The sequence below is a fragment of the Trichomycterus rosablanca genome, chromosome 25, assembly GCF_030014385.1.
Source record: "Trichomycterus rosablanca isolate fTriRos1 chromosome 25, fTriRos1.hap1, whole genome shotgun sequence".
Lineage (NCBI taxonomy): Eukaryota > Metazoa > Chordata > Actinopteri > Siluriformes > Trichomycteridae > Trichomycterus > Trichomycterus rosablanca.
The window spans coordinates 13,207,148-13,266,506 of NC_086012.1; the positions used below are offsets into that span (position 1 = coordinate 13,207,148).

Consider the following 59,359-nt stretch of genomic DNA (forward strand, 5'->3'; position numbering starts at 1 on the left):
CCACCTCACACACTTCAATTTTTATTTTTAAACTGTTACCTGTTAATACCTAAAAAAAAAACTGATTTTATCCATGCCAAAATACCATTGGAATATACAGCATAGCAAAAACCTCAGTAGCATTGCAAGTTTTTAGCTATTTTGAAACTTCAATAGCTTTTAAAATATTTGCCAAACTTCTCTAAAACACGTATTTTGTATCAAGAAAAGCCCACCTTACACAATACAATTTTTATTTTTTTTTAAGTTTTATTCTTTAAATGCAGAACAATAAAATAGAATTCATGAATTTATGATGAATTTATTATTTCTATTGTCCATTTGGGTCCATCTGGATATACAGAAATATCCCTACTGTTAACTGTGAAGAAATATAAATATACATATTCCATCCATTTATGATGATTTATTTATTTATGATTTATTATTATATTCATTTCAGTTCATTTTCATCATCTTGGTTATCCTGGTCAGGGTTGCGGAGGGTCAGATGCCACCGGGAAACACTGGCCACAAGGCAGGAATACCCTGGACAGGTGGTCAATCCATTGCAAGTCTTATTCTTATATTATTATTTATATTATAATAGCTTAATTAATAACAATCCAGATGATGTATTATTTAAGCTATTGTGTATCAGAAGAGATGAGTATTAATGATGGAAAACTGTTGATACTCGACACTAATTTACTCAAACGAACAAAACAATGTTATTATAGTAAATAAATAATAGTGCCTCATTTCTGTCGAACCCACGTCCACGGAGAAAGAACTGGCGTTACCTTTGTGCATCCCCGTGTATCGGTCCTTCAGCACGGTGAGCTCGTGGATCTTGCCGAACTGTTCGAACAAGGGTTTGAGGTCCTTCTCCTCGAGGTTGCGCGGAATCTGACCCACGAAGAGCTTGATGGCATCCTGGTCCTTCATGGCGCCGCCGTCGGCGTGGATCACGGAGACGGACTCGGGGCCGTTCATAGGCTTGGGGAGCGCGAGGTGCGCGGGCTGTGGGCTCGGTGCTGCTGCTATCGCTGCCGACGTGGAGACGAGGAGCGCGCTGGCGTGGGCGGGCTGCGGGGGAGTCTGCTGCTGAGGATGCTGAGGGAGCTGGTGGTGCTGAAGCTGAGGATGAAGCTGCTGCTGGTGCTGGTGCTGATGCTGCTGGTGCCTGCTCTCAGTCTGCGTGAATCTGGCCATACCGAGCCGAGCGCACCGGAGAGGAGCGGAGCGGACACGAGCGGAGAGGAGAGGAGAGGAGAGGAGAGGAGCGGCGCGCCGGCAGGCGGGAGGATAATAATAACAACATACACACACACACACACACACACACACACACACACACACACACACACACACACACACACACACACACACACGCTCGAGGGGAGGGCGCCCACGCACAAGCTTACATTTACACACACACACACACACGTGTGCGAGCGCGCGCTCGGCTGGAGTATACGTGTTTCTATTCGGCACGAGTCGCGCGCTGACCATGATGGAGAGCGCGAGGGAAGCGCAGACCAGACTCACACACGTGGCTCCCTGGCGCCACCTGCAGGTCAATGTGTAGTAAATGAGGTCGTGTTAAAATATATCAGTTAAAATATAGTATATAAATGAATCAGTAAGAAATATATAAATACATCAGTTAAATTATATAAATCTATTTGTTAATAAATATAAAAAATATATCAGTTAAATTATATAAATATATTAGTTAATAAATATATCAATATATCAGTTAAATTATATGAATATATTAGTTAATAAATATATAAATATATCAGTTAAATTATAAGAATATAGTAGTTAATAAATATATGAACATATCAGTTAAATTATATGAATATATTAGTTAATAAATATATGAACATATCAGTTAAATTATATGAATATATTAGTTAATAAATATATAAATATATCAGTTAAATTATATGAATATATTAGTTAATAAATATATGAACATATCAGTTAAATTATATGAATATATTAGTTAATAAATATAAGAACATATCAGTTAAATTATATAAATATATTAGTAAAAAAATATGTAAATATATTAAAGTATGTCAATATATCAGATACAATTATATAAATAATGTAATTTATATATTTATATATATATATATATATATATATATATATATATATATACAGTATATATATATATATATATATATATATATATATATACAGTGCCTTGCAAAAGTATTCAGCCCCCTTGAACTTTTCAACCTTTTGCCATATTTCAGGCTTCAAACATAACGATATGAAATTGTAATTTTTTGTGAAGAATCAACAACAAGTGGGACACAATCGTGAAGTAGAACTAAATTTATTGGATTTTTTAAACTTTTTTTAGAAATAAAAAACTAAAAAGTGGGGCGTGCAATATTATTCAGCCCCTTTACTTTCAGTGCAGCAAACTCACTCCAGAAGTTCAGTGAGGATCTCTGAATGATCCAATGTTGACCTAAATGACTGATGGTGATAAATAGAATCCACCTGTGTGTAATCAAGTCTCCGTATAAATGCACCTGCTCTGTGACAGTCTCAGAGTTCTGTTTAAAGCGCAGAGAGCATCATGAAGACCAAGGAACACACCAGGCAGGTCCGAGATACTGTTGTGGAGAAGTTTAAAGCCGGATTTGGATACAAAAAGATTTCCCAAGCTTTAAACATCTCAAGGAGCACTGTGCAAGCGATCATATTGAAATGGAAGGAGTATCAGACCACTGCAAATCTACCAAGACCCGGCCATCCCTCTAAACTTTCAGCTCAAACAAGGAGAAGACTGATCAGAGATGCAGCCAAGAGGCCCATGATCACTCTGAATGAACTGCAGAGATCTACAGCTGAGGTGGGAGACTCTGTCCATAGGACACAATCAGTCGTACACTGCACAAATCTGGCCTTTATGGAAGAGTGGCAAGAAGAAAGCCATTTCTCAAAGATATCTATAAAAAGTCACCTGGGAGACACACCAAACATGTGGAAGAAGGTGCTCTGGTCAGATGAAACCAAAATCGAACTTTTTGGCCACAATGCAAAACGTTATGTTTGGCGTAAAAGCAACACAGCTCATCACCCTGAACACACCATCCCCACTGTCAAACATGGTGGTGGCAGCATCATGGTTTGGGCCTGCTTTTCTTCAGCAGGGACAGGGAAGATGGTTAAAATTGATGGGAAGATGGATGGAGCCAAATACAGGACCATTCTGGAAGAAAACCTGTTGCAGTCTGCAAAAGACCTGAGACTGGGACGGAGATTTATCTTCCAACAAGACAATGATCCAAAACATAAAGCAAAATCTACAATGGAATGGTCACAAATAAACGTATCCAGGTGTTAGAATGGCCAAGTCAAAGTCCAGACCTGAATCCCATCGAGAATCTGTGGAAAGAGCTGAAAACTGCTTTTCACAAACGCTCTCCATCCAACCTCAATGAGCTCGAGCTGTTTTGCAAGGAAGAATGGGCAAAAATTTCTGTCTCTCGATGTGCAAAACTGATAGAGACATACCCCAAGCGACTTGCAGCTGTAATCGCAGCAAAAGGTGGCGCTACAAAGTATTAACGCAAGGGGGCTGAATAATATTGCACACCCCACTTTTCAGTTTTTTATTTCTAAAAAAAGTTTAAAATATCCAATAAATTTCGTTCCACCGATTGTGTCCCACTTGTTGTTGATTCTTCACAAAAAATTACAATTTCATATCGTTATGTTTGAAGCCTGAAATATGGCAAAAGGTTGAAAAGTTCAAGGGGGCTGAATACTTTTGCAAGGCACTGTATATATATATATATATATATACAGTGTATCACAAAAGTGAGTACACCCCTCACATTTCTGCAAATATTTTATTATATCTTTTCATGGGACAACACTATAGAAATAAAACTTGGATATAACTTAGAGTAGTCAGTGTACAACTTGTATAGCAGTGTAGATTTACTGTCTTCTGAAAATAACTCAACACACAGCCATTAATGTCTAAATGGCTGGCAACATAAGTGAGTACACCCCACAGTGAACATGTCCAAATTGTGCCCAAAGTGTCAATATTTTGTGTGACCACCATTATTATCCAGCACTGCCTTAACCCTCCTGGGCATGGAATTCACCAGAGCTGCACAGGTTGCTACTGGAATCCTCTTCCACTCCTCCATGATGACATCACGGAGCTGGTGGATGTTAGACACCTTGAACTCCTCCACCTTCCACTTGAGGATGCGCCACAGGTGCTCAATTGGGTTTAGTCCATCACCTTTACCTTCAGCTTCCTCAGCAAGGCAGTTGTCATCTTGGAGGTTGTGTTTGGGGTCGTTATCCTGTTGGAAAACTGCCATGAGGCCCAGTTTTCGAAGGGAGGGGATCATGCTCTGTTTCAGAATGTCACAGTACATGTTGGAATTCATGTTTCCCTCAATGAACTGCAGCTCCCCAGTGCCAGCAACACTCATGCAGCCCAAGACCATGATGCTACCACCACCATGCTTGACTGTAGGCAAGATACAGTTGTCTTGGTACTTCTCACCAGGGCGCCGCCACACATGCTGGACACCATCTGAGCCAAACAAGTTTATCTTGGTCTCGTCAGACCACAGGGCATTCCAGTAATCCATGTTCTTGGACTGCTTGTCTTCAGCAAACTGTTTGCGGGCTTTCTTGTGCGTCAGCTTCCTTCTGGGATGACGACCATGCAGACCGAGTTGATGCAGTGTGCAGCGTATGGTCTGAGCACTGACAGGCTGACCTCCCACGTCTTCAACCTCTGCAGCAATGCTGGCAGCACTCATGTGTCTATTTTTTAAAGCCAACCTCTGGATATGACGCCGAACACGTGGACTCAACTTCTTTGGTCGACCCTGGCGAAGCCTGTTCCGAGTGGAACCTGTCCTGGAAAACCGCTGTATGACCTTGGCCACCATGCTGTAGCTCAGTTTCAGGGTGTTAGCAATCTTCTTATAGCCCAGGCCATCTTTGTGGAGAGCAACAATTCTATTTCTTACATCCTCAGAGAGTTCTTTGCCATGAGGTGCCATGTTGAATATCCAGTGGCCAGTATGAGAGAATTGTACCCAAAACACCAAATTTAACAGCCCTGCTCCCCATTTACACCTGGGACCTTGACACATGACACCAGGGAGGGACAACGACACATTTGGGCACAATTTGGACATGTTCACTGTGGGGTGTACTCACTTATGTTGCCAGCTATTTAGACATTAATGGCTGTGTGTTGAGTTATTTTCAGAAGACAGTAAATCTACACTGCTATACAAGCTGTACACTGACTACTCTAAGTTATATCCAAGTTTCATGTCTATAGTGTTGTCCCATAAAAAGATATAATGAAATATTTGCAGAAATGTGAGGGGTGTACTCACTTTTGTGATACACTGTATATATATATATAAAATGATACATCAGAAAGGCCTTTATTTAGAAATGCCACATCAGAATTGCTTGATATTAACTGACTGACATCTGCAGATGGTGTACTATCATTTTGAAGTGGAATAGTTTTGAGGAAACTAGAAAATTCCTTTTTAAAACAATCTTGATTTAAAAATAATGGAAATTTGACGATATAAAGGCCTTTATTTCGAAATGATACATCAGAATTGCTTGATATTAACTGAGTGACATCTACAGATGGTGTACTATCATAATGAATTGGAAATATTTTGTGGAAACTAGAGAATTTCTTTTAATAACAGTCTAGAGTTAAAATAATAGAAATTTGACAATATAAAGGCCTTTATTTAAAAATGGCACATCAGAATTGCTTGATATAAACACCGTTTTTCTTTAGAATTACAGCCGGTTTTGTCCAAACAAAGCGCGTTTGTGTTGCTTGGTCGTTGGTTTTTATATTCCAGCTCATCATCACCTGCTTTCCAGAATTAAAGCCGCTTTTCTGTGACTACCAGCAGAAGCGCCGGTGAATTCAACTTAAACAGCAACTTCAACTCATCTTCTAAAGCTCGCATTTCTTGCAGCATGGGTGACAGGCTTTACCACCGCGTTAGTGTAGCGGCAGATAGTGGTAACTGACTATCCAGAGCCAAGACCAGGCAGCAGACTAACAGGCCTAACCAACTGTCTGCGAGTCGCCACCGGACGTTACCCGGAATCCTTAGGTCACAAACCATTGAGACTGTGTCTGTTTACCGTGGCAGATGTAAGCCAACACTAAATCAATAAAACGTGTTTTAGAGAAATTTGGTAAATATTTTAAAAGCTATTAAAGTTTCAAAATAGCTAAAAACTTGCAATGCTACTGAGGTTTTTGCTATGCTGTATATTCCAATGGTATTTTGGCATGGATAAAATCAGTGTTTTTTTTAGGTATTAAAAGGTAAAAGTTTGAAAATAAAAATTGTAGTGTGTAATGTGGGTTTTTCTTGATACAATTAAACGTGTTTTGGAGAAATTTGGTAAATATTTTAAAAGCTATTGAAGTTTCAAAATAGCTAAAAACTTGCAATGCTACTGAGGTTTTTGCTATGCTGTATATTCCAATGGTATTTTGGCATGGATAAAATCAGTTTTTTTTTAGGTATTGTTGTTGTGGATCTTTTGTTAGAATCAATCCGAATTTATCAGGAGGCAAGGTGGCGTCCTTTTAAAAGTTTTATTCAGAAAAGGTTGGTTCGTCCTCCAAGTCACAAAGCAGCTGCGTTCTGAAGCCTTCTCCGTCTAAGTGAACAATGCAACAGACCACGAGTAGAGCGCGCAGCTGTTATTTATAGTTTACCACCACCCCCTAGTGGCCAGGTGTAGTACTACTCCATATAAGGTATGCCTTTTGTTCCAGGCTTCCACTCAGCCAGTTCTAACCGGTTTTATACCACGTGGCGGTTTGGAACAACTCCAATCACATTCCTTGAATACCAAAATGTTTTAGACCAATATTGTAATGCCCAATAATAATTTATATTATAACAATTCCCCCTTTGAATGCAAAACATTGCATTCACTTCAACAAAGAGCTTCAGAAGGCTATAGTTACACAATCAAAGCTTACTTGGACCTTTCAGCAACCGGATAGGAAAGAAATTCAAAATGTATAGTCCTTTAGAGACTTCCCTATATGTGTTACATCTTCAGAGTAAGCTAAATTCCCTTATGTGTTGATGATATCTTTTTGTTGACAGGAAATCCATGGTCCCCCTTTTGATCTCAGTGATCTCCTTTTGGACAACTTGAACCATCACCAATCATGCAAGGGTTACATTAATCAAATATGTGCCTATGTGTTTTGCAACTTAACATTACTATTTACTTAAACTATCAAGATGTCCTTTACCCTATATATGTTGTATTGTAGCTAAATACACACAAAACATTAATTCACTACATTTTCTTCTATTCTTGCTTCTTGGGGTCCCCCTTTGGTGTCATCCATCGATCAGCAATCTAGACAGAAGAATATTGACAAACGAGACAAACAAACACTCAACATTGAAGTTAAGTCCAGTACTCCTGATCTTCCTCATTCTTTAAGTTTTCTTTTGGCCCATTGGTTTGCATGTAGAGTACAGTTTCCTGGACTTCGCCTGCTGCTGCCCCCTTTTGAATCACGGTGTTGATTAATCTCACAATCAGGGTCTTTATGCATGGCACACAACAACATCCACACACCACTAGGATAGCCAATCCCACACAAACTGCCATAGCCAATTGAGTTATTACTCCTTTCCATGAGCCAAAGAAATTCTCCATCCACTTAGTGAACCAATTTTCGATACCAGAGTTCTCTTTCCATTCCTTTGAGAGAGCCTTCAGCCCCTCCAAGGCTCTGGAAACAGTTCCATCTGAGGCAGTATTGTTGGGTATGAAGGTGCAGCAGGTGGTTCCAATCATATGACAGACACGTCCTTTATCTGCCAGCAACATATCTAGTGCCATTCTATTTTGGACAGTCATTAGTGAGGTTTTGTCCAATTGATCTCTAAGTCCTTCCACTGCCTGGACAGTGAAATTCACAAATCTCTGCTGGTTATAATACAAATAGTTAATCCAATCTACATTTTTATTTATTGTGGACCACCAGAAGAATACACTCTCAAAGCCTGCAGCAATCTGGTCTCTAGCCTTGAACTCATCAGGAACTCCTCTCGGCACTCCAATTCCATCTATCCAGACAGTTTTGTCAAAAGATCCTCCAGGCTTCACCTCTCTGGTCTGGCGGTGATGTCTCATCACATCTGCAGGGTCCTTCACGCCTTCTTGATGATAGATTCTGAAAGGCATAATCAAATACACCAAAGAGCACTACCCTCTCCAGACACCAGACAGTCTTTTTCTGACCTTCATGTCCCCACATAACCACAAAAGGTCAGCTCTTGCAGATGTTTGATTGAACAGTTTGTAATCATTATATATGCCGTCATCCCCTAGGGGAATTATTTCATTGCACCAACCCTTAGGGAAATTGCCCCTGTTAATTATTTCACCAGTTTTGTCTGATTTAAAGCAAATATACTCACCTTTGTATGCCTTTACGCTAGTGGGAGTTGGTTGCTCCGTGATTGGGAATAGTTTACCCTGCTCCCTACAATTTGTGTCATTTCTGGGCTCATCGGTGAATAGAGAAGTCAGACACGTCAGGTTTTTCGATTTAACAGGGCGAGTAGCTAATGTGGGTTTTTCTGCCGCACATACAAAACAGTTTTTAACTCCCAGTTCCCCTATTGTGTACCTTATCCACTCCAGCCAAGTATTGGTCTCTTCATAACCTGTTTCAATAGCCAGCTGGTCCCTCCAAGTCAACTCTGCTCTTGCCACCACTACTACCTTTTCCCCATCATCTTTCATCGGTATATTTGTAGTGCTGGAATTCCCATATGGAATGGTTGCTACCTTGTTGTTCCCATCTTGCCTTATGGGTGGTACCTGTCGGGCTCTCCTGACTCTAGCTAGATTATCATTATCTTGTTTTAGTTTTAGTGCTTGATCCCACTTTGTACTGAGTGGAAATATGGAACCCACCAATAATATGGTCAATATTGCCAAAATGGTCATGGTAATGCATCCACATCCTGATCGTTTCAAAGCCTGATTAAACGGATCTGTTAGTGGATGAAAAGGCATTGTGTTAGTCAGGCAGTGAGTTCTCTATTCCCTATAGAAAATAGTAACCTTAGTGCCTGTGTCCTTTAGTAAAGCCTGCAAAATTGGTTGGACTGTACGCCAATCAAGTCCGTCCAGGCCACCACCCAATTTAGGAATGCCTAATTCAGGTACTTTTAAGGTTTTAAGTAAGTCGGCCAGGTGTTGCACAGCTAAGATGAAGTTCTGCAATGTTGGTTTGCCCTTTGAGTGAGTTTTAGTTACCAAATTAAACACTGTCACTCCCTTTTCACTGTGTATTGTGCATTTACCCACTGGAGCTGTTGTCAAGTCCTTCACTCCAAGTTGCTCTCCTATCTGTTTTGCAACTCCGGCTTCTGGAACAAGATCAGTACCAATACAATGGGCAATATACTTACCTCCTTCAGTGACTACATTACCTGATCTCTCTTCCCACCAGCCTGAGTGTTTCTCTGGTAATTCTGTCTCGTGCTAGAAAAGGGGCAGATTCTTGCTCAGGTCTTCTCTGGTCTCTTCACAGGTTCTGCTTGGTGGATCTGCAGGGGTACAATGTGTGATGTGGTGCCACAGATTTCCTTTCTTACCCTTGACTTTCACAGCATGTGAGGTGACCTCTGTCACTTGCCACGGACCGGTCCACCTTGGGCTGTCCCACTTCCTTTTGTGTACCTTGGTTCTTACCCACTGTCCAACCTTTACCTTTGGTGCTGGTTCTGGCTCCTTCTTCTTGTCCTTGGGCCTAACCTGTTGATTAATGCTGGAAATAAGCTTGGTTAAGGCTTTTATGTAGCTGTCCAATTCTTCATCCCACAAATCCAGTGCCTTGTTCACTACCCTGTCTCTAGGTGGCCCTGGCATGCGTCTGCCAGTTAGCAATTGGTGTGGGGAGAAGTGAGTGTCACTCCTGGGCGATGCTCTCATGGACATCAACACCAGGGGCAAAGCCTCAACCCAATTTAATTTGGAGCCTTGACAAGTTTTGGCCAGTTTAGTCTTGATGGTGTTATTGGCCCTTTCCACTAGCCCTTGGGACTGGGGATGGTACACAGCTCCAAATCTGTGTGTTATCCCCAAAGCTTTTTCCACCTCCTGCAATTTGGCATTATTAAAATGAACCCCATTATCTGAACGAATCAAAGTGGGAACTCCATATCTGGGTATTAGTTCTCTTTTTAACCATTTCACCACTGTTTTAGAGTCTTCCTTTTTGGCTGGGATTGCTTCAACCCACCGAGTGAATCTATCTACCATGACTAGGATGTAACGATAGCCGTTCACTCGGTGTTCCATCCCCATATCAGTGAAATCGATGCAAATTTCTTTAAAGGGTCCTTCAGGGACAGGAAACCGTCCTGCAGTCACTCTATACCCTGGTTTTGGATTGTAGCTCTGACACACCTCACAGTCAACCACAAACCTCTTCACCATATCCCTAATGTGTGGATGCCACCAATTCTGCATCAGACTGTCAAGCATGTTGGACGTACCTACATGTGTTGGACCATGTGCTTCTTTCATCAACAGTGTGAGCAAATGTGATGGTGCCACAATCAATCCATCCTTACTTTTCCACAGTCCTTCCACTACACTAGCTCCCTTATCTAACCAGCTGTTCTTTTCATATGCTCCTGCCTTTTCCTGCATTTCCCTTACCTGCTCTTCTTTTAGTTCAGGCAAGTTTTCTGACGCCAACACCACCATTTGGCTAATGTATCCTCCCGCTTTCTTTGCTGCCTGATCTGCTGCATCATTACCTAGTGTCACTAGTCCAGGCTCTTTTGAATGACCCTTACACTTAATCACAGCCACTCTCTTTGGTTTGTTTACTGCTTTCAACAGCTGAAAAATCTGTGTTGCATTCTTGATGGGTGTCCCTTGTGCAGTCACTAGTCCTCTCCTTATCCACTGCGGCCCATCTAGATGCAACGCAGAATGGGCATAAGCTGAGTCTGTGTAGATGTTAACTGTTTGATCAGCAGCTTTCTCCAATGCTTTGGTGATTGCTACTAACTCAGCCAATTGGGCAGACGCTGGTTGTTCAATGATTCCTGAGTCCACAGGGATGAAACCCTCATTAGTCTGCTTGACTACTGCATATGAGGCTACAAGTCCCTTGTCCCCTTTGTAACAGCATCCGTCACAGAATAGAGTCAGGTCAGGGTCCTCTAAAGGAGTGTCTTCCAAATCTTCCCTACACTTCAACAGTTTTTGTGTAATTTGCTCACAGCAATGTGGTTCTGCATCAGGGTCGGAATTCAGACCTTCAGTCATGTTCACCATTTTCCCTGTAGTGTATGAGATATGAGGTTGAGTGAGAATACTATTGATTCTGTCTTTTTTTGCTCTTGACAGGGTAAAGGCTGTGGAAATCAAAAATGCAGTCACACCATGACTTGTATTGACAATAAGAGGATAAGGATGACACATGACCAAATGTGCTGTTTTGGTAATTGCTGTGGACAATGCTGCTAGGTATCTGACACAACCTGGTTGACCTGTTACCACAGGGTCCAATCTTGAGCTATGGTACAAGAGTACAGCTCTGACACCACTGCCCCTTTTCTGAAAAAGAACTGCATTAATAATGCCATTCTTTTCAGAAACATCCAAATAGAAAGGGTCAGAGTATTTTGGTTGTTGTAGGTCACTGGCTAAGGTCAGTTGCTGTTTTAATTCAATAAAAGCAGCCTCAAGGGGCTTGGTCCACTCTGCTTTGGCTGTTAGGTTTCCAAGCCTGAGTAATTAGGAATGTAATTCCTGGAATAACCTGTCAAGCCAAGAAAAGACAGAAGGTGACTTACGGTAGTTGGCTTCGGGTGATTCAGGATGCAACCTCTGGTGTCAGCAGTCAGGGAGTGACCCTTTCTGGAAACCCTCTGTCCTAGAAATGTCACGACAGGTCGGCATATCTGCAGTTTGGCTTTGTTGACTTTGTATCCTAAGTTCGCCAGATGAGTAAGAATGGTAACAGTATCCTGTAAACAGAGCTCTTTAGAAGTACAAGCAATTAGTAAGTCATCGACATATTGAATCAACACAGTGTCACTGCTCAAAAGGTTCTGTGTCAGTAAGACAGCTACCAGTTCTAGTACATTTTGGCTCTTCATGGCCAGTCTCACCTGTTCCCATCCTTATGTCAAACTCAGCCCTTGAAGTTCCTAGCTGATTTGATAACCGTCTCAAGTCCCTCTCATATCTGTTTTTACTATCTGTATTTACTTTGTTTTCTTCCCCTACTTGCTCTCCTCCAGCTGCTACCTTCACTTCCAATATTCTTCTTCTTCTGATTCCTCCCTCCCAGATTCTAGTTCCTGTTCTCTTGGAGGAATATACTCAGCCCTCTCTACTTTATCAGTCAACATCTTTCATTGATCTGTTAACACATTGGACAATTGCTGTACCTGTTCTTGTACTTTCACTTGGAAATCAAACTGTTGCCTTCTAAGCTGCCCATATTCTTCTGATTTAGCATGTAAAACCCCACTTAGCACCTTTAATGTCACATTTGATGTGTGTATGTCTTTACCTTGTTCACTCTGATGCTCATTATCAGAAAACATAACACGCACCGGATTCATACCAGTCTGCATTTGTGTGTGTGGTAAAACAGGAGCGTTGGGTGTGGTATGTGTGAGAGTGAGAGACGGGAGGGGGGTAGCCGTCTGCTCAGAAATGGCTGACGCTACATATGGGGGAGGGGCGCAGCCCAGCACAGCTGTGTCGGGCGGCGCCATCTGTGCTGAATTCTCCTCAGTGGGTGTGTGTGTGTGATCAGCGGGGGCAGAACTCACGCTTAAACAAATATGATTCATATGCTGGACTATAATCTGTGTCAGAGCTAAATCATTTTCAGCAGATATTACCCTTTAGCTTTCTCCAATTCAGTTTTTGCATCGCTTACACCTTGTTTAGCAATTTTCACATATGCCAATCTAGTATTTGTGTCGGGGGTTGGGTCACCACGTGTAGGATACAGTCCTTTGTCTACTCGAAATTTAAACCATTGTTCTACCTTCTTCAGCATGGCCTTACGAATTTTCATTGAAGAAGTTTGTTCAATTCGACTTTTCACCCGCCTTTCCAATTCTCCAGCTGTTATGGAGGCCATTATTTATTTATTTATTTATTTTTATTTGTTATTTTTTATTTTTTAGAAAGTTAGAAGAATAGAAAACTAGAGAAAATAGAACAGAGCACACAGAAACAGGAAACTATACAAATCCTATACAACAACTAAAACAGTAAACTATACAAATCCTATACAACAACTAAAACAGGAATCTATACAAATCTTATACAACAACTAAAACAACATACCCATCACCAAGACACCGGCATATAGTTTCCCTGACCAGTTCTAGCCTCACTGACTTTACTAACCAATTACTAACAATGCAATAGAAAACTTAATCAATTCCAATGATTATTCCACAAAGCAATTGCTATATTGGTTTTCAGGACCGACTGCTCAAAACCGACCAGAAAATAACTTACCACACAAACAGTTGGACTTTAACCAACCGACCTGAACCCATTCAGGCTTTCACAGTTGGACTCGAACCAACTGACCTGGTACCAGGCTTTGCGTTTGGACTCTAACCAAACGGGCATGGACTCTAACCACACCGGATCCTTTAGACTCACCAGGAGTCAAGTCATGCCCACCATACCTTTGTTAGTGAAACAGGAACCACGCCTTAGTATTTATCAGTAATTATTTTTAATTATCTACGAGAGAATTCTCAACATACCAGACTCAGAACTACATATTTGATTGCATCTAAATGAGGACTTAAATCGCCCTTACCTTTTTAGTCGGGTGCCCTTTTGAGTCTGGCAGATTTCGAATTCTCCCGATCCTGAATCCAATCTGATCCCGTCCACCTCTGCAGTCCTCCTCATTTCTCCAATGAACACTAATTAATCGATTTTAAACCATCCTCTGCTACCATTTGTTGTTGTGGATCTTTTGTTAGAATCAATCCGAATTTATCAGGAGGCAAGGTGACGTCCTTTTAAAAGTTTTATTCAGAAAAGGTTGGTTCATCCTCCAAGTCACAAAGCAGCTGCGTTCTGAAGCCTTCTCCGTCTAAGTGAACAATGCAACAGACCACGAGTAGAGCGCGCAGCTGTTATTTATAGTTTACCACCACCCCCTAGTGGCCAGGTGTAGTACTACTCCATATAAGGTATGCCTTTTGTTCCAGGCTTCCACCCAGCCAGTTCTAACCGGTTTTATGCCACGTGGCGGTTTGGAACAACTCCAATCACATTCCTTGAATACCAAAATGTTTTAGACCAATATTGTAATGCCCAAAAATAATTTATATTATAACAGTATTAAAAGGTAACAGTTTGAAAATAAAAATTGTAGTGTGTAATGTGGGTTTTTCTTGATACAATAAAACGTGTTTTAGAGAAATTTGGTAAATATTTTAAAAGCTATTGAAGTTTCAAAATAGCTAAAAACTTGCAATGCTACTGAGGTTTTTGCTATGCTGTATATTCCAGTGGTATTTTGGCATGGATAAAATCAGTTTTTTTTAGGTATTAAAGAATAACAGTTTGAAAATAAAAATTGTAGTGTGTAATGTGGGTTTTTCTTGATACAATAAAACGTGTTTTAGAGAAATTTGGTAAATATTTTTAAAGCTATTGAAGTTTCAAAATAGCTAAAAACTTGCAATGCTACTGAGGTTTTTGCTATGTTGTATATTCCAATGGTATTTTGGCATGGATAAAATCAGTTTTTTCTTCAGTATTAAAGAATAAAAGTTTAAAAAATAAAAACTGTAGTGTGTAATGTGGGTTTTTCTTGATACAATAAAACGTGTTTTAGAGAAATTTGGTATGGGTCCAGGATCCACTCTTTGTGGATTTTGCATGTTCTCCCCATGTCCGTTGGGTTTTCTCCAGGTCGCTATGATACACTGTCTTCATTTGAATTGTATTGCAGAACTGGGACTGGATTTCACAACCTTCTGATTGACATCCCAAATCTCCATTCACCCTTTAAAGTCAAGCTCATTTGTATCTACAGTTTCCATTATTTTGTCCACCACGTGTATGTAATCTCTTTGGGTCCAGGGTCCTTTCTGTGTATATTTTGCATGTTCTCCCGGTTGTTATGACACATTTCCTTTATTCAAATTGTATGGCAGAGCCAGGACTGGAACCCACAACCTTCTGATTGACAGCCCAAATCTCCACCCACCTTTTAAAGTCAAGTTAATTTGTATCTGATGTTTCCGTTATTTTGTTATCTGGGGTTCTTTCTGTGTACATTTTGCATGTTCTCCCCATATCCGTTGGGTTTTCTCCAGGTCGTTATGATACACCTGTTTTATTCAAATTGCATGGCAAAGCCGGGACTGGAACTCACAACCTTCTGATTGACACCCCAAATCTCCACCCACCCTTTCTCATTTGTATCTGATGTTTCCGTTATTTTGTCCACCACCTGTATTGGTCCAGGGTCCTCTCTGTGTGGATTTTGCATGTTCTCCCCATGTCTGTTGGGTTTCCACTGGGTCGTTATGATACACTTCCTTTATTTTAATTGTGTTTCAGAGCCGGGACTGGAACCCACAACCTTCCTATTGATTGCCCAAAATCTCCACCCACCCTTTAAAGTCAAGCTCATTTGTATCTGATGTTTCCGTTATTTTGTCCACCACCTGTCTTGGTCCAGGGTCCTCTCTTTGTGGATTTTGCATGTTCTCCCCATGTTCGTTGGGTTTTCACCGGGTCGTTATGATACACCTGTTTTATTTAAATTGAATGGCAGAGCTGGGACTGGAACTCACAACCTTCTGATTGACATCCCAAATATCTATCCACCCTTTAAAGTCAAGCTAATTTGCATCTGGTGTTTCCGTTATTTTGTCCACCACTTTTATGTCATCTTTTTGGGTCCAGGGTCCTTTCTGTGTAAATTTAGCATGTTCTCCCGTGTCTGTATGGGTGTTTTCTGATACGCTTGCTTTATTTAAATAGTTTTTTCTGGATGTTCCCATCACAATGGCATCACGACTGACCGCTGCACCCCTAAATAATCCCGTTTCTCTCTCCGATCTGATTTTTGGGTAACAGGGCGACTCTGTTCTCCCAGCGTCGGGTCTGAAAGGAAGACCGGGACCTCCAGGACGTGACAGCGATCCAGTACGTCCATCCTTTTCTGAAGAATCTGAGTAAAGTCCTGCGTTCTTGTTGCAGAAGAGAAAACTCATCCCTTGTTTTTACTCACAGGGACCCTCAGGGCCGCCGGGCAGAACCGGACCCCCGGGGTCGGCCGGGTTCAGAGGAGCTCATGTGAGTTGTTTTTGGGGTTTTTTCTCTTTTAAGTAAGGTCAGTGATAGTTCATTGGTTACGGTACTGTATTAGTAATCAGAAGGTTACCTGGTCGAGCCCCATCACTGCCAAGTCGCCACTGTTGGACTCCTGAGCTCCAGGGCTGTTACCCCTCTATTGCTGAAAATTGTGTTCAGTTATGATTGTAAGTCACTCGGGATAAAAGTGTCTGTCCCAACAGTGGATGCACTGTAAGCCCGGATAAGTTCAATCTACTTAAAAAATTTGAGGAAACCGGTTGCCTTAAAAAAGTTAAGTAATGTATAATGAAAACTTGTGTTAGCATAACTTAAAACATTAAGTTATTACACCTAAAAGGCAAGTTAATTAAACTTTATTTTTTTGGTTATACCAACTGCTTTTTCCAATAATTCTACTTATTATCTTGAGCTCAATGGACAAAAATGTTGATTTCTTCTTAGTTTTCATGTTAATCACGTTTTAAATATCAATTAGAAATGTTTATAGAAAAACAGACAGAATTATAAAATTGTTTTTCTTTATTTCACTTCAGAAGTATTTACTTAAAATACAACATGGCAAGAAAACATCTTAAAAACTGTAGAAACTGTATATAAAGTTTTGATGAAACACAAACAGCTCTTCACAGTAACCATGAACCTGTACTCAGTTTCACACAGTGAGCTGATTTCTTAACAATTGGCTGCAGCTCTCTAAAACAAAACAAAGAAACAAGAAACAGAAGTATTAATATCAACATTAATACCATTCATTTAAAGATTAAAATAAAGCAAGCCAGCGCACTCTTTGCTTCGTATGAAGGCTAGCATGCTAGCATGTAGCCTACACACGGCAAATAAAGCAGCGCTGTTTGATTATTTATTTAGTATCAACATTAAGATCATTTATTTTAAACAAAATTGTTAAGTAAAGTACAACACTTACCAAAATTGGACGGAAGATGAAAAAGTCCCATCAGACTGGTGTACATGCTACTCAAAAATAGCATAATGAGGAAGAAAATGTTTGTCCATTTAGTTTAACAAGGGTTCCACTTCACAAAAGACATTTGAGAAAGACAAGTTTACTATTGCAAAAAGCCTTAAATGAAAGGTAAAAAGTAATTTGCAACAACAGGTTACAAAAGTTAAAACAAATGGCTACCCGAACACAAGAAAATCATTTTTGCCTGATTCACCAACAGCAAGCTGAAAAAGGCGGACTTACACGTAAATGGTGGGCGTTTTTCTATTTAATTACCCTAACTTTTTTAAGTTAATCTGATAGAAAAGTAATTTTTTTTGTTTAGTAAACTTAAATCTTTTAGCACATTTAAATGTGTACTCAAATGAGTACATTGTACTCTGCATTTTTTAGTGGAGCAAAAAAAATTAAATAATTTATGTAAGTTGTACTAAAAATGTTTGATTAAATATAAAGTCCGGGCTAACAGTGTGGCAGAGCCAGGATTCAAACCCACAACCTTCTGATTGATACCCCAAAGCTCCACCCATTAGGCTTGACCCTTGTAACTGAACTGTGATGAGGCAGCTGTAAAGTCAGGTTAATTTGTATCTAGTGTTTCTGTTATTTTGTCCACCACCTGTGTGCACTCTCCTTAGAACCAGGGTCATTTCTGTGTGGGTTTTGCATGTTCTCCACAGCCCAAAGATGTGCAGTCAGGTTAACTGAAAATACTAGAAATTCTCTTTAGACGGCCGCTCAGGTGGCGCAGCGGTAAAAGAGACGCGCTGCAACCAGGGCTGGATTCTGGAGTACGTAGTATCGAATCCAGCCTTGCTTTACCGGTTCGAAGCTGAGTGGCTATATGAGCAACGATTGGCCGGTTGCTCATATGGGGGGTGGGACAAAGAACCGGATGTGGGTCTCTCTCTGTCAGAACGCAATTACGTTCTCTGTCGGCTGATTGGAGGCGCTTACACAGAGATGAAAGAGGGTGCCCTTAGGGTGTGTCTCTCCGCATGCAACGCTGGGTGGCGCCAAACTCGTCAATGTGTGGGTGGCAAAGATGCATTTGGCTGCTGCTCGTGTTTCGGAGGGGATATGGGTTAGCTTCAATCACCTCCGTCAGGGCAGGGTTCGGCATAGACAGAGAGGAAGCACGATGCTGATTGAACAATTGGATGCGCTAAAAGAGGGGAGAAAAAGAGGTAAAAATTTAAAATAAAAAAAAAAATTAAAAAATTAAAAAAAAGAAATTCTCTTTAGTGTGTGTGTGTGCCCTGTGATGGCCTGGCGACCTGTCCAAGGTGTTTCCTACCTTTTTGCCCAGTAAAACACACCCACCCACAGCGACCCTGACCAGGATACAGTGGTGGTACACCAGACACTGCGTGAATATAAACAGGATTCCGTTATGTACACACGGGTTTATTTATTTATCTAGTCTAGTCAAGATGTGGCGGGGGTTTGGAGAGGCTCTTGAACTGATGTGTGGTTCGTTGCAGGGACCTCCGGGGCCTCCTGGACCTCCAGGACTGAAGGTATTCACAGCTGATTGCTCATCGCTCAAGTGTGGAACTGTTCGCCAGTCCAGCTGAACCCGGTGTGTGTGTGTGTGTGTGTGTGTGTGACAGGGTAAAGAAGGACGATTTGGCATCCCAGCACCTCAAGGACTGAAGGTCAGGACTAAACTTAATAATTAATTCTCTTAATAAATTCTTCTCATGTATTTTACTACGGTACTGATATGTGTGTGTTTGTTTTTTTTGATACGGTGGGTTTAGGGAGATCAGGGACTTCCTGGTACACCCGGTAAACGAGGAACGATCCTGTATGCAACCACCGGGAAGAACTCGAAGGTAATATTTAATTCTTCTATAAACTTCAAAGTGACTGGAGGACTTATCGGGGGGCGCGGGGCAGGTAAACGCTGACTTCACACAGACGCAACAGTTTAGGGAAGGCGCTTTCCTGTTCAAGCGTGACTCAAGAACTTTGGAATGAAGCGGAACATCAATTGAGGCTTTCTTGACCGACACCGAGGGCCAAGAGCCTTGCTCAGGAGTCCAGCGGTGAAGACTAAACCAGCATCCTTCTTATTACCAGTCCAGTACCTCAACCAGTGAGCTACCACAGCCCTAAACGCAAATTATTGGGGTGTCCACATATTTTTGCCCGTATTTAATGTGTCATAACAGTTCCACAAGTTCTCAAAACATCAGTGCAGTGCATCTTTTGACTGAACGGGCACAAATTCCCACAGGCGTACTTCGGCCCTCCTACAAAAAAGTTTGGACACCCCTGTATTAAACAGCTTTACGTCTGACTTCAGTAAATAAATAATTCAGTTCACCTTTTGTTAAAAAAAATCGACCGTCAATCACATTTAGTTCTGTTCCATGACAGATTACGATATACTCATCTCACGATATACTCATCTCACACACACATAAATCCATAGACATATATACAGTATATAGCATGTGTGATGTACATTTATTTTTAATTGCCACGAACCCCACGTGGGCCGGATGTGGCGTATGACGCCCAGGTCTGCTTTAGGCGCTTGCGATCGACTCAGCTACATTTAAGAAATATCTGCCGATCACCAATCGCAAATTTTGATTAAAACCAATACATAGCCGATCGATCGTTCCATCTCTTCTATTAACAGCCCTGTTAAAATTGTCCACTATGTACTCATCAGCAAGATTAAAATCACGCCCAGGTACATAAACCAAAATAACAGTGGGAGATAGTGTGGTCTAAATGACACTGTTAAGAGTTCGTACTGTCTATAGCTCTCCGTCTCTCTCACTGTGTAGTTGGTCGCTCATTTGCTGTTTACAGCCATGCAGAGACCGCCCGCAAGCGTCTTCCTTGTTTTGGTCGCATCTCTGTCAAGGCCAATGATGGTAAACCCCTCCAACTGGTTATCTGTGTCTGCTGAAAGACAGGTCTCAGTAAAACTAAAAAGACTGGTCTGTCCGTAATCCCCATCGAACTTCAGAAGTGTTGAGTTTTGTTGCGTAATGAGCGCACCTTTGTCAGCTTGATAGCTGGTAACGGAAGCCGGCTACCCCTTCTCCTCAGCTGGTTCTGTATGCCTTCTCTTGATCCTCTTGTGCTCCATATACGCTTTTACCACCCCTCTCAAAGTAATTCCAGTGGTATAATTTTGCTCGATAGGAGATCAGCCTGCTCTGGTCTCCTTCAATGACAAGCTTGCAACAGAGACCTCCAGAACTAACACTTTGGTCTGCCCATTTTCAGGATCTGTACCCTACGAAAGAGACACAGAAATACATTAAATTAACTGTTTCTCATATCATAGACATGCTTCTTGATAGCATACTTACCAGACATTTCTTGAATAACCTTGTGAGATCTTCTCTTAGAAACAAAGGCACAGCACTTTTCTGGTGGGCTACAATGTCAGAGGTCCTGAAATAAACACAAAAATGAAAGCATATTTACTATGAAGAATCCAGCACAGCACTTTTCTGGTGGGCTACAATGTCAGAGGTCCTGAAATAAACACAAAAATGAAAGCATATTTACTATGAAGAATCTAGCTAAACATTTGTGGTTTATTAAAATGTTACCGTTGTTGCAAAAACACTGAAATAATACCAGATCTTAACCTACCTGACACTGTAGATGAAGTGGCATGTTCCTTTGAGACCAGCGTCTAGATCGTCAGGGTTCGCACTTATTATAGTTTGAAAATCCTTAACGGTGTATTTTTGTGGATTCTGCTTTGATGAGAGCTAAAAGTTGGACGGTTGTTTGTTTTAAATCCACATCAAACATGGGGACACTGAACTGTTTTACGGTTTTTAAGATTTGGTTTCCAAGATGAGTAGGAAACTGTTTTTCAGTACAAATTTCTTGAAAATCACAGGATCTACACTTAAATGTTAAGAGTTTGTGATGCACTGAAGTGCTGTTGCAGTGGGATCTGGAAAGATGTGATCTTAAGGCACATGTTGTTCTGAAGACACACACAGTCTGTATGAATACAAGGCCAGTAGGAAAGCTTCTCATGATGAAGTCGATAGTGTCTCCAAAGGACAGCTTGGCTTAAGCTGGTGAAATTGCATGCAGCCCTGCAATTACATGAATCTGAAAAAACAAGAAACATCACTTTAATTTTTATATTGGAATCTAATGGTTTAATTGTAATCATTAATTAAAATAAATAATTAATAAACCACTGATTAACTAATAATTAAACCATCTTACAATGTATTATTCTTGAATAACTATGTACTATCTGGTAAATCCTTTCGAACTAATGTGCATCCTTTCGAACTAATGTGCATATGTATGAAGTGTGGATCCAAATCATGGTCAGGGGTTTTAAGGGATTAGAACTGCAATGAACTTACAGTATTATGATCGCACACCAATAATTAATGTCCTAAGCATTAGTAGTTACAATGCCAGTTACAGTTTAGACACACGTATGACTGTGTTTTTAATTATCTTACATTTATTTCTATCTAAAAACTTATGCAGGAATTATTGACATTTGTTTTTAATTCAAATATAAATACATAAGTTAATATGTACATACCTCCTCCAAGTCGTTTTCAGACATCAAGTATTCATATTCATCAGCTTCAGTCTTCCTAACCACACATGAAGCTGATGGAGAGACAATTCCATTATAGCTCTATTATAACTGACATTTATGCATCAAAATAAATTGTTATTCTGTACTTCTGTATATACACATTCTGAAAATATGAATGAGTCTGTATCTTAAATATATATTGATTAAGTAATTAACACTTAAAACACCACATCTACAGTATATTCCATCATTACACATAAACCACACTTACAAACAGGATAAACTGTACTATTTTACAATCATGCAAGACTTTTTTCATCATCCTCTGAACAAGTTAAATGATGTTTGTAATTTTGAAAATTGGGGTATTTTTTACTGAAATTAAGCACCCTGGCTGAGCGCCGACTATTTTATTGTACTTGAATGTAAGTTGTAATGATAATTATACAAAACAGTAACGGCACACAAAAGTCACGGGTTGGAACACATGAAAAGAATTTCTAACAGCGGAAAGTGGAATAAAACAAACATTAAAAATCTTATGATTAAGTAAAACCCTAAAGAACATTATGAGTAGCTTTGTGAAGAACAACAGAATTAATGAGTCTTATTTGATTTGTATTTAGCTTTAAGTAAATAACATTAGGCTACCAAATAAATCCTAAACTCAAACTAAATGCATGAATGTGTAAAATAAGCATTATTATTTCCAATAAACACAACCCACATTTAGCAAAAATTAATACTAAATAAATATTGTATAACTTACCTTTCTGAAACCGCATGTGAAGCACCATTCAAATTGAGCCCCTGGTTTGCAGACGGAGAAACCCTGCGTTTATCCATGTGCCTTAGTGCGCGTGTGCAATCAGCCAATTAAACAAATTAACATTGTGTATCTGAAAATTGATTGTTGTGGTAACTCAGAGAATCTTGTTGGCACAATATCAGGGTGAAATCTGTTGACCTGACATGTTTTTGCTTGTTCATGCTAAGTGATTCAGATTTCCTTGTTTCAGTAACTCCAAATCCCAAATCAGGGATCACTGCTCAGTTCTTGGTGTTTCAGGGCTTTATAATGATAAGGTTGGGGGTAGCTCTCGTTTAGATGTTTCCAGATGTTGATTGCTCTTCTCTGTGTGTTTATAATAAAAAAAATAAAAAAATGAAATAAAAAAAGAAAATCTGCCCAATTCTGCCCTGCACGCATTGTTCGTGGTGTTTCTGTGCACTTTTAGGATGGTTTTACAGAACTCTGTGTGCAGGGTCTCTGTTGGATGTTTGTCCCAATTATGGAATTGATGGTGTGTTAGTGAACCCCAAAATGTATTGCCATACGGCAATTGGTTCAATCATTGATTAAAAAATATTTAAGTCAGATTAGAATAGGAATAGGAAAGTTTTTGTTTGTTTGTTTGTTTGTTTTTGGGGGGGGGATTTTTTTGTTTTTTTGGATTATTTTATTTTTTTTAATTTTTTTTATTTTATTTTATTTATTTTTTATTTTTATTTTTTTTATTTTTTTTATTTTTTATTTTTTTTACACACACACACACACACACAGAGAGAAAGAAAGCGTGATGTGCGATCCGGGCACGTCAGGCAGTTCTAGTCAGTCTCTAGTCTGCAAACAGCAACAAACAAAATCATACAATTAATATTCCTAATGATAATAACAATAAGTAGAATATTATAACATTGTAATACCTACATTAATTATGATTATTTACAATAATATTACTTATAATATTAACAACAATAATAATACTATGAATATTTTAAATAGTAATAATACAAATATACTAATAATACTTGTTAATGATTTCCAAATTAATATTACCAATAACAAAAATATAAAATAATACAATCATAGTAAATATTTATAATACTATATGTAGTATTTTTTTTTTATAATAATATTAATATATACTACTAATGCTGGATTATACATACAAATGATCTATGTAAAATAGATATAATGATTAACTACAATAATATAAAGTACAATAATACATATATATATACAGTGAGGATAATAAGTATTTGATACACGGCCGATTTAGCAAGATTTCCCACCTACTAAGAATGGAGAGGCCTGTAATTTTTATCAGAGGTACACTAATTGTGAGAGACAGAATCTAAAAAAAAAATAATCCAGATAATCACATTGTATGATTTTTAAATAATTAATTTGCATTTTATTGTATGAAATAAGTATTTGATCACCTACCAACCAGCAAGAATTCTGGCTTTCACAGACCTGTTAGTTTTTCTTTAAGAAGCTCCTCCTATTCTGCACTCATTACCTGTATTTATTGCCCCATGTTTGAACTCGTTCACACAACACAATTCTCGCCCTGATTTTCGCTCGGCAACTGGCTAGATTTGCCGGCTCGGGAGCAACTCGCAACTTAATCGCTAAGTGTGAACTACCCAACAACTCAGCCCGACCGGCTCGCCGAGCGCTCGGCGACAGAATCATGATTTCTAGCATGTCAGATATCTGATCTGAGATGTGTGACTGGCAGCTAAACGCAGGCGAGGAGTGTAAACAGGTGGGACGGGGGATAATATAGTTTATAGCAGTATACACCGACACACTCACGTTTTACAGTATTTCTGATCTGATCGTCCTCTACAAAACATTTATATCCATGCTGCATTGCAAAATTATTAATTAACCTCCAACAATCCATACTGTTCGTGTTGCCAAATCCACTCAGATTCATTTATTTTTTCTCCTTGATTTTACGCTGCACATCAGCACACAAACACTTTGATCACTTGCTACTTGTTGACGTGCATTTTTGGACCTGGTTTTATTAAACCCTCATCACAGCTGACCAGAGAAGCTTATCTGCGATTCCAGTTGGTGATGGATGGTGTAGTGTGAAACCCTCAATCACCGATCAGTCGTGTAGTGTGAAATATACACCGACTGAAAGACTCCCGAGTGCACGAGATTCAGTCGTGTAGTGTGAACTGTTCAGCAACCTTTGCATAAAAGACACCTGTCCACACACTCAATCAATCAATCACACTTAAACCGCTTCACTATGGTCAAGATCAAAGAGCTGTCAAAGGACACCAGGGACAAAATTTGTAAACCTGCACAAGGCTGGGGTGGGCAACAGGACAATAGCAAACTTCTTGGTTGGATGGGCAGCGTCTTAAGACGGCCATTTTTTTGGTCTTTCCAGAGATGTACAATTGGATTCAAGTCCGGGCTCTGACTGGGGCACTCAAGGACATTCACAGTCTGCTCCTGAAGCCACTCCTTTGTTATCTTGGCTGTGTGCTTTGGGTCATTGTCGTGTTGGAAGATGAATCGTTGCCCTAGTCTGAGTTCCAGAGCACTCTGGAGCAGGTTTTCTTGAAGAATCTCTCTATATTTGGCTGCTGTCATCGTACCCTATATGCAACTAGTCGCCCAGTTCCTGCCGCAGAAAAACATCCCCACAGCATGATGCTGCCACCAGCATGCTTCACAGTAGGGATGGTGTTAGCCAGCCGATAAGCAGTGCCTGTTTTTCTCCAGACATGACACTTGTAGTTCAGGACAACAAGGTATATTTTGGTTTCATCAGACCAGATAATTTTGATTCCTCTGGTCTGAGAATCCTTAAGGTCTTTTTTGGCAAACCCTTTTAGTGAGAAGTGGCTTCCATCTGGCCACTCTACCATAAAGGCCTGATTGGTGGAGTGTGTTAGCAATGGTTGACCTACTTTATGGTTGTTCTATCTCAAGGGAACACTGGAGCTCTGCCTTAGTGACCATTGGGTTCTTGGTCACCTCCCTGACCAAGGCTCCCCGATTACTCAGTTTGGTCGGGCAGCCAGATCTAGGAAGGGTTCTGGTGGTTCCAAACTTCTTCCATTTTTGAATAAGAGACCATAGTGCTTTTCGGGAACTTCAATGCTGCTAACATTTTTTTTGTATCCTTCCCCAGATTTGTGCCTGGACACAATCTGGTCTCGGAGGTCTAAAGACAATTTCTTTTGACTTCATTGCTTGGTTTCTGCTCTGATATGCACAGTTAACTGTGAGACCTTTTATAAACAAGTGTGCCATTCCAAAATATGTTTAATCAACTGAATTTACCACAGGTGATCTCCAATCAAATTTTTAACAAATGTGTAACTTTTTCCCCGTGTGGATATATAACAGTGTGCAATATTTTTCCTAAGTGCAATTATTTGTAAATATTTTTTAGAGTTTTTCTGACTTTATTATTATTATTATTATTATTGTACTTCTTATTCTTATTGTACTGAGTGCTGTACTATCCTTTCACTGCTGCAACAATGTGAATTTGCCCACTGTGTGACTAATAAACGATTATTTATTTTTATTAACTTTTATACAGCTGTTAGCAACTGTACTTAATAATTAGAAGTCACCTGATTGGCTCACCTTGACACTGGCGTATTATTCTGCGTTATAAGCATGCAGCGCCTCCTGATCTTTTTCTTCTTCTTCGACAAACTGGCCAATGAGAACACAAGATGCAGTGTGAGGAAAAATGCAGGAGAAGTGTGTAAAAGGCTGTACAGGGGTTTAATGTAGTTTATATCATAATACACCGACACACACACAAGTATTACAGTATTTCTGACCTTCTTGTTCTCTACAAAACCCATTAGCCTATTAACCTCCAACTCACTATAGAACAATCCAAGCAAAATCCACTAAGATTCATTTTATTTTTTCTCTTCGTTTTCACGCGCACAAACTTTGATCGCTCGCTACTTGTTGACGTGCATTTTTGGACGTATCATTAAACCTTTCGTCACTTCCCACGTTTTCACGACAAAACGATATTTGGGAGACCAGAGAAGCTCACCTCAGATTCCAGTTGGTGATAGATCGTAAAGTGTGAAACACCCCATCACTGATCAATCGTGTAGTGTGAAATACACACCGACTGAGAAGACTCCTGAGTGCCAGAGATTCAGTCGTGTAGTGTGAACTGTACAGGTACCCACCAAATCAGAAAGCCATGTAGTGTGAACTTGGCATTATTGATCTCCACACACCAAAATGGCTAAATATGAAACCACTGTGAGTCAATTACCTCACATCAGCCAAAAAGGGTCCCAAATTCACTCCTAGTTTTTATTTCAGTGAACTACATATGGTACGAGACTTCCAGTTTCAGACAGAGCAAAGTATTTTCATTCAAAAATAAATAGGTACTGAACCCAAAATGTTTGTTCCCATTTGAAACCGAGGATAGTAGGTTTTTCCCAGCTTAAACCCCGAAGACCCTGGGCGTGTCAGGCTGTAGAGGAAAGAGAACACAATAACGTGGTTGCAATAAAAACTGGTCTGTCCGGGTGGCACAGCGGGATAATCTGCTAGCGCACCAGTGCAGGGATTCTGAACTCCAAGTTCAAAACTCAGCACTGCTACCAGTCAGCTGGGCACCCGCTAGTGGGCATAACTGGTCATTAAAGTCTGCAGGGCAGTAAAAACAGAAGGTGAAGGACCCTCTTTGATATAGACCACATCATTACAGCCAGATGACTGGGTCGACTTTCTACACGCAGTGCTCAGGAGGGCTGAACCACAGAGAGATTAGTGACTGTATAAACAGTGTTTACCTGTGTAAATCAGACATGTTAGAGAAAGGTGGAAATTGAAGGTCACGGTCATGGCTGGAACATGAGGACGTGAATGCCGTGAGGAGGTGAATGTCACAACACAGTGCATGCAACCCTTCTTGTGCCAGTCAGAGTGCCCATGCAACTCCAGTTCACTATAGAAAGCATCAACAATGGGGCGACAGAAGAAGGTCGACACAAATCCAGTTTTCTGAAGAACAGGCTGAGCACAATCCACCTCGAAACAAAGAGGCTAAACAAGTTGCAGGTCAAATCCTGGTACCACATACCACCAGACAGTCCAGGTCTCAGTGGGTCAGAGGCTTAAGAACCATTAATTACTATCGTTTCCATTAACAAATCACTGCATAACTGGTGTGGATAACAGATATTACGTGAGCTGCTCTTTCTGTGTACTGGCTTTCACACTGAGCCAGATGAAAGCTCCCAGCATGCATCAGCGTAGGTGAACACTGATTACGGAGTAGCCGGAGACCTTCCCGCATCCTACTTCTGCAGCGTGTCACGTCTCCAACACAACCTGAATCTTAGCTTAATATTGTCAGGGTTTGTTCTTTTAATAGAGGAGAGTAAACGATGTATTCAATTACTGCCTGATCATTAAATCTACAGAGATGTTTGTGGATTTTAAATCCTAGACGAGGATGTGTGATCGTCGCTGTGTGATATGATGGCACTAGTAAATAAAACACACTCACTCTGGCTGTTGTTGCACGGAACATGTGCCCTCCTGGCTTTGCTGAAATAGAAAAAAAGCAGCACGTCATTAATTTGGCAGGCGGCTTCATACAGAGATCCGTATCGCACACATGGTCACGCACCAATATCCATTATTTCCCATCTCTGTGCAGCACCATCGATCAGCCAACAGAGGGCGTAAATGCAGCGCTCTCTCTCTTCAGGATAAGCTAGTTGTTGTTGTGTAGGTGACTAGAGTGATGTTTGTTCTTTGTATTGCTTCACCTTGGTGAGTAGTAGCCCAATACTTTAACACATCTAACACATTTGGGATGAATTAGAATCCCCACTGTAAGCCAGACCTAATAACTAAACATCCAATTACTTTACTAAAGATTTTGTAGCCTCATGGAAACAAATCCCGACAGTTATGTTCCGATATCTAGTGATTCTAACATTCTATCAACCCAAACAGAACATTTGTAAACAAAAGGCAGCTGGAGCCTAGAGGTTAAAATACTGGACTAGTAATTAAACGGTTGCCGGTTCAAGCCTCACACTGGCAGGTTACCACTGATGGGCCCTTGAGCAAGGCCCTTAACCCTCAAGTGCTTGGATTGTACACTGTCCCAACTGAAAGTCACTTTGGATAAAAGCATCTGCTAAATGCCGATATGTAAATGTATTTACTTTGAGTTGTAACATACCTGTTCATTTTCTTCCTCTGGAGGATGGTCACATCTGAGAAATAAAACACACAGACATTTGTACATCAACACGTTACAGCAGGTACTAAACTTAAATCACATCCAGTTTCACTGAGGGCTTGTCCAGTGGAGTGGCAACGTTTGTTTATTTTGTAAAACAAAAATACGTCTAGCTCTCTTGACAAATGTCCATGTGCATTCTTATTTAACCCCCACCTCAGTATTTACCCTGATAAGCTCTAATAAGAGATTTTGGGAAGCGCTACCAGGCTGCTGACTTTATTTCCAGTTCATGCTTTTTTAAAATCCCACCCATTATATAATAAATGAACCGCTGTCTGGACAGTGTGTTATGGTGACACCAGCCATGGAGAGGACTGTTGCTGGTAACACCGGATGGATATGAGCCTGACTGCAGCTTTTGAAAAGCTATGTACGCTTTACTCTCTGTTTTAATGCCAGAGAGATTAGTGACTGTATAAACAGTGTTTACCTGTGTAAATCAGACATGTAAGAGAAAGGTGGGAGTTGAAGGTCACGGTCATGGCTGGAACATGAGGACGTGAATGCCGTGAGGAGGTGAATGTCACAACACAGTGCATCCAACCCTTCTTGTGCCAGTCAGAGTGCCCATGCAACTCCAGTTCACTATAGAAAGCATCAACAATGGGGCGACAGAAGAAGGTCGACACAAATCCAGTTTTCTGAAGAACAGGCTGAGCACAATCCACCTCGAAACAAAGAGGCTAAACAAGCTGCAGGTCAAATCCTGGTACCACATACCACCAGACAGTCCAGGTCTCAGTGGGTCAGAGGCTTAAGAACCATTAATTACTATCGTTTGCATTAACAAATCACTGCATAACTGGTGTGGATAACAGATATTACGTGAGCTGCTCTTTCTGTGTTCTGGCTTTCACACTGAGCCAGATGAAAGCTCCCAGCATGCATCAGCGTAGGTGAACACTGATTACGGAGTAGCCGGAGATCTTCCCGCATCCTAATTCTGCAGCGTGTGTCACGTCTCCAACACAAGCTGAATCTTAGCTTAATATTGTCAGGGTTTGTTCTTTTAATAGAGGAGAGTAAACGATGTATTCAATTACTGCCTGATCATTAAATCTACAGAGATGTTTGTGGATTTTAAATCCTAGACGAGGATGTGTGATCGTCGCTGTGTGATATGGTGGCACTAGTAAATAAAACACACTCACTCTGGCTGTTGTTGCACGGAACATGTGCCCTCCTGGCTTTGCTGAAATAGAAAAAAAGCAGCACGTCATTAATTCGGCAGGCGGCTTCATACAGAGATCCGTATCGCACACATGGTCACGCACCAATATCCATTATTTCCCGTCTCTGTGCAGCACCATCGATCAGCCAACAGAGGGCGTAAATGCAGCGCTCTCTCTCTTCAGGATAAGCTAGTTGTTGTTGTGTAGGTGACTAGAGTGATGTTTGTTCTTTGTATTGCTTTACCTTGGTGAGTAGTAGCCCAATACTTTAACACATCTAACACATTTGGGATGAATTAGAATCCCCACTGTAAGCCAGACCTAATAACTAAACATCCAATTACTTTACTAAAGATTTTGTAGCCTCATGGAAACAAATCCCGACAGTTATGTTCCGATATCTAGTGATTCTAACATTCTATCAACCCAAACAGAACATTTGTAAACAAAAGGCAGCTGGAGCCTAGAGGTTAAAATACTGGACTAGTAATTAAACGGTTGCCGGTTCAAGCCTCACACTGGCAGGTTACCACTGATGGGCCCTTGAGCAAGGCCCTTAACCCTCAAGTGCTTGGATTGTACACTGTCCCAACTGAAAGTCACTTTGGATAAAAGCATCTGCTAAATGCCGATATGTAAATGTATTTACTTTGAGTTGTAACATACCTGTTCATTTTCTTCCTCTGGAGGATGGTCACATCTGAGAAATAAAACACACAGACATTTGTACATCAACACGTTACAGCAGGTACTAAACTTAAATCACATCCAGTTTCACTGAGGGCTTGTCCAGTGGAGTGGCAACGTTTGTTTATTTTGTAAAACAAAAATACGTCTAGCTCTCTTGACAAATGTCCATGTGCATTCTTATTTAACCCCCGCCTCAGTATTTACCCTGATAAGCTCTAATAAGAGATTTTGGGAAGCGCTACCAGGCTGCTGACTTTATTTCCAGTTCATGCTTTTTTAGAATCCCACCCATTATATAATAAATGAACCGCTGTCTGGACAGTGTGTTATGGTGACACCAGCCATGGAGAGGACTGTTGCTGGTAACACCGGATGGATATGAGCCTGACTGCAGCTTTTGAAAAGCTATGTACGCTTTACTCTCTGTTTTAATGCCAGAGAGATTAGTGACTGTATAAACAGTGTTTACCTGTGTAAATCAGACATGTTAGAGAAAGGTGGAAGTTGAAGGTCACGGTCATGGCTGGAACATGAGGACGTGAATGCCGTGAGGAGGTGAATGTCACAACACAGTGCATCCAACCCTTCTTGTGCCAGTCAGAGTGCCCATGCAACTCCAGTTCACTATAGAAAGCATCAACAATGGGGCGACAGAAGAAGGTCGACACAAATCCAGTTTTCTGAAGAACAGGCTGAGCACAATCCACCTCGAAACAAAGAGGCTAAACAAGCTGCAGGTCAAATCCTGGTACCACATACCACCAGACAGTCCAGGTCTCAGTGGGTCAGAGGCTTAAGAACCATTAATTACTATCGTTTGCATTAACAAATCACTGCATAACTGGTGTGGATAACAGATATTATGTGAGCTGCTCTTTCTGTGTACTGGCTTTCACACTGAGCCAGATGAAAGCTCCCAGCATGCATCAGCGTAGGTGAACACTGATTACGGAGTAGCCGGAGACCTTCCCGCATCCTAATTCTGCAGCGTGTGTCACGTCTCCAACACAACCTGAATCTTAGCTTAATATTGTCAGGGTTTGTTCTTTTAATAGAGGAGAGTAAACGATGTATTCAATTACTGCCTGATCATTAAATCTACAGAGATGTTTGTGGATTTTAAATCCTAGACGAGGATGTGTGATCGTCGCTGTGTGATATGGTGGCACTAGTAAATAAAACACACTCACTCTGGCTGTTGTTGCACGGAACATGTGCCCTCCTGGCTTTGCTGAAATAGAAAAAAAGCAGCACGTCATTAATTCGGCAGGCGGCTTCATACAGAGATCCGTATCGCACACATGGTCACGCACCAATATCCATTATTTCCCGTCTCTGTGCAGCACCATCGATCAGCCAACAGAGGGCGTAAATGCAGCGCTCTCTCTCTTCAGGATAAGCTAGTTGTTGTTGTGTAGGTGACTAGAGTGATGTTTGTTCTTTGTATTGCTTTACCTTGGTGAGTAGTAGCCCAATACTTTAACACATCTAACACATTTGGGATGAATTAGAATCCCCACTGTAAGCCAGACCTAATAACTAAACATCCAATTACTTTACTAAAGATTTTGTAGCCTCATGGAAACAAATCCCGACAGTTATGTTCGGATATCTAGTGATTCTAACATTCTATCAACACAAACAGAACATTTGTAAACAAAAGGCAGCTGGAGCCTAGAGGTTAAAATACTGGACTAGTAATTAAACGGTTGCCGGTTCAAGCCTCACACTGGCAGGTTACCACTGATGGGCCCTTGAGCAAGGCCCTTAACCCTCAAGTGCTTGGATTGTACACTGTCCCAACTGTAAGTCACTTTGGATAAAAGCATCTGCTAAATGCCGATATGTAAATGTATTTACTTTGAGTTGTAACATACCTGTTCATTTTCTTCCTCTGGAGGATGGTCACATCTGAGAAATAAAACACACAGACATTTGTACATCAACACGTTACAGCAGGTACTAAACTTAAATCACATCCAGTTTCACTGAGGGCTTGTCCAGTGGAGTGGCAACGTTTGTTTATTTTGTAAAACAAAAATACGTCTAGCTCTCTTGACAAATGTCCATGTGCATTCTTATTTAACCCCCGCCTCAGTTTTTACCCTGATAAGCTCTAATAAGAGATTTTGGGAAGCGCTACCAGGCTGCTGACTTTATTTCCAGTTCATGCTTTTTTAGAATCCCACCCATTATATAATAAATGAACCGCTGTCTGGACAGTGTGTTATGGTGACACCAGCCATGGAGAGGACTGTTGCTGGTAACACCGGATGGATATGAGCCTGACTGCAGCTTTTGAAAAGCTATGTACGCTTTACTCTCTGTTTTAATGCCAGAGAGATTAGTGACTGTATAAACAGTGTTTACCTGTGTAAATCAGACATGTAAGAGAAAGGTGGAAGTTGAAGGTCACGGTCATGGCTGGAACATGAGGACGTGAATGCCGTGAGGAGGTGAATGTCACAACACAGTGCATCCAACCCTTCTTGTGCCAGTCAGAGTGCCCATGCAACTCCAGTTCACTATAGAAAGCATCAACAATGGGGCGACAGAAGAAGGTCGACACAAATCCAGTTTTCTGAAGAACAGGCTGAGCACAATCCAACTCGAAACAAAGAGGCTAAACAAGCTGCAGGTCAAATCCTGGTACCACATACCACCAGACAGTCCAGGTCTCAGTGGGTCAGAGGCTTAAGAACCATTAATTACTATCGTTTGCATTAACAAATCACTGCATAACTGGTGTGGATAACAGATATTACGTGAGCTGCTCTTTCTGTGTACTGGCTTTCACACTGAGCCAGATGAAAGCTGCCAGCATGCATCAGCGTAGGTGAACACTGATTACGGAGTAGCCGGAGACCTTCCCGCATCCTAATTCTGCAGCGTGTGTCACGTCTCCAACACAACCTGAATCTTAGCTTAATATTGTCAGGGTTTGTTCTTTTAATAGAGGAGAGTAAACGATGTATTCAGTTACTGCCTGATCATTAAATCTACAGAGATGTTTGTGGATTTTAAATCCTAGACGAGGATGTGTGATCGTCGCTGTGTGATATGGTGGCACTAGTAAATAAAACACACTCACTCTGGCTGTTGTTGCACGGAAGATGTGCCCTCCTGGCTTTGCTGAAATAGAAAAAAAAGCAGCACGTCATTAATTCAGCAAATATCTGCTTTATTTTAGAAAACACTCTATACAGCACCCTGTAAGTTCAAACTGGCTGAACTGTGGACCGTCTTTTAGACCTTATTAATGCATAAACAGAATAAAAAAGAAACCATTACATTCTAAACATGTTCTTTACATGTGTATGTAAACTACTGACTTTATATTGAGCTTTGCAGTTGGACTGTTTGTGTATAGAGAACTAGTCTAGCCTAGGTTTTTTTTTTTTTTTTTATGGAACTGAACGTGTGGTGTGTGTGTGTGTGTGTGTGTGTGTGTGTGTGTGTGTGTGTGTGTGTGTGTGTGTGTGTGTGGTCTGGATTTGATCTCAGCAACAGAAAGTGGGTTCCAATCGACAAGCGTAACTTTAATAATTATTTTGTGAACCTTAAAACGTGTTTGTATCTTATTTTTATGCATTTAGTCATATCCAACTGCCCGATCATATTTCACCTCTACTGCTGCAGACTTCCACTTCTGACCGAAAGGGTCATGACTAAGACATCTTTAACACATCTAACACATTTGGGATGAATTAGAATTCCCACTGTAAGCCAGACCTAATAACTAAACGTCCAACTACTTTACTTTTTTGTAGCTTCATGAAAACAAATCCCGACAATTATGTTCCGATATCTAGTGATTCTAACATTCTATCAACCCAAATAGAACATTTGTAAACAAAAGGCAGCTGTAGCCTAGAGATTAAAATACTGGACTAGTAATAAAATGGTTGCTGGTTCAAGCCTCACCACTGCCAGGTTAACACTGTTGGGCCCCTGAGCAAGGCCCTTAACCCTTTGGATAAAAGCATTTGTTAAAAATGTAAATGTATTTATTTTGAGTTGGAACATACCTCCAGATGCTCCTCCGGGGGGGATGGTTCACCTTCAAACAATCAAACACAATCAGAATTAAAAACAACAGGACAAAGTATACTGAGCAACACATTGGTGACAGTCAGTTATTGTATACCCACAAAGCACAGAAATCTGCCCTGTACAGTAACAGTATGCAAACTTTTGACTGGATAAACAGACTTGACTAATGGAAGTAAAATGAAGTAAATCTTGTATTTATAAGAAACATTGATATAATACACATACCAACATGTGCATTATTATTAATAGGAAATCAAGTTGTGGCTGATGGTAAATAAACACACTGAAATTTAAGCCCTAACAATATATAAGTAAAAAATAAGCACATATTACATTTAACGCTATACGAATTTAACGTGTAAATAAATGTAAAAAAAATTGCTAATAAAAGAATTCTGTTCTAACTGTTGCTAAACCCCAACAATACAACACATCTCAACTCACCCCTGTGCATCTACACAGACCCCAGGTCATCATTTATGTAGCTAGAAAAGCATCCAGTGTCAGCAAAATTATAATTTATCTTGTTTTTTTTTATCTGAAATAATACATTTAACACGTTTCACTTAATGCATGATCGAAAGCAATGTTGACCAATCACAACGCTTGATTCACCCAGAGCTCCTTAAAAAGTCCCGTCCACAGGCCAGTCATATTTCTACCATTATCGATACCAACGTTGGTATTGGTATCGGCTCGATATCGGTGATACTGGTCCTGTATTTAATTGGTATCAGATCGATTACAAATTTTGCAGTATCGCACACCACTAGTAGAGAGAACAGAGTGGCGACTATGGCGTCAAAATAGGGCCAAAAGTATCGAGAACTAAAAAGCTGATTTTGAGTTCATTTTGTATTTCATATTTATGAAGTCAAAAGAAAGATGCAAATATCGCAAAAAAAAGTTTTTATGTTTTAAGAGGTGGAAAAGTTCGAGTATGGCATCGCCGAAATGCAAAAAAAAAAAAGGGGGTTTTGCGAATAAACGATGACGTATACACACACACACACACACACACACATCAGTGGCGATTTCTTTAAGACTGCAAGGGAAGCTCAGCTTCTTGCCACCGTTTCCATGAATTAGTAGGAATTATGAAGCCAAGGGAACTTCATGACAGCAGGGCTGAGTGGTGATTTAAGACGATGCAGAGGATTACAGAGGATTACTGCATAAGTTGCTCTATGCTACAAGACAGAGCTGACAAGAGCATGATTGAAATGATAGATATTTAGAGCAGCTATATTATTGAGATGTGCTACCTATAGTTTATAATAAGATACAGAGCTATCCAGATGTGCTACCTATAGTTTATAATAAGATACAGAGCTATCCAGATGTGCTACCTATAGTTAATAATAAGATACAGAGCTATCCAGATGTGCTACCTATAGTTTATAATAAGATACAGAGCTATCGATAATGTGCTACCTATAGTTTATAATAAGATACAGAGCTATCCAGATGTGCTACCTATAGTTAATAATAAGATACAGAGCTATCCAGATGTGCTACCTATAGTTTATAATAAGATACAGACCTATCCAGATGTGCTACCTATAGTTTATAATAAGATACAGAGCTATCCAGATGTGCTACCTATAGTTTATAATAATATACAGACCTATCCAGATGTGCTACTTATAATTAATAATAAGATACAGAGCTATCCAGATGTGCTTCCTGTAGTTAATAATAAGATACAGAGCTATCCAGATGTGCTACCTATAGTTTATAATAAGATACAGAGCTACCGATAATGTGCTACCTATAGTTTATAATAAGATACAGAGCTATCCAGATGTGCTACCTGTAGTTAATAATAAGATACAGAGCTATCCAGATGTGCTTCCTATAGTTTTTAATAAGATACAAAGCTATCCAGATCTGCTACCTGTAGTTAATAATAAGATACAGAGCTATCCAGATGTGCTTCCTATAGTTTTTAATAAGATACAGAGCTATCGAGATGTGCTACCTATAGTTTATAATAATATACAGACCTATCCAGATGTGCTACCTATAGTTAATAATAAGATACAGAGCTATCCAGATGTGCTACCTTTAGTTAATAATAAGATACAGCTATCCAGATGTGCTACCTATAGTTTATAATAAAATAGAGCTATCAATAATGTGCTACCTATAGTTTATAATAAGATACAGAGCTATCCAGATGTGCTACCTATAGTTTATAATAAGATACAGAGCTATCGAGATGTGCTACCTATAGTTAATAATAAGATACAGAGCTATCCAGATGTGCTACCTATAGTTTATAATAAGATACAGAGCTATCGAGATGTGCTACCTATAGTTTATAATAATATACAGACCTATCCAGATGTGCTACTTATAATTAATAATAAGATACAGAGCTATCCAGATGTGCTTCCTGTAGTTAATAATAAGATACAGAGCTATCCAGATGTGCTACCTATAGTTTATAATAAGATACAGAGCTACCGATAATGTGCTACCTATAGTTAATAATAAGATACAGAGCTATCCAGATGTGCTTCCTACAGTTTTTAATAAGATACAGAGCTATCGAGATGTGCTACCTATAGTTTATAATAATATACAGACCTATCCAGATGTGCTACCTATAGTTAATAATAAGATACAGAGCTATCCAGATGTGCTACCTTTAGTTAATAATAAGATAAAGAGCTATCCAGATGTGCTACCTATAGTTTATAATAAAATACAGAGCTATCCAGATGTGCTACCTATAGTTTATAATAAGATATAGAGCTATCGAGATGTGCTACCTATAGTTAATAATAAGATACAGAGCTATCGAGATGTGCTACCTATAGTTTATAATAAGATAGAGCTATCGAGATGTGCTACCTATAGTTTATAATAATATACAGACCTATCCAGATGTGCTACCTATAGTTAATAATAAGATACAGAGCTATCCAGATGTGCTACCTGTAGTTAATAATAAGATACAGAGCTATCCAGATGTGCTACCTATAGTTTATAATAAGATACAGAGCTACCGATAATGTGCTACCTATAGTTAATAATAAGATACAGAGCTATCCAGATGTGCTTCCTATAGTTTTTAATAAGATACAGAGCTATCGAGATGTGCTACCTATAGTTTATAATAATATACAGACCTATCCAGATGTGCTACCTATAGTTAATAATAAGATACAGAGCTATCCAGATGTGCTACTTTTAGTTAATAATAAGATACAGAGCTATCCAGATGTGCTACCTATAGTTTATAATAAAATACAGAGCTATCGATAATGTGCTACCTATAGTTTATAATAAGATACAGAGCTATCCAGATGTGCTACCTATAGTTTATAATAAGATATAGAGCTATCGAGATGTGCTACCTATAGTTAATAATAAGATACAGAGCTATCCAGATGTGCTACCTATAGTTTATATAAGATAGAGCTATCGAGATGTGCTACCTATAGTTTATAATAATATACAGACCTATCCAGATGTGCTACCTATAGTTAATAATAAGATACAGAGCTATCCAGATGTGCTACCTGTAGTTAATAATAAGATACAGAGCTATCCAGATGTGCTCCCTATAGTTTATAATAAGATACAGAGCTATCCAGATGTGCTACCTATAGTTAATAATAAGATACAGAGCTATCCAGATGTGCTACCTATAGTTAATAATAAGATACAGACCTATCCAGATGTGCTACCTATAATTAATAGTAAGATACAGAGCTATCCAGATGTGCTACCTGTAGTTAATAATAAGATACAGAGCTATCCAGATGTGCTACCTATAGTTTATAATAAGATACAGAGCTATCCAGATGTGCTACCTGTAGTTAATAAGATACAGAGCTATCCAGATGTGCTACCTATAGTTTATAATAAGATACAGAGCTATGGATAATGTGCTACCTATAGTTTATAATAAGATACAGAGCTATCCAGATGTGCTACCTATAGTTAATATTAAGATACAGAGCTATCCAGATGTGCTTCCTATAGTTTTTAATAAGATACAGAGCTATCGAGATGTGCTACCTATAGTTTATAATAATATACAGACCTATCCAGATGTGCTACCTATAGTTAATAATAAGATACAGAGCTATCCAGATGTGCTACCTTTAGTTAATAATAAGATACAGAGCTATCCAGATGTGCTACCTATAGTTTATAATAAGATACAGAGCTATCGATAATGTGCTACCTATAGTTTATAATAAGATACAGAGCTATCCAGATGTGCTACCTATAGTTAATAATAAGATACAGAGCTATCCAGATGTGCTACCTTTAGTTAATAATAAGATACAGAGCTATCCAGATGTGCTACCTATAGTTTATAATAAGATACAGAGCTATCGATAATGTGCTACCTATAGTTTATAATAAGATACAGAGCTATCCAGATGTGCTACCTATAGTTTATAATAAGATATAGAGCTATCGAGATGTGCTACCTATAGTTTATAATAAGATACAGAGCTATCCAGATGTGCTACCTATAGTTTATAATAAGATACAGACCTATCGATAATGTGCTACCTATAGTTTATAATAAGATACAGAGCTATCGATAATGTGCTACCTATAGTTTATAATAAGATACAGAGCTATCCAGATGTGCTACCTATAGTTTATAATAAGATACAGACCTATCGATAATGTGCTACCTATAGTTAATAATAAGATACAGACCTATCCAGATGTGCTACCTGTAGTTTATAATAAGATACAGACCTATCGATAATGTGCTATCACTAGGTATAATAAGCTAGACATACTTTTAATAAGAATAGATTGATAAAACTTATTTATAATAATATTTACCACAGGAATGCATTTCGATAGGGTAGGACTGATCCATGATGCGGATTGCGATCCGTTGTGGTGACCTCTGGCGTGAGCAGCTGAAAGGATTCACGTTTACTGTTGCAGTTTCTCTTTTTTTTCTATTGTTATGACTCTTGTTCTTTCTTAACAGAATTCTTCTAATGTTGTTTATATATTGACCACATTTTTTAAAGTCGGGACAACCCTTATTTTCATTGTTTTGAGTTATTTCTATTTTTTTTTTTTTTTTGCAGGAATCACATTCCTCCTTGGAAGATCTTTTTGGAAAACACAATGGGGTAACAACATGGTGCTCTCATGGCTCTACTCACTCGAGTGGAACAGCGATTCTTAAAGGTGTGAATAAGGGATCAGTATTATTCTCACAATATGATTTGAACATACATTGGATTATTTTATTGATTGCTTATAATGACCATTTTGTTTTGCTATGTAATGTTTATGGCTATAATTTAAATGCTAATGTTGTTTTATGTAGGGAAATTGAAAACTTATCAGATTTTAATCTCGTACCAGTCAACTAAAATTATAGTTAAGGGATGATTTTAATATGGTTATGAATAACTCGCAAGAAGTAAAGCAGCTAATCCATAACGTTTTCTGATGGAGAAATTTTAATCCAGCAATCTGACATTTATATGAACTCTAGGGCCTCTGCTGGACATTTTGAAACTTCCACAAATTTGACAGCTTTTTCGGATCAACCTACATGTGTGAATCAGCCTTTTCTCACATGAAAATAATGAAGTCTAAATATGGGTCCATCCTTCTGATGAACATCTGAAAATCTGCTGCATGGCAAATTTTTATCTTCCAAAGGGGGGCCTGACAGAAAAAGTTTGGGAACCACTGCACCGGATTAAACAAAATGTACCTGAAATAACAAAAATAACAAAGACTTTAGCTCACAATCTAGACTAGACATGTGATTAATCTCTTCCAGTTTAGAGTATAAAACTAAAGAAGTTGGTATTCTCCCAGCTATTTTAACTGATCATGGGAAATGCTGAAATATGAAATTAGATGCCTAGCAATTTGTAAAGGGAATGCAGCATGTTTGAGGTTGTGGAGGTGGGCTTAGCATCCAAGTTATAATTTGACACTCTGCTAAACTGGTGGGACCACAGCATCTTATGTGCTGAAAAAGGACTTAATGTACTGGACTTTACAACACTCAACCAAATTATCAAAATAAAGTGGATTAAAAATGATTTTTAAAATCCTTTAGGTAGGACTGGGCGATTTTCATGATTACACTGTGTGCACAATTATTAGGCAAGTGAGTATTTTGACCATATCATAATTTGTATGCATCTTTTCCAACTCCAAGCTGTATAAACTTGAATGCTTATTGTATTTAAGCACATCAGGTATTGTGTATTTGTGTAATGTGGGAGGGTGTAGCCTAAGGAGATCAACACCCTATATTGAGGTGTGCATAATTATTAGGCAGCTTCTTTTTCTCAGGCAAAATGGGCCAAAAAAGAGATTTACGTGACTCTGAAAAGTCAAAAATTTTAAAATGTCTTTCAGAGGGATGCAGCACTATTGAAATTGCTAAGATATTGGGCCGTGATCACAGAACCATCAAACGTTTTGTTGCAAATAGCCAACAGGGTCAAAAGAAACGTGTTAAGAAAAAAAGATGCAAATTAACTGCCAAAGATTTGAGAAGAATTAAACGTAAAGCTACCAGGAACCATTATCTTCCAGTGCTGTCATATTCCAGAACTGCAACCTAACTGGAGTACCCAGAAGTACAAGGTGTTCAGTGCTCAGACATGGCCAAGGTAAGGAAGGTTAAAACCAGACCACCACTGAACAAGACAAATAAGTTGAAGCGTCAAGACTGGGCCAAGAAATATCTGAAGACAGATTTTTCAAAGGTTTTATGGACTGATGAGATGAGAGTGACTCTTGACAGACCAGATGGACGGGACCATGGCTGGATCAGTAACAGGCACAGAGCTCCTCTTCTACTCAGATGCCAGCAAGGTGGAGGTGGGGTACTCCTATGGGCTGGTATATAAAGATAAGCTAGTTGGACCTTTTCGGGTTGAAGATGGACTTAAAATCCACTCCCAAACCTACTGCCAGTTTTTAGAAGACACTTTCTTCAAGCAGTGGTACAGGAAAAGGTCTGCATCTTTCAAAAAGACCATGATTTTTATGCAGGACAATGCTCAATCACATGCATCAAAGTACTCCACTGAGTGACTAGCCAGTAAAGGCCTAAAAGATGAAAGAATAATGACATGGCCCACTTCCTCACCTGACTTAAACCCTATTGAGAACTTGTGGGCCCTTCTTAAAGGGGAGATTTACGGTGAAGGAAAACAATACACCTCTCTGAACAGTGTCTGGGAGGCTGTGGTTGCTGCTGCACAAAAAGTTGATCATCAACAGATCAGGAAACTGACAAACTCCATGAATATAAGGCTTATGGCTGTTATTAAAAAGAAGGGTGACTATATTGATCACTGTTATTTTTTTTAATGTCAGAAATGTTTATTTGTTAATTTTAAGTTGTTTGTTTATTATTCTCACTTTAACAGATAAAAATAAACAAGTGAGATGAGAAAATTTTAGTTTTTTATTTAGTTGCATAATAATTCTGCACACTAATAGTTGTCCAATAATTATGCACGCATAGCTATTTTCCTAAGAAAGCCAAAACCTCACTTTTACTTTCTTAAATATTCAGGTTTGAGGTTTATTAACATTTTGAATTGACTAAAAGCACAGTAGTTGTTCAATAATAACATTTATCCTCAAAAATACAACTTGCCTAATAATTGTGCACACAGTGTAATTCGGTTAATTCGCATTAACGTTTTCACCCGATGTTAGAATGTGACCATCGCGATTGTTTACATACTTTATATTTTTATTAAAATATCAACATGTCACGAGGCAGAAACTGACCAGACGCTCTCAGAATATAAATCAGGGAAAGTTTAATAACAAATAGGCAAAAACAGTGTACAAACCCAGAGGATAGACTAAAACAGTAGCCGGAAGACAACAAGGATTATACACGGTAACGGTTAGATTCAGAAATAAGAAGCGCAAACACAATCGGCAAAACGAGACACAAACAGAATCATTTAATTAAGATTCACTGAATCAAACACCGCTGAACTGAATCAAAACTCCAGAGCCGATGAGTGTGTTCAGGATTGGCTGACCGGGACATGTGACATTACAATTTCAACAATTTACTGTTTTAGATCCTAATATTTATATTGATATAATTAATGTAATGGATAAAAAATTATAATAAATATTAGGAACCTTCTTACCCAACATTTTAGTATATGAACTATCTCTCACATACCTGGAGACATTACAAAAAGGCAGTTAATTTGGACTTTATAGTATAAATTCATAATTAATAATAAAATAAGAGATGTACTTTTTAAAATACTTTATAAACGCTATCCAGTCAATGCTAGATTGAGCAATTTTTTTAATATTTCTGGTAGATGTACCTTCTGTAATTGCTTTTACCCATTAATCTTTTTTTTTGTTTTGTTTTTGAATGCGTCTATACATTTTTCTTTTGGGTCGATGTGTTCTGGGATTTGGGAAAAAAAATTGGTATCTGAAAATATATTTTAAAAACAATAATTTTGTATATTGTTAAATTTAGTGTAAAAACAAAATTGACATGTTTATGTATATATGATATGTATGCTAATGTAATATTGTTTAAAAATAAAAGTTACTTTTAAAAAAACTTGAGAGGATTTTTGAGTCGAGAAAAAAGTGTAACGGAGCACAAAAAAAAAAAACGCAGGGGCGAGAAACTGTTTAATTTAAAAGTGAGACGGAGAGAAGCGTGATTAAAAAAAAGCTCAGCCAAAAGCAACAAACTGACTAAATATAAAATACAAAATGAACTCAAAATTGAACTCTGATTTTTGGTTTTCAATACTTTTGGCCGTATTTTGACACCATAGGAGACACTCCCATAGGGAACCGTTGTAAGGGGCTGGAAATTTTTCTGTGCAGCTTTAATGCTACTTTTACTTTCAACATTTAAATGTTAAATACTTTGGTACTTCTACTCAAGTGGAGGTAAATAGTATTTTTACTTTTACTACTACTTTTACTGGAGTAATATTTCACCTTGGATATCTACTTCAACTCAGCTACATGGTTTGTGTACCTTGTCCACCACTTACATTAGACAAAATGAACTAGTGCATATTCATAATGAATTAATTGATTAATGATTATTAATTGAATTACATGTAGAAATAAATTATTACTTACTCATGAAATAAGAGATGAATGAATGCTATTTCATGTACCTGCACTATAATGTTAAAGGTACAGTAGTGTGTTTATGAATCTGTTCATTTAGTGCAGGTAAACCTTATGAATCCAGCCACATGGCTCCGTGTTTAGCCAAAATTATTATAATAATAAATCCTCAGGAAAGTGAAGGGAGATTAATTTATGCAACAAAAAAAGAAAGAAAGAAAAAATATCTGAACTGTATATTGCCTTTACTACTTTGATATCACATTATGTAATGTATGCTAATATAATGTACTGTGTTTTAACAAGAACGACCTATTAACAAGTCATTATAAACATCAATCTTCCACTTCATATACCAAACTGACATTAAAGCAATTTAAAAAACAAGAATTGTAATATATACTGTATATATATGTGTATATGTGTGTGTGTGTGTGATATATATATATATATTGTAAGGTGTGTGGCGTCTGTGGGACTTACCACTCTTCCCCGACGTCACAAGCCTTACAAAGCAGTTCTGAGCTAGGCCTTAAGAATTAGGCCAGCTCGTTAGGGTGAACGACCTGCAGCTGCGGTTCCCTTATATAAGGGCACGCCGCCTGGCTGCAGGTGTCGCACCTTCTGCTTTCATTTCTCTTTTTGCTTTGGGCACTGTGGTGTCTGTGGGGACTGCTGACGGCTCCCCCACGCTTCTTTTTAGCCTTAGAGGTACCCCCGGTGGCATAAGGCCATCAGGGTGTGTAGACCGCAAGGTTGAGGTAATTAGCCTTTCTTTTACCTTCTTAGAAGTAGCGTGGTGCGATGTCGTGCAGTCCTCGTACTGTTTTTATTTTTACCCGTTAGCATTTAGCATTAGCGGGTGAAGCCAGCCCCGTGACACGGCGCTGGTCCTCTCACCGCTAATGTCACCCCTAGCCAATCTAGCGGTGGTATTCGGCAACCGGTGGGTGGCGACTCCGTAAGACACTCGGTTGGTCTGCCAGTACCCCCCGGTTCGAATCCGCACTAGGAGCTTGGTGAACTGCTTTGTTAACCGGTTCTCTTTACTTAGTTTTCATAGCAGAGTGGCTCTAGCTGCGGCTGATAACGGAGCCCTCTGTTTCCCCCGAACTTCGCCTGGGGCGATTTCGGGGCTTTTTCGGGGCTTTTGTCTGCAACCGCTGGGTGGCGACACCGCTAAGTGCGTGGCTGTACTGCCAGCTTCCACGGTTCGAATCCGCACCCTTTTTGTGTGCTTTAACAGATTGGCTCTAGCTGCGGCTGATGAAGGAGTCGTCTGTTACCCCGAACTGCGCCAGAGGCGATTTCGGAGCTTTGTAGCTGAAAACATTTAGTCTGGGATTCTGCAACCGCTGGGTGGCGACAGCGTCCTTTCTCTCCCACGTAACATATATATTTTTTTTTTATAAAAAATCACGTCAATTCAGTAACCAAATGTGCGTAAATTTAAAACTGTAGAAAAGTTGCCTTATTACAAGAACATGCTGTAACATTTACTTCTGCTTACCTGACCTCAGGACTTTATCCCGAATCCCACGGCGGTTATAGGACCAAATAGTCCATAACCAATGTCTGTTCTTGTGTGTGTTTTCATTAAACACTGACGTCGCCAATTCAGCCCAGATTGGAGAAGAATAATTCTGGGGTTTTTTTTGAATATTGGATGCTTTAAAAAATACAAATATGGCCTCAGTGCCTCCAGCAAGTCCCCAAACATCAGCGCGTTTTTGATGCGAGCCCTTCCTAAAACGCCCCATGTTGAGCTAAAAACAAAAGAAGAGTTAAAACCTTTCAGTTAAAATCCAGCCCATAGGCCCACAGTAATTATTTTCTTGTGCCTTGTAAAACAATTTGATTTACCATGTTTGTTCAAACTCTTTGTTCAGTACGACTGAATGTTCAATATCTGAATGCTAAATAATTCCTATATATATATATATATATATACACTGCTCAAAAAAATAAAGGGAACACTAAAATAACACATCCTAGATCTCAGTAAATGAAATATTCCAGTTGAAAATCTTTATTCATTACATAGTGGAATGCATTGAGAACAAAATAACATAAAAATGATCAATGTAAATCAAAATTATTATCCCATGGAGGTCTGGATTTGAAATCATACTCAAAATCAAAGTGGAAAATCCAATTACAGGCTGATCCAACTTCAGTGGAAATTCCTCAAAACAAGTTAAAATGAGGCTCAGTAGTGTGTGTGGCCTCCACGTGCTAGAGGTAGCATGAGGCGGTGTCTACAACCCACAGAAGTTGCTCAGGTAGTGCAGCTCATCCAGGAAGGGACATCAATGTGAGCTGTGGCAAGAAGGTTTGCTGTGTCTGTCAGCACAGTGTCCAGAGCATGGAGCAGATACCAGGAGACAGGCCAGTACACCAGGAGACGTGGAGGGGGCCGTAGGAGGGCAACAACCCAGCAGCAGGACCGCTACCTCCTCCTTTGTGCCAGGAGGAACAGGAGGAGCAGTGTCAGAGCCCTGCAAAATGACCTCCAGCAGACCACTAATACCCATGTTTTTGCTCAAACTGTCAGAAACAGACTCCATGAGGGTGGTATGAGGGCCCGACGTCCACAAGTGGGGCTTGTGCTTACAGCCCAACATCATGCAGGGCGATTGGCATTTGCCACAGAACACCAAGATTGGCAGATTCGCCACTGGCGCCCTGTGCTCTTCACGGATGAGAGCAGGTTCACACTGAGCACGTGGCAGATGTGACAGAGTCTGGAGACGCCGTGGAGAACGTTCTGCTGCCTGCAACATCCTCCAGCATGACCGGTTTTGGCAGTGGGTCAGTAATGGTGTTGGGAGGCATTCCTTTGGAGGGCCGCACAGCCCTCCATGTGCTAGCCAGAGGTACCCTGACTGCCATTAGGTACCGGGATGAGATCCTCAGACCCATTGTGAGACCATATACTGGTGCAGTGGGCCCTGGGTTCCTTCTGATGCATGACAATGCTAGGCCTCATGTGGCTGAAGTGTGTCAGCAGTTCCTGCATGATGAAGGCATTGATGCTATGGACTGGCCTGCCCGTTCCCCAGGCCTGAATCCAATCGAGCACATCTGGGACATCATCCACCAATGCCACGTTGCACCACAGACTGTCCAGGAGTTGACTGATGCTTTAATCCAGGTCTGGGAGGAGATCCCTCAGGAGAACATCCGCCGCCCATCAGGAGCACGCCCAGGCGTTGTAGGGAGGTCATACAGGCACGTGGAGGCCACACACACTACTGAGCCTCATTTTAACTGGTCTTGAGGAATTTCCACTGAAGTTGGATCAGCCTGTCATTTGATTTTCCACTTTGATTTTGAGTATGATTCCAAATCCAGACCTCCATGGGATAATAATTTTGATTTACATTGATCATTTTTATGTTATTTTGTTCTCAACGCATTCCACTATGTAATGAATAAAGATTTTCAACTGGAATATTTCATTTGTTGAGATCTAGGATGTGTTATTTTAGTGTTCCCTTTATTTTTTTGAGCAGTGTATATATATAAAAATATATATAATATACACTATACTAGACCATTGCACCTACTTTTGCACCTTCTTGAATCTATATTTATTGTAGATTTTCTCAGCTTCACATACCATGTAGGTGCACGTCTGTAGTTCTACAGTTTTTCAAAAGTTAGTATTGAACCTGCAGTTCTCACAGACCATCGATCTATCATTTAATACAGCTGACGGGACAGATAATTTAAAACAACTCACTTCTACTTAATAAAGATTTCGAACACATGACATATGACATTAACAAAGAACATCATAGACAAGCTGTTGATGCATGCTCAATAAATAGACAAGCATGTATAACTATTCAATATATTGGGAATTGATGAAATATGAAGTCAGATGTTTAGCTATTAAAATAAGTAAAATGATTGTCAATGAAAAACGAGTAGAAGAGGAAACTATTATTAAAGAAATTATTACGCTTAGTGATAATCCAAATCCAAAGAAGTTCAAATGTATGGTAAAATTACAAGGAAATTTAGATAATATTTTTGAGGAAAAAGCAAAGGGTGCATTTATCAGATCAAGACACAAATGGTTTGAAAAAGGAGAAAAAAATACAAAATACTTTTATGGCCTAGAAAAAAGAAACTGAAACTTTTGATTATAAACGGTGCATGAATGGTGTTGTTGCAAAATATTAGTTTTCAAAATATTTCAAATCATATTACTTATTTCTATCAATTTCACATTTTACATTTTTCTGCTGCTGTTGTGGTTCAGATTAGGGCTGGGTATCAACACTAATTTCCTGGATCGATTCGATTTGATTCACAAGGTCCCGATTCGATTCGATTCAATTCATTTCGGTTCAACACAGTTAGGCAGATTTGAGTTACATTAACAGGTTTTGTATGAATATGTAAAGATGTTCAGAGAACGAATGTGATAATTGTACAAAGTACATAATATTTTCATTATTAAAAATATGTGTATTTTGTTTACATAAACAATTAATCCAAAACAAAAAACAGTAACATTAATGTTTTATTACTATTTTATATGTCTGACACACTACAACAGTGTAAATGTAATGTAAACATACACCTGGCTGTTGAACAGCTTCACACTACACGACTTTCTGATTTGCCGGGTCGCTGTACAGTTCACACTACACCACTCACAGGCGATGGGGGGTTTTACACTACACCATCTATCACCAACTGGAATCACAGGCGAGCTTCTCTGCTCTCCCAAACTACGTTTTGTCACAAAAACAAACGTGAGAAGTGACTAGGGGTTTAATGATACCACGTCCAAGCATGCAGATCAACAAGTAGCGAGAGATCAAAGTGAGAAAAATAAAGAGATCTGAGTGGATCTGGCAACGCGAGCAGCATGGATTGTTCTGTAGTGAGTTGGAGGTTAATAAATATTTTTTTTTGTAGAGAACGAACAGGTCAGAAATGCTGTAAAACTTGTGTGTGTGCTGATGTATTCTGATGGAAACTATATTACACCCCTGAACCACCTGTTTATAACCTCTCCCCTGTGTTTCCCCTCGCTGTTTCACACACTGATTGAGAGGCGAGTTTTGATCGCAGACAGAACACCGAGTTGCTCCCGAATCTAGCGCCGACCTGTCACCGAGCGAAAATCAGGGCATAAAATCATGTAGTGTGAACCAGACATAACTTGAGCTTCTGCCATGCTGAACTGATGTGCAAGTCAGATCTCGATGCGCAAAAAAAACAGTGGCTAGTCATGCGAAATTAAAGGGGGTAACCATAGTAACAGATTTCCGTGTACACCGTAAAAAAGAGGGGGGAATTTAAAAGATCGATCTCGCGTTTATATGAATCGATATCGAATCATTCAAATAAAGATCGATTCGAATCGAAAAATCGATTTTATAAACCCACCCCTAGTTAAGATAACAGGTTAGCCAGTTAAGTAAATTACTGCAGCACTTTTAGTTTAGAAGTTAATGTTATGCTAAACATGCTGTACAGTCTTACCACAAAGGTTATTTTGTTACAATGGCCGCCCATGTGGTTTGATTTAATTATTTTTTTTTTTTTACCTTTGTCAAGATGTTGATAAAGGCTAAACACAGAGGGACAAAGAAATATATAAAACTAGAAGTCAGCTTCTCAGACTTTATTAGTGCTGGAAGTGGTTTTGTGCCAAGTCATTAAAGTAGTAGTGTAACAGTAAGTTTGTTAATGAAGTGTTACTTATGTGTCAGTGCAGCAAAAGTTTATTATACCAGAAAATACCACACTAAAAGTCACATGATCTCAGTCGATGAGCAGGGCATAGAGGTGGATATGGACGTATTTCCAGAACTTGCAAAAATCCAAAAAGTTGTTTTGTCATCTACACTGATGATGGTAAGCTGACTGTGAATTTCAGTTCAAAATCAACAATCATAAAGTTAGTCATTTAACTCTTCTGTATTTAAACACCTCACCAGCAGAATTACTCAAGAACTGACTACTCTGAGCTGACTGAATATGTGATACTCACACCTTGTGGTAGGCATAATGAAATACAAAATGGCCACCTGGTCAAAAAATATTTTGTCATCAACCACTTATTGTTTAAAATATATTTAATGTTTTACTAGAGAAGTTTTCTAAAATACAAGCAGCATTTAAAATGTTTAAATATGTTTGTTATTTCTGATTTCCAGAGTTTACTTTTCTGCACCAAGGCAGTGAAGGACCCTCCTCTCCAAGTCTTACAGATACATGGTTCAACCGGTATTGGACAGCACTAGCGCAAGAAATGTAATTTTATTATTTACATATTTGTACACTTTGTTGTTAAAAACAAATGAATTGGGGTTAAGGAGTTGAATAAAATGGTTAATTTTTTTTGTTGTATTTGTAATAATTGTATTTAGATAGTAGAGCAAATTCTCACTTCCAAGCCATCAGGAATGACTGTGATCAAGGAGTATGAAGAGACTGGGAGTTTGAAAGATTCCACCAGGCGATTAATGGTGAACATCATTGTAGCCCACATGCATGAAAAGGAAGGGTAAGAGGCTTGATGTTCATGACATGAGACTCTTATTTGTAAACAAGGCAAAAATGTTACCAAAAAACATTTCTTTTTCTTCTTTACAGGAGAGCTGTAAGTAAAGCAACAAAAGAGTTTCATGCCCTTGGGATTGTGTCACTCTTCCTATCCTTAAAGGATCCATATTCGAAAAAGGGATATGTGAGTTTACATTATAATCATAGTGTAAATTAAAGATTTTCAGCTACATTTTGGCTTGTTTATTATTTATGTATAAGCAGTCGGGGTGGGCTATATGACCCTAAAATAATATCACAATATTTCAGATTATTTTTGCAATAACTATATTTTTGGCGATATAACAAAACACTGAAAAATATTTTATTTCTTTCAAGAAAACACTATTGCAAAAAAAAAAAAAAAAAATGTTCAGGTTTTATTTAGAATTAATATGAGTTTCAAACACTTCGTAGATAAATGTAAGAAGTTGTAAGAAATATGTTATAATTATGCCCACTTTTCTGTATTTTGTCTTTCAAATAAAAATAATGTAACAATATAAAGTCAGGCGATTTCCATAGTGGTGGCCAGACTGAGACCATTGCTCACACACAGGGGTGGCACAGAAACTGACATTTTTTTTATGTGGTCATTCACTCATTTATCTATACAGGCAGTGAGTGCCATGTAGAATTACATCACGAAGACCCGCATACTAATAATAAGCTTTTTTTCTCTTTCTATTTTCCCTGACAAGTAAAAAACATAATATAGCAACCTTAACATTATGAGGAAGAATTTCAAAGCTATTCATTTGCAATACTTTATCATTTGGCTCCCAACTTGTGTGTAATGATGACACCAAGTTGAACCCCAGAACATGCCAGTGTGAATTTTCTTTCAACAATATGATACAGACTGACCAACACTATTAAGCCAAATCAGCATTGAAAATTTACTTTACTTTTAATAGCCTTCTACAATGCTGGAGCCTCTTAAAACAGAAGATTTTCTTTTAACCCCTTAACGCCGCTTGTCGCGAATTCGCAATGCCGGTTTGTGCTTATTGAATACGTTCCTAGGAACCTTTTGCAAGCACTAGTTTCTCGTAGGACCGGTCGGAGTGGGAACTACATGCGATTCACGGAAGCTAACCTGTCGGATAGTGACTTGTGCATCTTGCGGCTGCAAATTTGGAGAAATTGTTCAATTTGATGCAGGTTGTGCTAAGATAAAAATACGTACAATCTTATTGATTGCTTCTACAGCTGAGATATTGGAATAGATTTAATGTGGCGAATATGTTTTCTGTTATTTGAAGTTTTCTGTTTGTCGCGAATTCGCTACGTCCGACCATAACAGCTACAATCGGCCATAATGTCTGCATATAAATAATGCTGTATTTAGAATGATTTCAGCACTCACGTGCACTTTCTTTAGGAAATGCCATTCTAGTTCATTTGTATAATCATTGTAAAATAGCATGTATGTATGTATCTACTGTATATGTATGTACTGTATGTATGTGTATATATATATATATGTGTGTGTGTATATATATATATATGTTTATGTAGGTATATGTATTATATTATTACATACTATATATATATACAGGGCTGGACTGGGAACAAAATTCAGCCCTGGACTTTTTTCTTGACCAGCCCACTACAAGCACATTGCGCCACACATATCACCCCCTAATCAAATGTTAGATGATTGATATTAATAGTTTTCATCTATCTTACCACTAAAGTTAATAACTCACTATAATAAAAATTAAAATAATAAAAAAATAACTACAAACAAATATATATATATATATTTCCAACACTTTCCTTTGGGATTAATAGTTCTATCCATCTATCACACACATAAAATTTACAATTTCTTAAATGGTTCTATTGGATTTCCCCATCCTGTCTCATTAAACCGCAAGAAATAAAATTAAACCTTTCTTTCATTAAACCTTTAACACTGGTAAATATGCTTTTTTCGCACTTTTACTCACACGTGATTCATGTTTGTTCCAAATTAGTGCATTGCTCCGATGAGCAAAGAAATAAATACTTTATATGTTGACAAGGGAAATTAACCATGTGCGCTATGAACATAATCACTCTAAAAATGTCCTGAACAACTGCATTGTTCCTTTCTGTATTACAGAGGACAAGATAGTGTTTACTTTTTCTGAACAGCAGAGACTAATGGTACCATCTCAAATTATATCCACCGCCCTATGTAGTGCACTATGTTGGACATGACATCATAGAACTTTTACAGAAATCGTCCTTAAAACGGCTGGTTTAAAGCCCCTGATATCCAACAGTAGCTTAGATAACTACTTATTAATCATTAGTGACTGTTAAAAGAAATGTTTTGTACTGTTAGGAAGTACCCTAAGTAGGGCATAGGCGACATTTGAGATGGGCCCACAGTCTCTTCTTAAACGGCGTTACTAACGAAGCAGAGGCTCTGAACTCTAACTTTTCCTTTTCTGCTCTCTGGATATGCTGTAGTTCCTCACTGCCAAACAGGTTGTCCAGTTTCCTGCACTTTTCTGCATCTGCTTGCAGCTTTTTCTGTTTTTTATCACGGGCTTTTTCTGCGCCTCCTTTACGCTTTTTCGACCCTTTCTCCATCTCGCACTCATTCATAGTTTTTGTACTGGTGCTTGTGATTACGGTTTATCCTGGGGGAGGGACATTTCTGTGATTGGCCAATGGACATGCAGTGAGGATACTGTGGTGGGCCAATGCACACTTCAGGATTATTATTCAGGAATATTTAAAACAGAATGTATTTTTCACTCTCTCAGCGGCCCACATACAGAGCGGCCCACCGGGAAAACTCCCGACCGTCCCGATGGCCAGTCCATCCCTGTATATATATATATATATATATGTGTGTATATATATATATATATATGTATATGTAGGTATATGTATTATATTATTACATACTATATATATATATATATATATATATATATATATATATATATATATATATATATATACAGTATATACAGGGGTTGGACAAAATAACTGAAACACCTGGTTTTAGACCACAATAATTCATTAGTATGGTGTAGGGCCTCCTTTTGCGGCCAATACAGCGTCAATTCGTCTTGGAAATGACATATACAAGTCCTGCACAGTGGTCAGAGGGATTTTAAGCCATTCTTCTTGCAGGATAGTGGCCAGGTCACTACGTGATGCTGGTGGAGGAAAACGTTTCCTGACTCGCTTCTCCAAAACACCCCAAAGTGGCTCAATAATATTTAGATCTGGTGACTGTGCAGGCCATGGGAGATGTTCAACTTCACTTTCATGTTCATCAAACCAATCTTTCACCAGTCTTGCTGTGTGTATTGGTGCATTGTCATCCTGATACACGGCACCGCCATTGGATGCACATGGTCCTCCAGAATGGTTCGGTAGTCCTTGGCAGTGACGCGCCCATCTAGCACAAGTATTGGGCCAAGGGAATGCCATGATATGGCAGCCCAAACCATCACTGATCCACCCCCATGCTTCACTCTGGGCATGCAACAGTCTGGGTGGTACGCTTCTTTGGGGCTTCTCCACACCGTAACTCTCCTGGATGTGGGGAAAACAGTAAAGGTGGACTCATCAGAGAACAATACATGTTTCACATTGTCCACAGCCCAAGATTTGCGCTCCTTGCACCATTGAAACCGACGTTTGGCATTGGCAAGAGTGACCAAGGGTTTGGCTATAGCAGCCCGGCCGTGTATATCGACCCTGTGGAGCTCCCGACGGACAGTTCTGGTGGAAACAGGAGAGTTGAGGTGCACATTTAATTCTGCCGTGATTTGGGCAGCCGTGGTTTTATGTTTTTTGGATACAATCCGGGTTAGCACCCGAACATCCTTTTCAGACGGCTTCCTCTTGCGTCCACAGTTAATCCTGTTGGATGTGGTTTGTCCTTCTTGGTGGTATGCTGACATTACCCTGGATACCGTGGCTCTTGATACATCACAAAGACTTGCTGTCTTGGTCACAGATGCGCCAGCAAGACGTGCACCAACAATTTGTCCTCTTTTGAACTCTGGTATGTCACCCATAATGTTGTGTGCATTGCAATATTTTGAGCAAAACTGTGCTCTTACCCTGCTAATTGAACCTTCACACTCTGCTCTTACTGGTGCAATGTGCAATTAATGAAGATTTTCCACCAGACTGGTCCAATTTAGCCATGAAACCTCCCACACTAAAATGACAGGTGTTTCAGTTATTTTGTCCAACCCCTGTATATATGTATACATATATATATTATTATTATTATTAGTGTGGAGTTTGCATGTGCTCCCTGTGTCCACGTGGGTTTCCTCTGGGAGCTCCGGTTTACTCCCACAGTCCAATGACATGCAAGTGAGGTGAATTGGAGATACAAAATTGTCCATGACTGTGTTCAATATAACCTTGTGAACTGATGAATCTTGTGTAATGAGTAACTACCGTTCCTGTCATGAATGTAACCAAAGTGTAAAACATGACGTTAAAATCCTAATAAACAAACTATATTATATGTATAGTGTATTATTATATTATTATGACATATACAGTGCATCACAAAAGTGAGTACACCCCTCACATTTCTGCAAATATTTTATTATATCTTTTCATGGGACAACACTAGAAATAAAACTTGGATATAACTTAGAGTAGTCAGTGTACAACTTGTATAGCAGTGTAGATTTACTGTCTTCTGAAAATAACTCAACACACAGCCATTAATGTCTAAATAGCTGGCAACATAAGTATGTACACCCCACAGTGAACATGTCCAAATTGTGCCAAAAGTGTCAATATTTTGTGTGACCACCATTATTATCCAGCACTGCCTTAACCCTCCTGGGCATGGAATTCACCAGAGCTGCACAGGTTGCTACTGGAATCCTCTTCCACTCCTCCATGATGACATCACGGAGCTGGTGAATGTTAGACACCTTGAACTCCTCCACCTTCCACTTGAGGATGCGCCACAGGTGCTCAATTGGGTTTAGTGCCAGCAACACTCATGCAGCCCAAGACCATGATGCTACCACCACCATGCTTGACTGTAGGCAAGATACAGTTGTCTTGGTACTTCTCACCAGGGCGCCGCCACACATGCTGGACACCATCTGAGCCAAACAAGTTTATCTTGGTCTCGTCAGACCACAGGGCATTCCAGTAATCCATGTTCTTGGACTGCTTGTCTTCAGCAAACTGTTTGCGGGCTTTCTTGTGCGTCAGCTTCCTTCTGGGATGACGACCATGCAGACCGAGTTGATGCAGTGTGTGGCGTATGGTCTGAGCACTGACAGGCTGACCTCCCACGTCTTCAACCTCTGCAGCAATGCTGGCAGCACTCATGTGTCTATTTTTTAAAGCCAACCTCTGGATATGACGCCGAACACGTGGACTCAACTTCTTTGGTCGACCCTGGCGAAGCCTGTTCCGAGTGGAACCTGTCCTGGAAAACCACTGTATGACCTTGGCCACCATGCTGTAGCTCAGTTTCAGGGTGTTAGCAATCTTCTTATAGCCCAGGCCATCTTTGTGGAGAGCAACAATTCTATTTCTCACATCCTCAGAGAGTTCTTTGCCATGAGGTGCCATGTTGAATATCCAGTAGCCAGTATGAGAGAATTGTACCCAAAACACCAAATTTAACAGCCCTGCTCCCCATTTACACCTGGGACCTTGACACATGACACCAGGGAGGGACAACAACACATTTGGGCACAATTTGGACATGTTCACTGTGGGGTGTACTCACTTATGTTGCCAGCTATTTAGACATTAATGGCTGTGTCGAGTTATTTTCAGAAGACAGTAAATCTACACTGCTATACAAGCTGTACACTGACTACTCTAAGTTATATCCAAGTTTCATGTCTATAGTGTTGTCCCATGAAAAGATATAATGAAATATTTGCAGAAATGTGAGGGGTGTACTCACTTTTGTGATACACTGTATATGTGAATGTACTGTATATGTATGTATGTTAGTCTACATACCTAAATGTAAAGTCTCAATATCTGAAACGGAAGACGTTTCATTACTTTTTTTTTTTTTACCATTTATGCCTGTTTACCATTTTTTACTATTTATGCCTGTTGTCGCTAATTTGCAACATACCCAAATTTATATCTATTTTATGTGCTATGGACACATTTACAATCTCCACTTAATGTAGCATCGGCTTTAAAGCAAAAACACAAATAATTTTTTGATGTAAGTTCAGGCATTAAGGGGTTAAATAAGTGTTATTTAACTGCTATTAAATTGTTTTCCAACCAAATCCGCCCAATCTGGTGTATAACCGCCCAACTCGTAGCGCGCCACAATTACTACTCAGTACAGTAGCAGTATTAGTACTAAGTAATAGTAGTACTACATCTGTGTTGGTGGTTGACATTAATGTTGAGAGTATTCCTGCACTGGTTGGTGGAGGTGCGCTGTGTAAACCTGCGTACAGAAATACTTCCATAAAAAAGTTGCCGGTGAAGCGGTGGTTGGGGTTTGGGTTGCCAAAGATTAATTTATGGTGGACTTGGAGTTTTTGGAACGAGCTCCTCCAGTGCCGCTTTCTGCCATACTCGGTGCTGTGCCCAAATGACCCACGTAACGAATGTACGCCATTTGCGTAGCTGTGTGACTTCATTACGTAAAGTACGCAGAATATCGCTATCATCACGATATGGGATTTTTTTAATCGTTTTAAAAATTATACAAGTACAGTGGAACCTCGGTATACGTCTGATTTGGTTTAAGTCCAACTTGGTATACGTCCTGTTTGGATGTGAAAAAGTTAGCTTGGTATACGACCTTTGTTTGGAATACGACTCGTGTGCTAGTACTTGTACGGGTCAAAATCAGTCACGACACCGCACGCTACTCTTGTTTACCTCTCACGAGTCATTACGCCAGTTGCTACCATTCAGTAAACAAGTAAACAGTAAACAATATAATTTTCAGGTACTGTACTACAGATACTGTAGTCCCGTTAACGGTGTGCCGTGTTGCTAGGCAACATGAGAGAACATAACATTCGCAAACTATGACACTATTTCTTGGACGAAACACCTGCTTAATGATCAGGATTACTGTTTATATTAATCTGGACATTTTCATGTATAGTACATGACTTAAAATAGTGTACTTTTTCTTTTTGTTTTCTTTTCAGTGGCGCATTAATATGGAATGATGTGAGGTGGTCAGAGGTGCGCTTTTATCGGGGATTTTACAACGGCTTTGAACGCAGCTCGGCCAATCAGATCTTAGGACCAAAACTATCCATTTTATAACTTATTTTATACAACCCCATCAACGTATAATATGCCAATAACAATAGGATTTATTTCATGGGAACAGATTAGTCATTGTATACGTCCTGTTTGGTATAAGTCCAAGGTTCTGGAATGGATTAAGGACGTATACAGAGGTTCCACTGTATTATCGTAAATTATATGATATAGCACACCCCTAATAAGCAGCATACATTTATTAGGTCAATCAAAAAACTTTATTCCAAACAAGTACACTCTTATTTTTAGGAACATTTCTATGACCTTCAGAGCAACAAAGGCTTTTTTGAGTGGCGTGTGAAGACTTCAGTCCAAAGCTGAATCTACATCCCATAACAGAGTGGAGCTAACGAGAGGCCCCACATCATCAAGAACATTTGGTTCCATAGATGACCAGCAAACAGGAGATGTATGGAGGTCATGTCTTTACTTCACCACACCACAGACCGTGACCTAGATTTTCAAAAGATGAGAGAAACATTTCATTATCGTCAAAAGATGCTCCATGACCCTCAGCAATCATCAGACTTAATTCAAATGTTTCCACGTTTTTTGGACATTAAGGAACTGGTCAGTTATAAATGTGAACTTGGTAAACATTTATAAAAAATAATTAATTAATTCACTTTGTGATTGTAATGGTAGTCCTTTGTTTTAGATTTTGCGAGACTTCTTGTTGATGTTTGGAGCAGAGACTGCTTCCCGGTTCCTGGAAAAATGGAACCCCAGTTTTAAAGACAAGGTCATCCAAGAGGCCAGGACCCTCAGGGAGACGTGACTTAAGAAAATTGCTGGAATCTGCCCTGAATGACAAATCAGACACTGCTGATGAGCCTGGTATTACAAGTTATACTTCATTAGGGTAGTAATGAGTTGTCTAAAAATCTCAATAGTCTGCCGAAGTTTCTTCAGTAAACTTCGGCGACAATCATTTTGTGTCATTGCAAAACTTTGTGATCTTAATGTGAACCCATACACTAATGCTGTGATGTTTTTACTTCCTGAAATATTCTAACTCAAGACTTGATTTTATGGCTGCACTGTTTTCAAAATATTTTGGATGAATGGCAAAGTTTGTATTGACCAGCCCATTTTAAACAGTGAGTTTTAGGATGTTATGAATAGCTGAATATAGAGGTTACCTTGTCCTCTTCAAGGTAGAAATGTTAGAAATGTTAAAAAAAATTTAACAATAAACAAACACTTGTTTTTGGGTGACACTGATATTATTAATGATAAACGTATCAATAAAAAAAGGTCTGATCCTTATTTAATTGTTATTATATTCCCCCTTCCAAATCTTTATGGATATCAATGTTTCCTGACTTAATATGGGAACAGGGTATCTGCAGGTATTGGGAAATTAAATTTAAGACTTTTTAATACCACTCTGAGACAAAAATTAAGACCACTGTCGCAGTAACAACGCAGCAAAAAGCACACCTCACCATTATGTTTA

At 39.3% G+C, this 59,359-nt stretch overlaps 2 protein-coding genes and 2 long non-coding RNA genes across 5 annotated transcripts; 1 reads left to right on the top strand and 3 right to left on the bottom strand.

The window, feature by feature from the left end:
• Positions 1 to 242: 242 nt before the first annotated feature.
• On the bottom strand, positions 243 to 1,229 carry zgc:165603 (uncharacterized protein LOC571425 homolog). The gene is made up of 2 exons (XM_062987266.1): positions 757 to 1,229; positions 243 to 254 (listed from the first exon to the last, which is right to left on the bottom strand). Exons 1-2 carry the CDS (start codon positions 1,192 to 1,194, stop codon positions 243 to 245), a joined length of 450 nt encoding a protein of 149 aa, XP_062843336.1. The 5' UTR covers positions 1,195 to 1,229.
• Positions 1,230 to 19,013: 17,784 nt separating this feature from the next.
• Positions 19,014 to 40,138, top strand: LOC134302647 (uncharacterized). The gene is made up of 3 exons (XR_010007560.1): positions 19,014 to 19,059; positions 19,165 to 19,239; positions 40,029 to 40,138. It is a non-coding gene; the product is annotated as an uncharacterized LOC134302647 (long non-coding RNA).
• Positions 19,858 to 21,230, bottom strand: LOC134302753 (uncharacterized). The gene is made up of 3 exons (XR_010007578.1): positions 21,029 to 21,230; positions 20,740 to 20,824; positions 19,858 to 20,663 (listed from the first exon to the last, which is right to left on the bottom strand). It is a non-coding gene; the product is annotated as an uncharacterized LOC134302753 (long non-coding RNA).
• On the bottom strand, positions 21,985 to 39,853 carry LOC134302646 (uncharacterized). Of its 2 annotated transcripts, none has more exons than XM_062987815.1 (12): positions 39,772 to 39,853; positions 34,923 to 34,954; positions 33,986 to 34,026; positions 32,772 to 32,805; positions 32,085 to 32,125; positions 30,871 to 30,904; positions 30,184 to 30,224; positions 28,970 to 29,003; positions 28,283 to 28,323; positions 26,374 to 26,445; positions 22,729 to 23,583; positions 21,985 to 22,030 (listed from the first exon to the last, which is right to left on the bottom strand). In XM_062987815.1, the coding sequence occupies exons 1-11, from the start codon at positions 39,806 to 39,808 to the stop codon at positions 23,568 to 23,570; spliced, it is 423 nt and encodes a 140-aa protein (XP_062843885.1). In that variant the 5' UTR covers positions 39,809 to 39,853; the 3' UTR covers positions 21,985 to 22,030; positions 22,729 to 23,567. The 2 variants fall into 2 exon arrangements, with proteins under 2 accessions (XP_062843885.1, XP_062843886.1); XM_062987816.1 differs by lacking the exon at positions 39,772 to 39,853 and adding an exon at positions 35,392 to 35,452.
• Positions 40,139 to 59,359: the final 19,221 nt, after the last annotated feature.

Excerpts from the sequence above, each read along its gene's own strand:
- zgc:165603 (XM_062987266.1), bottom strand. The coding sequence starts at position 1,194 with ATGGCCAGATTCACGCAGACTGAGAGCAGGCACCAGCAGCATCAGCAC.
- LOC134302646 (XM_062987815.1), bottom strand. The coding sequence starts at position 39,808 with ATGGATCAGTCCTACCCTATCGAAATGCATTCCTGTG. Across the intron at positions 32,126-32,771 it reads CAGAGGAAGAAAATGAACAG|CAAAGCCAGGAGGGCACATG; the intron begins GTATGTTACAAC and ends TTTCTATTTCAG. Across the intron at positions 30,225-30,870 it reads CAGAGGAAGAAAATGAACAG|CAAAGCCAGGAGGGCACATG; the intron begins GTATGTTACAAC and ends TTTCTATTTCAG.